This window comes from Juglans microcarpa x Juglans regia, chromosome 7S (assembly GCF_004785595.1).
Source record: "Juglans microcarpa x Juglans regia isolate MS1-56 chromosome 7S, Jm3101_v1.0, whole genome shotgun sequence".
NCBI classification, from domain to species: domain Eukaryota; kingdom Viridiplantae; phylum Streptophyta; class Magnoliopsida; order Fagales; family Juglandaceae; genus Juglans; species Juglans microcarpa x Juglans regia.
In genome coordinates, this window is record NC_054607.1 from 14,542,865 (window position 1) to 14,614,162 (window position 71,298).

Genomic DNA, 71,298 nt, shown 5'->3' on the forward strand with positions numbered 1-71,298 from the left:
GAGCTTAAAAAGTTGGAAGACCGCATCACTAGGTTGGAAGTCAATTTGTCTTGTTCCTATTCAGCTCAAACCGAAATTGATTTGCTAAAGTGTAAAACAAGAGCACCTGCAATGGGTACATAGAGAGGAGGTCTTGGCCTGTCAGAAGTCTCGAGTCAAATGGCTTGTTAAAGGGGATGAACTCTAGGTTCTTCCATGCTACCTTACGGCTTAGAAAGAGGAGTAAAAAAAAGAAAAAATGCTAATGGAAGATGGTAGTACGTTGGCTTCGGAGGAAGAGGTTCATGAGGGGGCTATTGCGTTCTTCCAAAATTTGCTCACAGGGACGCCGATTAAGAGGCACATGGAGGAATTGGAGCTGTTACAGCTAGTGGTTTCCAGGGATGATGACGAGGCATTGTGTCATGATCCGACTTCTCAGGAACTCAAGCAAGCTCTTTGGTCTATCCCGGCGGATAGTAGCCCGGTTCCAAACGGTTTTTCAGCTATTTTTTTCATGCTTTCTTGGGATATTTTAAAAGATGATTTGTTGGAAATGGCTAAGGATTTTTTTGCAAGACAACCGCTCTTAACTTTTATTGTGGCTACGAATTTGGTTCTGATTCCGAAGGTCGATGAGCCTTTGGGTTTTGGTCAGTTTGGATCGATCAGCCTCTGTTCTGTTGTCTATAAAATTATGTTGAAGATTATGGTTTTTCGTTTGGCGCCGATCCTAGATAAAATTATTTCTCCTGAGCAAGCGGCATTTATTTCAAGTAGAAGTATTTTTTAGAATATCTCGTTGGCTCAGGAACTGGTTTAAGGCATCAATAGGAAAGCGAGAGGGGGTAATGTTTTGACGAAAATTGATATAGCCAAAGCTTATGATCGAGTCAACTAGAGTTTTCTTTTGAAGATCATACGTAGGTTGGGTTTTTCAAAGAAGTGGCGATCTATTATTTTTAATGTTGTTTCATCCCTTTTTTACTCGGTTTTATTGAATGGGTGTGCCAAAGGTTTTTTCAAGTCGTCGCGTGGGCTTCGTCAAGGTGACTCTCTCTCCTTATTTATTTATTTTATCGTAGGAGATTCTCTCTCGTATGCTTCAAAAAGAGTTTGGTCTGGGTTGGATCAAGCCGTTCCACCCGGGTAGAGGTACCTTGATTTCCCATTTGTTTTATGCAGATGGTATTTTGATTTTTGCTAATGGGGGTAAGTCATCTGTTTGGGCTCTTATGGAAGTATTGTACATGTATAAATTGATGTCTGCTCAATTGACTAATTTGAGTAAATCTTCAATGTTTTTCTCTTCCTCTATATTGGCTACCCATAAAAATGAATTGAAGGGGATTTCGGGTTTTGAGGAAGGTAGTTGGCCTTGCACGTATTTGGGTGTACCTTTGATTGTCGGTCGCATGACCATCCTAGTGTTTGACTCGCTCTTGATGAAAATCCAAAAAAAAATTGGCGGGGTGGAAGAGCAAGTTTCTCTCTTTTGGAGGTAAAATTGTTCTAATCAAGCATGTTTTGAATAGTATGCCTATACATATGCTCTCTGTCTTGAATTTACCAAAAGGAGTGATATCGAAGATAAAGAGAATGTTTTTGAATTTTTTATGGGGTTCGTCGGTGGAGAATAAGTCTGGTGTGACGCCCCCAGCCCCCGCTTGGGATTGGACGGTGACTGAAACACCAAGACATGCAACACAAGGCTACATACCCCTCATACATGACATATAAGATGCAATCCACCTATGTATACTAGCAGTATGCAATAATTCACAGCGAAATAAGTCATTTAAATGTTGTACCAGAATAAAACTAATATCCCAAGTTCTTCATTCATAGCTTTTAATCACACTTCTTAACAATAGAGTATCAAGTTCTTTGTTTACACTTTAACATAACAAGTATTCTAGAAAGACCTTAACAAAGAAATCATTAAAGCATCTTTCTAATCTCAGCTATCTCTGAGTAGGTCATGACTAAATTCGTTCTTTCGCTGAGTTGAGCACATTCTTAGCCTTCATCATCATCATCCTGACTCGCTACTCCTGGTCCTGCTAAAGGTTCTACCATTCCAAGATGTGAATGATAGTGGAAACTACTATAGTGAGATTTTGAGAAATCTCAGCAAGTAAACATGCAACATATAATCGTTAACACAAACATATAAGAGGTATATCATGAAATGCGTGCATGGACATGTACTTGACATATGACTTGACCAGAACTTGACTTATGTACTTGATCATTTTCAAAAAAATTGTAACAGAAACTTGACTTTTTAGAAAGATTTCTTAACTTTTCTTATTCACGTGATCTTAATCAGAACTTACCTTATCAGAACATATCATAAGATTTGCATCGAGTGATCCTTATCATATCACGAGATTCACATCAAGCGATCCTTAACACATAAGTTCTTATCCTTGTTCAGAGGGTGGACACAACACGGTTCTCCTTAGCACTGCATGCTCCAGCTAGTTATCACACTATCAACGGTCCATACACCATGATGAATACATCACAAACAGTGATTTGTATTAACTAGACCTTACTTCGTCGAGTTACATGCCTTATGTACCCACTAGCATTAGGAGCTTCCTCACTCTAACATTCTTTGAAAAGAATCCATTCGAGGCTCGTCGACGATACTTTGTCGACCCAGGGGTTACCACTCCATTCTTAAGCACTCCAGAGTTGATAGAGGAGTTTCACTCGGACATTCGCCTGCCCTAGCACTTGGGGTCGTGATTAAATCTTTTTAAAACTCTTTTCTTTAAAAACATTTTTTCCCAAATGTATGTGACACGAAACTTATAACATACGTACTTACACTTGACATATGACGCATGAAATGCCAGGTATAAAATAATCAAGCATAACATGTTCAATTCATAACATGATAACATAAATCACATGAGATATCAAAACACATACATGGAACCATGAGAAAGGGCCTTGGCCGAAACATATAGATGCAAAAAAATGAAGAATCATCACTTGAGCCTGCTTCTTCTTCAAACATATTTGCTTAGAAATCAAAGCATAACAAAATGAAACATAAAATCATGGTATTTGGCCAAGATCCGAAACTTCTAAGACATGGTATAGCCGAATCATCAAGTAACACAAATCAACCACAATGTTTTCCTTAGATCCGAAACATGATTAGAACATTCTTGTCATTTTCATCTTAAACCAAAACATACCATTCATGTAATATTCATATTACATTATCACATAAGCATATTCAAACAAACAAACAAGAAATAGCAATTAAATCAAACATAACAATGAAAGGATTTACACAAATACATACAAGTATTAACCAAGAGCAAGTTGAGTGTATACTTACAAGCTTTTCATTTCTTACAAAGAGTATGTCGAAAATCTTGAAGAGGAGGCTCGATTTGCACTGTTCTAACAAACAACTCTCAGTTTTCACCATTGTAGTGTGTTAGGCTCTTGATTCAAATGTGGTGTAGCTAGAGATTTGGATGTGTACATGAATGGAGAGGAAAATAAGAGAATAGGGTGAGAATTTCGTGTGAAACCCTAAATCAGAAGATGAGGGAGTGTTTTTATACTAAAAAATAGCCCAAACTCTCTTTCTTCTCGACTCCGCTTTATTGCCAAGTGGATGGCCTTAGATTTTAGCTATTGCATGTTGTACAAGTGGCACCTTTTCTGATGCATATGGGACAAGTGGTGTCTTTTCTTATGCATGTGGGATAAGTGGCACATTTGCTAGGCTATAAAGTTAAAGTTATGAATGCATATAGGTTGCCATCTGACACGCACATAAATGGATTGCTTGAAATGAAAATAGAATGGAGTCCAGGTAAGTATTATGTTCATACCCTTCTAGAGTTTTCCAAAGTAGTAGTAGTAAGTATTATGTTCATACTACTACTACTATTACTACTACTACTACTACTACTACTATTTTAGAATTTCTCTACTATATGCCTCTTTTATCTTTCTGTTTGGTCTGGGAGTTTCTTGATTTGAAATTATCCCTAACTCAAACACTTCAAAACTCTAATATCCTCTCAAGTGTTCCTATCCTTGTGGGAGTAGTTTTCCAAAGTTTAGTCAAACTCAAACCCCTCTTCGATCACTCACGATAGCTTCCTACCCCTCATCTATAAAACCCACGGGACCCTTAGCAAAAACCATGAAGCTTTCACACACTAGCCACCATAACAACCTCAGCAGATACAGAAAACCACTTCCAACAGCCACCCTAGCACTACTCTTCATATCAGCCACCTCGCCGGAAACTACCACAGAGCACACCGACGATAAGCTCTCCTTCCTCCACGATGTGCATAACCCATAAGTCCTCTGGGTCTTTGTTTTCTCCCCACTGAAAATAAAAAAACCACCCCTAAATTTGTTCCCAACCATCGTCAACCAACAGCCACCTCGTCAGACCACCTCCCACACCACCACAGAAATCGCTAACCAGCCCAACCCCGTCGAGCCCACTCCCTTTCGATAAGTCCATTGCCGTCGGCTACCATTTTCCTCCCTAGTGCTTATCGGCTGGACAGAACCTCTCTCTAACTCTCTCACCCTTTTTTTTCTCTCTTGTGTCGCACCATTGCCTAGAGACACCAGTCACGTCGCCAGTCACTCCTAGCCACCCAGAGCCGTCGTTGCACTCAACCCCTCTCGATGAGTTATCGCACAACCTCCTCTCCCGTAAGCAAGTCTCCTTCCTTTTATTATTTTGTTTCAGCGTTCCTAAAATACCCATGCATTACTATAAGTTTTATACAAATACCCCTCAACCTAGTCTTACCATAAGATGTGACCCTTTCATGTGTTTTGTTTCCAGCCTTTCCCAAAAAGCCCCTCCACTAATTTTGTAATTACTTGGATGCCCTTTTAGCTCTTGTTGTGTAACCTCCTGAGCCTCTATTTTCCTTGGGCCTTAAGCCCAATCGGCTAGTGTTTCTTTAAAAGGTCACCAATAACGACATGAGATAGAGGAAGCAACTCTAAGAGGTAAATAGTATGATCATATAAACGCAAGCATACTGTAAATATTATTGTTATGTATGAAATATGATGTGCTTATGATGGTTAACTATGCTACGCTAAGAGGCAAGTCAAGGTTGGATTTCTTTTACGATCTTTGATGAAATATGAGATTATACTTGAATGAATGAATTTGTTGTTCGATTGATTGAATATTACTAAAATCATATGAAAGCCATGAGATGCTCATGTAGTAATTCAAGTCAAGTATACCATGTAATGGAATAGCCATGTCTATGTAATACTTAGATTATGTATGCCATGTTTATGTAGTACTTAAATCATGTATGCCATGTTCATGTAGTACTTAGATCATGTATGCCATGGAAAGTCATAAAACGTTCAAAGCATTTTATGTCATGTCATGTTATGCTATGCCATGTATAAGAAAATGTCATGTTATGCTATGTCATGCTATATCATGTACAAGAATATGCCATGCTATGCTATACCATGTACAAGAATATGCTATGCTATGCCATGTACAAGAATATGCCATATTATGTCATGTTATGTCATGTACAAGAATATGTCATGTTAGAAATGTTCATGACGCCTAATAAATTCTCATGCATTACAAAAGATAAGAAATGTTACGGTGCCACGGACTCAAGCGTGGTTAACCGCAAGTTAAGTGAAACACGAACCCAAGCATGTTTCACTCCATGTCATGCAAGTTAAGTGAAACATGGACCCAAGCGTGTTTTACTCCATGTTATGCAAGTTAAGTGAAACACGGACCCAAGCGTGTTTCACTCCATATTATGCAAGTTTAGTGAAACATGGACCCAAGCGTGTTTCACTCCATGTTATGCAAGTTTAGTGAAACATGGACTCAAGCGTGTTTCACTCAATGTTATGCAAGTTATGTGAAACACGGACTCAAGCGCGTTTCACTCCATGTTATGCCAATTAAGTGAAACACGGACTCAAGCGTGTTTCACTCCATGTAATGCCAGTTGAGTGAAACACGGACTCGTGTTTCACTCCATGTTAAGGCAAGATAAACAAGATATTATGCATTCACGTTACATGTTTGCCATGATTATATATGCTTCCGCTCATGTTAATGATGAATACGTATGCTATATGAATCTGTGACGATATATGTATGTAAAGTCTTTCAGAAAGTCATGTTACGTGTATGATTGTAAATCTATGAAGCTGTTATGAAGAGTCTTCAGAAATTAAGTCCATGTTAGGCCAAATTATATTTTACGGTGTGATGTGCTACTTATTGAGCATTCGACTCATTTTTGTTTGTCTTCTTGTTTTCTTCCATATTTAATTCTTACAGATAGTGATTATGATGACGCAGAGCTGGATGGCCAGAAATAGATCTAGTACAAAGACTTAGGAAGGAATAAGTGATATGCACACCAGAATTAGATTTCTTTTATGTCATTCATAGGATTAGTTTATGTTCTTTTATTTTACGTTCAGTTTTCGAAACAATCATGTACAATTCAGTTTTAATATTTTGATGCTCTTCAATAAATGAGGTATTTCAAGATATGAATCTCTTTACTGGGCATTATGTTATGAATGTTAGTAACATCTCAATCCTACGAGAACGGGATGTTACATGTCGGGACAGACACGACCCAAGGAAGAGGTAACAGAAGCCTAGGCAGCTTTTAATAAATGTATGGAATCATATTTTGTAAAAGCCTAGGAAGCTTTAATAAATATATGGAATCATATTTTGTAAAAGGATTAGTATTTTTTAATTTAATGAATACCGCTGTAAAACTCTTTTTTAAATTTTTACTGTAGAATCTTTTATATTTTAGGAAGGAATGAAAAGTTTTAAAAAGTTCAGTAATTTTCGTCTCATTTTTTAAAATTATTTTTTAAAGCCACAACACAAAGGCAGGCGTTACACGCATGTAAGCATGCTTATGTACTATAAAACCAATGCAGAAAGAAAAATATAAAGGGCATGAATAATGACGAGGTAGAAATATTGAAGCATTAAACTTGACATCACATGCTATCTGTAAATCCATATTGTCTCAATTCCCAAGGTGGTTAAAAGTTACTACAACTGATAAACTCGTTCGAATGGATTCCCGTCTCACTCCTCAGGAGCATTGGGTTTTCTTGCTCATACACTCTCATTGCATACATCTAATCAAAATCAATGGTTTCAATGATCAGCAAAACTGTAGTAGTGGATTGTCATGGTCAGATTTGGAAAAATCCTATTTAAGTATATGATATCATGACAAAACATAAAATACATGTAATGACAACAAATAATACAGGTATAAATCATAAGAACCCGAGCAACTTATACACTTACAGTAATAAGATATTCAAGCAAAAATTGTTCGAAACCTTAATACCACGATAAGCTTGAGCAATTAGTTATTTAACATATACCGTGAAAAACTCCTGAGGAACATCAATATTGGCAAACTAGAAACTTGAGCAACCCAAGCAAAGTACATAACTTCCTTAACACGGCAAATGGCCTGAGCGTCCAATACCCAACTTCAAATAAAACGATAATAACTTTGAGAACCCCAGGTCATCTGACTGCCACAAAACAGACTTAAAAACCATTTTTCCTTTTTAACATGTGCACTACGATCTCCTTTAAAATGACCGTGCACACACTCTGGCTCCTTTCACCACACCACGGATAACAATAATGCATATGACTTCGTCTCAATAATCGCTTCACCATAAGCATTCTATAGTCTCCGCCAGCCAAGAGATATCAAATTGATCCAAGAGCGTTACCATCTCGCTTAAACCCATTAATTTCCAATGTCAACCTATGGAATATAACTCTATTTGTACATGCTCTCAAGTGACTAAAAGAGCTCGATCGGGATAATACCAATCCCAGTTTGGGGTCGTGAGCCACCACACACATACACACAACAAGCATACTTTAAAAATTTCAACTCAAAGGAACGTAATATTACACAAAGATCATTCACCATAACAATGTACAAGATATGGTAAAGTCTGCCGACTAAAAAAAATGCGAGGTAAAAAAACAAAAAAATAACCAAAAACTCACAGAAATGGGTCTTTGTATGAGGTTTGAAAATTGAACAATGAACATGTTTTCATAACTATTCTCATCTCATTTAATCATTATAACTTTTTCAAATTTATACACAAAATAAATAAACAATTCAACTTTTTTAAATTTCAAAATAAAAATAATATTAAAAAATTATATTCTAACAATAATTTATTTAACTTTTAACTTTTATCTCAATTCATCTCATTTCATCTGTAAAAATAAACGAGGAAGACAACTTACCAGCACTCTGACAAAGCAACATAGGCAAAGAGCAAACATCATTTGAATAACTAAAATGCTAGAGTCACCGAATGTTGGGTCCCAACAAATTTTTTTTCTTTTTCTTTGTTTTTACTTAGTGATTAAGAAAATATTTTTTAGTAATGTTGTAAGTTTTTTATTTTTTTATTTAGTGATTAAGAATATAAAAAAACAATGAATGAAAAAAATCAGAAAAAATAAAAAATATTTTTGTTCTCGTGGGAACGGTTCTCGTGCTACATCAGCACTGCTCTTTGAATAAATATTTGTGAGGATATGATTTGTATTGAGGTTGGTGAAAAGTAGGTCACTAGATTTTAATATTATTTAAATATAATTTTTTCTTTAATGTTGTAGAGACAAAGCTACACGTTCGAACTCCGTGTAAACCAATTAAAAAAGTGGCACCCATTATAAAAATAAATTTTTTTCAAGTGAAACCCTTTTTTCTCGAAGGACCATAAATGAATAGATGAAAAAAATCTTGAGATAAATTTTTTTGAAAGAATTTGCTTGGTTTGGTTCTTAAACCTATCTCAACTAATCTTAACTTATTATTATAATTTTTTTAAATTTCAATATAAAATATAATAAATAATTCAATTTTTTTAAATCTTAAAATAATAATAATATTATTAAAAAATAATATTCTAATAATATTTTATCATTTCAATTCAACCTAACTCAGTTCAACATTCAAATACAGGCTTAAGAGAAGCTTTGATATTGACATACTAGGTTTTTTTTTTTTTTTTTTTCAAAGAAGTTCTGAAGCTAACTTCTCCAATTACCAAATTACTTATCGCCTAAAAATTTGATTAGTGATTTAACATCTAAAAATAAGAGAGGTTTTAAATAAGATTTTAGTATTTAATATTCGAATATATTCTATTCACTTCTAATTCAAAAACTTCATCATAACTTGCACTTTTAAATTCGAAATATGTAGAGCCACACCACTATTAACTGGTGAGAGTCAAGAATCTTTTGCTTACTAGAGATTGATATCTGTAGTCAGAATGTATAAGTGTGGTATTTTTTTTAAAAAAAATAAGTAAATATAAAATTTATTTATATAATAAAAATTAATTTTTTTAATAATAAATCTTACTTTTTAAAAAAATAAATTACCTAATTTTTATATAGTCTATAACTGTATATAACATATAAGACTTTTTGTAAGGCCCACTCACCTTCACTTCCTGTTATTACTTCTTGGGCCTCCGTGCATTTCACTTCTTTCTGGGCTCTATTGCATTCTATTCGTTCTTCATGCGATCTGTGTGTTCTTCGGCCCCCCAATCTTAAACGGTGATAGAAATATCTCCATAACCCACCCACTTGGACCGGGGACTTTCTTCCCGAATACTACAGTTTCCTCTTTATTTTTTGCATTACCCTGATCGCTAAAAGATTCCCAACGCAAAATTTGACTTTCTGATTCATCCATCTCTGAGGTACCTTTGAAACTCATATCGTCCTAATTGACATTGTAATTTAGTTTATTTACTTGTCGAACAGTTTCGTCTCTTATTAGCTCTCCTGGGTCTTTGGTCGATCACATTTTAGTTCTCAATTAACTTCTTTGAATTTATTATTTTGCAAGCTATTTCCCGTTACCTGTTTCTGATTCTTCTTGTATTTTGTTCTCAATCTTCTCGCTTCTCAAGTTCAATTGTTCGGAATATCTAGGGTTGACTGCTAGGGTTTCTTTTCTAGCCACTCATTGATTTGTTGTTAGGCTTTTAGGTTTTCCTCCATTTTTTCTTCAGATTAAGATTTCTAGGTGAAAAATTCCTTTGTAGGTTTTAAGTTGTTGGGAGTTTTTGCCTTTGGGGATTGAGTTTTCAACTCTTGAATTCAAATTTAGGAGTCAGATTTTTGTTTTATGGCATTTGAATGCCGAGACGGTCCTGAGGTTTCTAAGAAGCTGGTAGATTGTGTTCAAAATCCTTGTGCAAATCACACTGGATCTAATCAGTTCACTTCCATACCCAAAACCGAAAAAACTTCACTTCTGAGTAGCGAATTTGATTCCAAGCCTGACAAAGAAAAGGTTTCACTTTCTGAGCCTTTATCGGAATTTCATTCCAGGAAAAGCATTATAACCTCTGCTGTTTCAAAACAGTTTTTGGCTAATGATGTTTTGCCCACTTTTTGTCGGTCAATTACTGATCTTCCTCCGGCACTGATTTCTGAGATTCTTAACTGCCTTGATCCGAAAGAACTTGGTATCGTGTCATGTGTCTCCGCAACTCTTTATAAGCATGCGGCCAACCACCATGCTTGGAAGGAATTCTATTGTGAGAGATGGGGACTTCCAACACCACCTCTGGGTTTGGGGAATTCAGATGAGAAGTCATGGAAGGATCTATTTGTGGAGAGGGAGTTTAGGAGTAAGACTTTTATGGGACGTTATACCACAGATGTTTTGTATGGTCACACTGAAGCAGTTCGCACTGTGTTCCTTCTGGCTTCTGCAAAGCTCATTTTCACGTCAGGCTATGACACAGTGGTTCGGATGTGGAACATGGAAGAAGGTTTGTCCATAGCATCCTCACGACCACTGGGTTGCACGATCCGAGCAGTTGCCGCAGATACAAAACTTTTAGTTGCTGGTGGTACCGATGGATTTATCCATGGTTGGAAGGCAGTGGAGCAGCTTCAACACTTGTTTGACCTTAAGGGTTCTCAAAGCCAGAGCTCAGAGTTCCGACTATGGGAACATGAGGGACCCATAACTTCTCTTTCTTTGGATCTTACAAGGATGTATAGTGGATCATGGGACATGACTGTTCGTGTGTGGGACCGTTTTTCGTTGAAGTGCTTAAAGGTTTTGAGGCATAGTGATTGGGTATGGGGACTTGTTCCTCATGATACTACAATTGCTTCTGCATCAGGTTCAGATGTATATGTTTGGGATTCCAGTAGTGGGATTTTGATGACCAGTATTCATAATGCTCATATTGGTAATACTTACTCTCTGGCACGAAGTCACACCGGAAATTTTCTTTTCACTGGAGGAGAAGATGGTACGATACACATGTTTGAGATTACAACTCACTGCGCTGAGACTACTGTTTTTCAGGTTGCTACATGGATTTCACACTCAGGTCCTGTGCATTCCCTTGCATTTGAGTTTCCGTGGCTTGTTTCAGCTTCTAGTGATGGAAAGATGTCACTAATTGATGTAAGAAAGCTGTTAAGAACTAAAAATAGTGCTTCAAGCAAGCGTATTTCAAGGGGTAAGCATGTGGACAAGAATAGCGTGGAGCCCCCACAGAGGATGTTACATGGGTATGGAAGCAATCTGTTTGCAGTTGACATTGGTGTTGATCGAATTGTGTGTGGAGGGGAGGAAGGTGTTGTTAGGATTTGGAACTTTTCACAAGCTTTGGAAATCGAGAAGAGGATTCTTGCTTTAAGAGGAATACGGTTAGAGAATAGGATAAGGCGGCGTAAGCTCCGAATAGAGATGGACGGTAAAGGTCAGACTGATCAATGTTCAGTTGCAGCCAAGAAGAACCCAATTAATGGTGATAGGGGTGGTGTTTGGAACAACAAGCGTGGGGTGAGCAGCAAGCTGAAGGCATAGCAGCAGTAACAATAACTGTTCGCTTCTGGCACCACTGCCCTTCCACTCATTTAGGTATTTGATTCCATTATGGTCGACAATTAATGGTTTAAGGAGCTCTTATTATATTGTCATATCTTTGGATTCTAAATATGGTTCTCTTAATTGTACCTCAGAAGTGGCTCTGTTGTATTCCATTGGCTGCTTTGCTACAAGTTTATCAAATTATAGTTTTACATTCTTCTCTATTTCAAAGTATCACAAATAAATAGTGAATGTATGTTTATGGTGCTGCAGTTGGCAGTGTATTTATCCGTGTGCAAACAGGTCTCATGGCATACGAGATGAATTTGTGTCTCAAGGCTTTCTGCAAATTAAATCTTTTAAAACTATGTCTTGCATTAATTTCTTAGCTCGTCATATGTTAGTTGTAGCTGTTCTTTGTGTTAAAGAGTGAGATTGCTTGTAGTATGTAATTCATTACCTCTGGATGCACACTTATAAAAAATATATTTCCTTGAGGATGCACAAGGAAATAATCTAGTTGCTTATGGCTATATGGAAATTAGTTATGTGCGGGTATCGTGCTAAATAATAATTTCGTCACAATCAAATAACCTTTTTCTTACCTATCAAAAGATATAATTTCCCATGTAGGGTAGGGAGTGTGAGGAGGGGGAATTAAACGTGTGTGTCCATAGTACTAATGTCGGATGAAGCGTCTTTTGCTCACCGATTATCCAGCTTTTGAGTTGAATGAAGTGATTTAGCTCCTGCAGAGCTTGATAACTCAGAAAAGGCAGGGAAAACCATCATTGACAACATGAACGAGGTAGCTCATACTCAAGTGCTCAAACTTCTTGGCCTAAATCACTTATGGATTGGCTCAATAGGTAAGAGCCTTGGTCTTGGTGGTATGCTCCCTAAGTCTAAGATCCAAATCCTTGGATGCAACCAATGACTGGGGGAAATTTTTTTTCAATTATCTGAGTTACATTTACGGAAAACTCTTTGTCGAGATTGTGCAACCCTAGGATTAGTCGAGATTTTGTTTTCGGACATCCAATTCTAATAAAAATAAATAAACTTAACTAATGATATCGAGAGAATATTTGTGTATGGGAAGGGTATGCCATTTATTTCACTTATGAAAAGAAATGCATTTTGCTTCATATTGGGAGGAAGGAGATGCGGCTAGGGTATAGTGGTGCCTTGGTTTAAAGTTGATATGAGCCTATGTTCCTCTAACGCAAATTGTTGCGGTGGAAGTTCTACATGGTTAGGCCTATTTTCTTTTTCGATGCATGCCAATATCTTGTTCTGTTTTGATGTTGTTTATTAATTATTACCTTCCTCTCTGGTAGATATAATAGATGTAGTCAGCAAATTCGTATAGGCGATGCATAATATTGTTTCTTCAATGTTTCCATTATATTCATGGTAAATCTGATCAGTGTTGTTTGGGTTCCACCGAAAAAATGCCTTTTGGTTTTAAGCTCTCCTGTTTCTGCGGAGTGTTTTCAGATATTTGCAGTTTTTTTAGATGTTCGGCTTAGCCTATTTTACTATTTTGTCGACCAAGTGTTGGGAACTGGTTATTATCGACAAGTTTCTTAGGTAAATTTGACTGTGGTATCCGAAACAAATTTCACCAAATCCAATATGAAACATATTTTTTTCATAATAAATATCCAAATAACTTTTCAATTTTACTTTAACGGAACACAACTTTTTACCCAAAACAATTTTCATTCTTTCTACCAAATTCAATATAATATATTTTTTCATTTTTTTTTCAAAATATTAAAACTAGTGAGACTTTTAATCATCCAACACTTTTCCAAGAACTTTTAATTTATTTTTTCTAGTAAAAATAGTTTACAATGTTCTCTTGAAATCTCAACTATGACGAGTATTTTTCTAACACTCCCTCTCTTATAGTGTTAGGATAGCTGTTAACCATTTAAAAAATAGTTTATAAACCAATTACAAAAAAATCCCATAATACAAAATAAATTAATTATATTAAATAAAAAAAGTCATGAGTAATATTTGAGACAATTCTCAGTCTTTTAATCAATCTAATCATCATGCAAAACATATTTGGGGGTGTATATATAGGGTTCAAGCTGCCTCACATGGTGAAAGTCTAAGTGAACTTCTCATGAACATCTCTTTGATTGCCTACTTGTAATACCTGAGTCCTACTAGGGAAAAATCTTATGTTATTAAAATTATTATTTTTTAAATCAAATCCTTTTATTTATTGTAACATAAGGATCTTCATCACTATGATTTTTAAAATGAGCATGTTTTTCTTGTTTAAATGAGACTTAGAAAATTTGAGGGAAGGGTATACTTGTGTTTAGGATGTTACAAATTTACCCTTAGTATTATTATTCTACAAATTAGTAAGTGTAATCTTCTTTTAATCCTACCCCTTGATTTGGTATGTAGAAAAATATCTCATCTCACTCTTCATCCCAACCGTCCATTTCAGTAAAGATTGTACTAGAAAACCTGGCAGGATGAAAACGAGGATAAATCGGCCAAACATTTATAACAATGCTAGGGATGAATTGATTCATATTTTGGAATTTAGATCTTTTGAATTATCTGGTATCGATGAATTTGGTACAAGTGATTCCGACTTTTACTTTGCTACTGAAGAGTCTGATTCTCCTAATATTACGTTAGATTGTAAAAATTCTTACTGCAAAACCATTAATGTTCTCACCAAGGGTGAAGAACAAGAAAATCTTTTGATTACTTTAATTAGCCAAATTACCTATCTTGAACTTAAAGAAGAATATCTCCAAAAGCTCAAGAAACCATGATGAAAGAGCACCTTGAGGAAACTGTTATACCCAAAATTAGCCTTGATGAAGCTTTGGAAAGTTTCAATAAGCAAAAATCCAAAGAAATTTTTGTTAATGATCTCCAACATGAGATTTTTTTCATTAAAAAAGAAATTTTTGTACTCAAGAGTGAGTTGAACAATATCAGAACTAATAACTTAAACAAGAGTTATTACTTTTGAAAACTAAAAAACAATTTGATCAACACAATGTTTTTTTATACTAATGAGCAAGATGATGTGCTGGCCAACCATCAAGAACCTCTTTCTAATACTGCTAAAGTATGTTTAATTGATCACATAATTCCTTTAAAATGATTTTTCAAAATAAAGATTGTTGTTTGCCATAAATTTGAAAGTAAACATTGGTATGAATTGTATCAAGAGAGTATAATTCCTAGTAAATAATATGAAAAATCCACTAAAAAATTATTTTCTACTAATGGTTCTCAAATGAAGATTAAATATGAACTGAATAATGCTCGAGTTTGCCAAGATAATATCTGCTTTAAAATTTATTTTATTCTTGTTAAAAATATGACTGCTAAGGTGATTCATGGTATGTCTTTTATATCTTCTTTATATCATTTTCTTACTGAACATGATGGCATTACTACTCACCCTTTTAGGTAGAAAGCTTTGATCTCTACTAAGACTAAACATTGAATTTCTTAAAGTAGGAAATTAAACACAAAAATTTGATGAACAATTATGTGATAAATTGTTATAGTAAGAAATTGATACTTTTAATTAAAAAAAAAAAAAAACTTGTTGATGACGTTTGTTCTGATCTTCCTAATGTTTTCTGGCATAGGAAGAAACATATTGTTAATTTTCATTATGCTAGAGATTTTTCTGAAAAGAATATTCTTATAAAAGTCAAACATATTCAAATGAATAGTGAGACTTTAGAGTTTTGCGAAAATGAAATCCATTACTTGCTTGCTAAATAGATTATTAGGCATAGTAAGTCACCATGGTCTTGTACTTCTTTCTATGTTTAGAAATATGTTGAGACTGAGAGAGAGACTCATCGCCTAGTTATTAATTACAAACCTCTGAATAAGGTGCTAGAATGGATTAGGTATCCATTTTCCAATAAGAATGACTTGATCCACAAACTTAGTAACGCTTCAGTTTTTTCTAAGTTTGATATGAAATCTGGTTTTTGGTAAATCGATTTTAGTGAGAGTGATAGGTACAAAACTACTTTTAACACTTCCTTTGGACATTATGAGTGGAGTGTTATGCCCTTTGATCTTAAAAATGTGCCTAGTGAATTCCAAAATAAAATCATGAATTATATTTTCAATATTTAGTTATTTTACCATTGTTTATATTAATGATGTCGTTATATACTCCAAATCTATTGATAAACACTGAAAACATTTGTATTCATATCTGGAAATCATAAAAAGAAATGGTCTTGTTGTCTCTGATAAGAAAATTAAAATTTTCCAAACCAATATTTGTTTCCTTGGTTATTATATTTATGAAGGAGAAATTCGTCCTATCGATAGATCCATCCAATTTGCCGATAAACTCCATGATGCCATCACTGATAAAACCCACCTACAAAGATTTCTTAGTTTATTAAATTATGTTGCTGAGTCTTACAAAAATCTCAGGAAACACTATAACCCACTATTTTAGGGGTTGCAATTCAATCCACCTCTCTGATTAGATATTCATACTTCTCTTGTTAAGCATATTAAAACTCATGTCAAAACTCTACCTTGTTTTGGTATTCCTATTGTTAATTTTTTTCAAAATTATTGAAATTTATGACTCCAACATAAACAAATTATTTCACCAAGTTCATATGAACTAATTGTTCACTTCCATTCTAGATTGTGGAATAGTGCACAAATTAACTATAATACTATTAAGAAAGAAATTATTATCTATAATACTATGTATTTCTAAATTTTAAAGTTATTTGTTAAATAAAAAATCTCTATTATGTATTGATTGCAAAAATGTTAAATATGTATTAGAAAAAATGTTGAAAATATTGTTTCAAAACATATTTTTGCCTGACGGTATAACGACCACAGACTCAATATTATTAGAGATGCAATAGGGGAAAAAAAATTTAATGAGCCTAAAATAAGTTAAATGGGTCGTATTGAAATAGCCCACAAGCTATTAAGATTCTTGAAGTTATTGGATTTTATGAGCCATATTGGATAAGATATGAGTTATTATTTATTAGGATTTAGTTAAGCTGAACGGCCCAAAATTTTATTTTTAAGTCGTTAAGGTTAGTTGAAATTTTTAGAGGAAATTAATGAGCTGATTTCTTAGAAACTCAATTAAAATTTCTGGATTTTTGGCCCATGAAATGAACCCAAACCTGTTAGGCCCATTGTCGATTCTCTATAACTCTAAGTCATGTAAGTCGCCAACAGGGATACAATTCTACAAGTAATCTCCACGTTCAAACTGTTTTACCAACTGCCTTCTCAAACTCTAAGCCATGCACGTCTCCACCTTCCATGAGAATTCATGCCTCCAATAAAAATCTCTTACAATTCTGCAAATCCTCATCCTTAGATGGACTCTCGGCTTCCTCCCTTCACTCGTGGGGTTGATTGGGTGGAGATGGGTAAGACGTATATAGTGTTTGGTTGGTGAGAAAAGGTGAGAAAATTGGGAGGTAAGCTGACGTATAGGGTTGGAAAGAGAGAGAGAGAGAGAGAGAGAGAACAAGTGATCTAAAAATGAAATGTGACAGAGTGACCCCTTGGTGTGCCCCTTAGGCATTGGCCCTTAAACTCCCCTTTATATAGTTTCCCAAGTTCCCATGCTAGCCTCATTCCTATGACATAGAGAATCTCAAAGGTTTGGATGCATTAATGCCAAGTGTCACAAGTCCTTTTGGCTTGACTGAAACCCCTTCCCCTTCTTCTTCATGATTATTTTTCTTTGGGAAGTCCAAGTGACCCTTACACATGAGTGACAAGTGGTTTGTTATCTTGCTTTAAAAAAACTGAAACCCTAAATGCCCTTAGGGCGTGTTTCACTATGTGGTTCAGGTTCATTGAACCTCTGGGGCATAATTGTCTTTTGATGAAACCCTAATTTTAGACCAGGTCCTCTTAGGCATATGCATGCTTGTCATGTGGCAAGTGGCGTGTGAGTTTTGCCCTAGCCGCCCACCTTTTTCTCTTCCTCTCACAAAGATTCTTCCAGAATTTTGACAAATGTGTAGGCATGTGCCTTCCCTATGCATCTCTTCCTTTTCCCCATGCGTCTATTCCTCTTCCCCATGCATCTCTTTTGAAAATTCTCATGCTTTCCCTCCATGCGTGACAAGTGTCAAATGAGTGGTTGGCTTATCTTTGGTTGGCATGCAAACCCTATGGCCAAAGCCCTAGAAGTCTCTTGGAGACTTGTGCCTCTGATTTGTAGTGTTCCCATGCATCCCTTCCCTTTCTCATAACATTGCACCTTCTTCTTGGAACCTACCAAAATTCTATGGGAGGCGTGTGGATCCTTTGGGTTTACCGAAACCCTAATTTCTCTTACTCCCCTTTCCCACTTTTACGTCTGGATACAAAGTAACCTAGAGGTGAGTTGTGCATGTGACACGTGGCATGTGGTTAGTGAGAATGGGTGCCCTACGTGTGGCTAAGCGTTCTCTCTTCTCCCAATATGTCATATTCTGTAGAACTTTAGGTGCATGTTGGCCAAATGTCATGTATATGCTAATCGAGGTGCCACTTCCCTAGGTTTTCAAATGATGATCTTCTAGGGAAACTAAAAGGTCTTCCCCCACCATATGACACTGTAAAACCCCATTTCCGTAAGTTAGGACTGTCACGTATTTTTCATAAAATAAACCCGGTAAGGGATCTCATATTTCATAAATGAAATTAGAAATTTATTTTGTAGAAAAATGTCTAATAAAATGTCTTCCCTTCCAAAAAAGCATTAAATGAATAAACTGAATAAATTCATGTCATAAAAACAAATTTTATTTTAGAAAGTTTGAAACTAAAATTAACTGCTCCTTCTAATCCTGGCATGCCTGCTCGTATTCATCATCCTCACTTGAGTGGTTAAAAACATTAAGACAAACAAAAATGAGTCGAAGACTCAGCAGGAAATCCGTCACAACGTAAACATAATAAACATAAGGCTTTTATAAAAGTTTTCATGCTGAGAGTTTAAATTCATGACTGTTCATACTGATGCTTATATTATGCATGACTGATTTAACTGAATTAACTGACTGATCTGACTAATTTAACTGATTTATCTGACTGGCCAATACACTTAACCCTGTGTGCGAGGTTGTGCACCGGCCCCACGTCCAGCGGCTGCGAGGGGAGCCACTGATAGTATTCTGGCATGCTATGGTAGACCACGCTTGAGCTCGTGGCTTGCACATCCACTTTGAAACTGAACTGCATTGGTACCATGTATCTAAATGACCATCTAATTAACTGATCTTATCTTATCTTGCACTTGAACTTAAGATAGCTTATGTGTCTTATATACATGAGATGCATGACATATTATATACATAATTATAATTTCTGAATTTAAATATGATGCGGAATGACATAATCGTATGTTATGCTGGATGACATGTTTGCATATGACATGAGTGGTGCATAAATAATGGCTGGAAATGAACTGGCTTGAATAATACTTATATATAAGCTGAACTATGATGATCTTAATTTGTGATCAAATTACTTAACTCACTACGCTTCTTCTTGAATATCACTTCGTAACTCGTCACCTATACGCAATAATAACTATTACTAAATCTGTCTGGAAACAATAAGTACTAATATCCTACTAAATTAAATTCACATCGTAGAACATAATCAAATAAATATTCTGTTTATCACAAAAATCAATGAATACTGATATCTTAAATGATTTACAATGTTAATAGCATATTATTACTTTCAAAATATAACTTAGTATAATACTTGAGATATAATCAATTATATTAAAAATAAGTCATAAAAACTTCAATTCTTAAAATAGGTTTCATTTCCTATAATTAATATAATTAAACAAGAAATAATAATATCATTTAAATATTCTTAACATGTTTCTTTATTACAATTTACAACTTTAATAGCATAAATATATCAATATCTATTAAAGTAGACAGTAGAATCTCGTTTAATAAAGCGTTCAAAATAATTTAAAAACTTTTACTACTGAAATATGATATCTAATCTTTCAAATATAATTTAACTATATATATGAATCCAAAATAATTGGTGGAAACATTTGATAAATAAAAGTAGACTCAATCATAATATTATTCAACACTCATAACTTATTCCTTAATTTCTTTTTAAAGTATAATATAATAATTTTATTAACATCCGACTAAAAAAATAAAGGAATATTAAATTAAAATAATAGGCTCCATAATATACTTCAAAACACATTTTAAATTCCTTAAACATTTTCGTAAGCACAATTCAATTGCAATAATCAATCCCACAAGAGTCCAAGCCCATTTAAAAACATAAACCAATTTACAAAAAATTTAGCCCCTTTCATAAAAAGAAAGCTTGAGGCCTGCGTGAAGAAGTCCACTAGGAACCAGGGCTTTCAGCTGGATGGGCTTTAAGGCCCACGACCCATCATGAACTTAAGGATTCTAATGGAAAACAAAACATTCGGGCCAAACAAACAGAGGAATTGCGAGGGATGGGAAGAGTGATGGTCTCACCGAGAACGAAGAGGCTGCACGATGTGGTGGTTCTGGCGGCTGGGAGTCAAGGCGGCCTGACTGGGTCTTCTGGCAGAGTGGTGCGACGCCGAGAGAGGGAGAGAGAAGGGTGGTGACGCGATCAGTTTCTGGAATGGAGTGGGTGCGACAGGTTGGTGGAGGTTGGCAGTTTCTGTGGCCGAGGAGAGGGTGGTCTGCTGCGGTGGCTGCTGGTTGCTGGGATGGAAGCTGCGGTGGCTGCTAGATAGAGTATAAAAGGCACAAGTGAGTTTCCTCGTATTTTCGTGTGTTTAAAAACAGAGATTTTTTATGGAATTTTATAGACAATAGGGAGGATATATGGTAGGATTTTTCTGATGTGAGTTGGTCTCCTATTAGGACTCGGATTTACCAATTAAGGGATGAGAATAAGTATGAGGTTAGGATTACAAATTCGAAAGATAGGGATGAAGCTTATGGGTGAGAATAGGAAGAACAAAACTTAAATTCAACCAAAACTCTAAAATCTGATAAAATCTAGTAATAATTATTAGAAATAATAATAAAATAAAAACTCTAGTAAATTCAACAAAATTATAATAGTAATTATTAAAATAAATAAATATAAAATCTGATAAGATTATAATAATAATAATAATAGGAAAAAATATAACTAGAAGATTTACCTATATACCCTAAATCCATGACTAGTATGTTACAGACACCTTCTTTCTCAACCCTAGATCCCAACTAGGGTTTTAAACCCTAATCCCTTCTGGTAGCTGAAAAACCTATATATGGGCATCTTGGGCCTTTTTGTGGGCTTGAATGCCCAATGCACTAAGAACAAATATAAGACCCATGGTCCTAAGTGTACTCTTCCTCTTTGCTTGGCCCAAAGATTAAAATTAGTGATGACTAAAAGATAGACGAGGACTTGGCTAAGTCCGAGTTGTCACAAATATAAAACAACTTTTGACAATATTGCTTTTGGACATAATTAGTCATTGAAGCAGATTTTTTTTCAAGATTGGAAGATTGAAGAGGTTGATGGGATTTAACATTGTCATTTGCAGATGAATCATGTGGGGTAGCCAAAATGGAAGAGAAACTAGTCTTAGCATTGGCTGTACTACGTACAACCAATTAGAAATATCGGACACAATGTTTCTGATACTACAAAGCAAGATGATGGTGTTGGTCCCAGTCATCAAGAATCTCTTTCTAATACTAATAAAGTATATGTAATTGATTGCTGCATTCTTTTAAAATGGTTTTTCAAAGTAAAGATTATTGTTTTCCATGAATGTGAATTCCAAGTTGCATTGATTGATTCAGGAGCTTATATAAATTATATCCAAGAGGGTATAATTTTTAGTAAATATTATGAAAAATCTATTGAAAAATTATTTTTTACTAATGGTTCTCAAATAAAGATTAAATATGAACTGAATGACCTAATCCACTTGAATTTTGCACAGAGGTAAATCCCAGAGGGTGATTCTTCGTCATGCACAATACACGTGTTCACGGTTCTTTTTATATGAAATTGTGCATTACATTATTACATATATTATCTCTCATTAGCAGTCGTGTCATAGTTGTTTAATTTACCTATGGTTTTGTTTATTGAAACTGTAGATTTTGATGCATAGGTAGATCTAAGAGAGATACCTGTCGAAAAAAAGACCAATCTTGTCCAAGCAATAGACACTGAGACATGTCTCCATTAATAGAAACTTTGTCGTCCCTTTGGACTTGTATTACTTGGTTCAGTGATCAACTATTTTGGTTTGCAGTATTTGATTTAGAGAACAAGCATTTGGGTATGTATATTATTTTGGGATATGAAGTGACATGGATATTTGGGTGTTTATCAAATGAATTTATTTACTGTTTAAACTTTGGTACAAATTGCACTTAACCTTTACTTATTCTGCTGCGGTTTAAATGACCATTCGCTTACATGTGCATATTTTTGTGAACATTGGATGCCAAATCTCGACCTAAATCCTGGGTGTTGCTGACCAGCTGTCACTCTTGGCACTATGAATCCTCACTAAGTCCTTTATGAAGAAACGAAGTGCCACAACTAGCAACCCTTAGCAGCATGATCCTCACTAGATTCTTTATTGAGGAACAGAGCGCCACATAATGAGACACTTTTCGTAATGTAGTTATGCTGGTTTTCTCTTGGGGTAGGGCCATTTGAAGTCTAAGTTGCTTTACGAAATAGCAAGCTTGGAGTTGTCAACTTGGAGGTAAGGGTTATGACACTTAGTGGAGGGTATATGGAGTGATATGATGTGAACTAGCTCATAGGTGTACTCAGGGCAATCTGATGTTGCCAAGTGGCAATTTGGTGCCTACCAGGCCATCATTTTTTTTTGGTTAAAGTCTATACTTGTTTTAAATAAGACTAATCCATACTTCTTGTTGTTGAACAAGATTCCTATTTAGAGATATGAATGTTTGAAGTTTCTCTGTTTTAGTTTTTCTATGCAATTCAAACTTAAGTTTGCATTCACTCTCACATTAAATCGCAGTAGTTTGTGAGTTTGTATTTATAAGGATTTTTTATACCAAATATTTTTATTCAAGTATAAAAAACAAAAAAACAAAAAATTAACATATTAATTTACTTTCTAATTTATTTATTTTTAAAAATCCTGACTCTGTTGCCAACTTAATAATGTTAAAGAAGTTATACACTATTTTCTGCACCAACTGGCCAACCGGATACAAAAAAAAGCAAGGGAAAAATAGAAGTAAGGACGTGTTGAATACATAAAGAAAAATGCTAAATGGCCCAGTATTTTGCCCCTTTATTTTGAAAGCTCATTTATTTTATTTTGCTTTATTATTTTTTTAATGGTTAAAGAGTAGGTCTGTTCATTCGAGTTTCGTCCTGAGAATCCGGGTATACCTAAATCGGGTTGGGTCGGCCGAGTTTTAAACCTGATACCTTTTTTTTTGAATGTTTTGATGTTTGGATGTTTTTTGGTTTTGGTTTAAAGCGCTGTCTTTTTTATTTCCTTTGTTCTCAACTCCAGTAGCTCAAAATAAGAATGTATGGTTGGGTGATGTTGAGGTACTTCCAAGTGAAAACTGGGCACACGATTTTATTTTAAATTTTTGTTGCTTTAACGAATGGGGAAGAAGCAAAAACGTTCTGTCATTCAGAAATCTCATGCCTAACGTGTAGATGTTTGAGGCTAATGAATGGGGGATGCCCCAGAAGCAAGCGGCATTTATGAAGGAGCTGGAGTGTATCGAGTTGTAAACTCGGGTTCCGGAATTTTTTTTACCCAATATCTAGATTGGGTGTACTCGGATTTTGCAACCCGGACTGAAATCTGATTTTCAGGATTCTGGATTTGGTCAGGGCCCGGATGAATAGTCAGTCTTATTAAAAAAGTGACTAATAATAAATTTGTATATTTATTTTTAAAAATATTTAAAGGTATTTAAAATAAAAAGAAATAAAAGTACAATTATATTGATGATAAGTGAGAGAACAAAATGGAGTTCATTGTCTAAACATATATGATCGATTGGTAATGGTGAGCGAGGCCATCAGCACTCGATTAAGGGTTAATTTGGATAATAGGCTATTTACAAAATATATTGTTATTATTTATTATTATTATTTACTGCTATTTAATATTCAACTATTATTTTTTTATTTTCTTTTATTATTATTTATAAAATATTTGATCACTACTCAAACACAATCTAATTTTTCGTTACCAAACATGTTTGAGATCCACTGCACGTCACAAATTACTCGCATACAATAGTTACCGTACGCCGTAGAGCACCCTATCCACCATTCCCCGAATATTAGAAACTAGAAAGCGCCAGGAAAAGAATATAAATTACAAAACCCTGAGCCCGAGTTGAGGTCGGAACAAACAAGAACCCTAACCTGCGCGGTCTCTCTCTCTCTCTCTCTCTCTCTCTCCCGCGGCACCTATCCTTGACAATCGCCAACAATGGCGGCCATGCTGGTACGCAGATTCTTTCTCACACTATCGATTTGGATAGATTTTTAGCTTACTAGTGTTAGCTTACTGACTTTCGTTTGTCGGTGTTTGTGAAATGTATGTTGAAAAAACAAAAAACAGCAACCGCAGATCATACTGCTAAAGGAAGGAACGGACACTTCCCAAGGAAAGTCGCAGTTGGTGAGCAACATAAACGCCTGCACGGCAACGGCAGACGTGGTCAGGACCACGCTGGGGCCGAGGGGTATGGATAAGCTGATTCATGACAACAAAGGCACGGTCACCATCTCCAACGACGGTGCCACCATCATGAAGCTCCTTGACATTGTCCATCCCGCCGCCAAGATCCTTGTCGACATTGCCAAGTCCCAAGACTCCGAGGTTTCCTTTTCTTGATTTTTCTTTTATTTTTTTCTGATTTTTCTTTCTGTAAACTTTAATTTTCACTGTGGATAGTTTTTTTTTTTCCGTTTATATTCTGCTTGGTTGCCTAGAAAATGGGGAAATATCCTCGAACAGAATATTGAGATCTTATGTTTCTTAATATTTTAGATTTCAGTTGTTTATATTAGATCAGTAATAATCATTATTTTCTATTAGCATAATTCCTCACAGGAAATATTGATTTTTTTACTTTCTATTGTTTAGTTATAATTATGAATAATTCTACGTACAACCGTGAAGTGCATTAATGCCGTGTAATTGCTTTGAAGAAGATTAGGGTTCACTATTAAAAAATTAATTTTTTTCATGTGGGTCTCATATTTTATTCACTTTTTTCAAAGCGATTACGCTGCAGTTGCAAAATTCATAGTTGCAAATATCTTTTCTCTATAATTGTACGGTTTAATTTACGGCTTTTTTGCCTGGAAAATGGGGAGAATATGAGGGGGCTGGAATGCCGAGGCCTTGGGGTTGTCTAACCATTTAGATTTGAGGTACTGATTGTTAACGTGGCCTATAGCCCGTTACATCCATTTATTATTGCTATTTGAAGGCGCTAAATGAGCTCTAAGTCCTTTCTTTGTGCGTCTGAGAAAGGGGAGGATGAGATTTTTATTCTATTTTTCTAAAAAAACTGGAACTAAGCTTAGATCCACCGGACCCAGCCCAATTGAAACCAATATAAGCGGAGGAAACGGCAAATAAATTTGGGTTTTACGTGTTCGCTATAAATGTGTCACCTGCTGAGCAGAAAAGGCAAAGCAGAGCCACGTATGTTGTTGATTACGTAGAAAAAAGGTTTCCAGCCATGTTAGGCTTATTGACATTTCCAACTGCTCCGGAGTTTCCCTGAAATGTGGAACATCATACAATTTGAAGAGTTGTTTTCTTTCTTATGTTCTTAGCAATCATATCAGGTAATTTAGAAATTGACTAAAATCTGTGTAAACAGTAGTTTGTTTATGGTTTATGGTAGAACTTCTGACAAGTTGCATTCATGTATTTTCTTATTGCAGAGAGATTAATCAAAAGTTCAGTTTTTAACTATTTTGTAGTTTCTTTTTTGTGCATTGATCTTTGGAAAGCCCACCCAACATCTGGGCCTATAATTAGAGTAATTATTATAACTAGAGTAATTAATACAATTAGAGTTTTTTGAAATGATTATAAAGGGTCAGAATTTCTCCCTCCCAAACAATGTGGGACCCTATTCACCACTCTCATACTAAACTTGGGGTATTACATTTTAGCTTCTTTTTTCCCTACTGTATTACAAATTGTACTTTGTACATGATCGAAATGAGAAATGTAATGAGCTCAGCCACTTGCCTCCCACTTTCTTTGTATGAAAATTTGGGAGAAGGTAAAGGCACCAAAATTTTGAATAGCATGTTTTTGTCATTTTTGTTACATGTTACAACACAAAAGTTCAATTAATGCTAAACTGCCTTCATCTTTCCCTAAGCAATGAAGTAGATCATCAACGTCTATTTATTGTGTTTTATTTAGTGGTGGTCTTTTATTGAAAAAGAACAAAGAAAATAAGAGAATCAAAGTGCTACCTTTTGCAGAAGTTTTTTATGTTATATTTTGTTGAAGGTGGCTTTTAGGGTTTGAAATGGTACAGTCATGCTAATTCATGATTTTCAAGCTGTAAAACTCAATTATAGATTGTTTTGTTGCTCTATATTCTATGTTTTAATGTTTTTGGCAATTAACTTAAATGACTTACCAATTGTAATGTTTGCGGTGTAGGTTGGTGATGGAACCACTACAGTAGTTCTGCTTGCAGGAGAATTTCTGAAGGAAGCCAAGCCTTTTATAGAGGATGGCGTCCACCCACAAAATTTGATACGGAGCTATCGGACTGCATGCTATTTGGTACATGATCTGTTTTTTTTTTGTTTTTTAAACAAAGAAGTATGGTTATGCTCATCCTCATTCATTCTAAATATTATGAATAATGCACTAGGCACTGGAGAAGGTCAAAGAACTGGCTGTTAGCATAGAGGGAAAAAGCCTAGAAGAAAAGAAAAGCTTACTTGCTAAATGTGCTACTACAACACTCTCTTCAAAACTCATTGGTGGGGAAAAAGAGTTTTTTGCATCAATGGTTGTAGATGCTGTCATTGCAATTGGGAATGAAGATAGGCTGAATATGATTGGAATAAAGAAGGTATGTTTGGCTGTTAGTCCTTTAAAAGATACAATTCGTAATTTCTTGTTTTTCTGTTTTAGTTATTTATAATAATTGGATGTTTAAACCTACCTGTTTAGGTTTGACTTGTTATGTAATGAGCTTTATCTCAATACTGAACACTGGATGATGTAAAGTATCCAATGGATGCTGAAAACCCTACTTGAAAGATATAATTAGTGGTCCCCTCCCCCAAAATAATATAATACTGGCACAATTAAGAAATCTGGTCATTACACATGCATGATGAATAATTGTGATTCCTTGAATTTCACTCCGAAGTACTTCAGTCTAATCTTGATACTTGGAAGCTTGTGTTCTAATCTTTGATCATATCTCGCCTCAACTCTTCATGTTGTACTTTCAAGTTGATAGTAAACTTGAGCCTAGAGACGTGATCCTGAAAAATTATGCTTGTTGGGTGGCCACTGGGCCAATAACACAACATTTATTGTTTATATAATATTGCCACCTTTTACTCTTTTGACTTCCTGTATGTGCTTAACCATTTTCACTCATTATCGGAGAACAAATTTGGAAATGGATGTCTTTAACTAATTTGTCAATTAGTTTCATTACCAAAAGGCTGCTTTTTGTCACGTGGTTAGTTTTCATTTTGTGATTGTCTTCTAGGCTCTCCTGGAGTCTTTTTCATTTTCTTTACCAAGCCTCAAATTCTTTTGGGATTTATATTTTTTGGATTTATCTACTATATTTTGTTGGTTCATTTTGTTTTCTCACCAGTTTTGGTTCATGGGAATGTGTATGATTTTTTCTGGGTACTGATGACATTTATTTTTAATTTGTAAATTACACTTGCACTTCTGGGCCTTGATGCTAGAATGGCACCCTTCATCATGTTTTAACTGAGGGAGGATGTGTCATTTGAGCTAAGCCACACAGGATATATACTACTACTATAGTATTTTTGTTCTAAATCTTGTTTAGAAAAGATCCTTCTGACTAAAATGTCAGTCCACTTCAATCCACTTTAGTTTGTAGCAAAACTTCTTTGTTGGAACTTTCTTTCTGTTCAATCTTTTCCCTTCCAATGCCCAATGCTTTGATTTTTTTTTTCTCTCTCTTCACTCTAACATAAATCTTCTATCTTTTAGCTGGAAGTTTTTCTTAGCCAGAAATTGTGCTTTCAAAATTCAAGCAATGGAAAGTTTGGTTTTTTTAACAGGTTCCTGGTGGTAACATGCGTGATTCCTTTCTCGTAAATGGTGTTGCCTTTAAAAAGACATTTTCATATGCGGGTTTTGAGCAGCAGCCAAAGAAATTTGTAAATCCCAAGATACTTCTGCTAAACATTGAATTGGAACTGAAATCTGAGAAAGAAAATGCGGAAATAAGGTAAAGTATTTGGGTCTATTTTCGATTTCTACACGCTCATCTAGATAAAGTGCTTATCTGGACATGCTCTTCCCATCTTCTGTAGACTTTCAGATCCATCGCAGTACCAGTCAATTGTTGATGCAGAATGGAATATTATATATGACAAGTTGGATAAATGTGTACAGAGTGGGGCTAAGGTTGTTCTTTCGCGGCTGGCTATTGGTGATCTTGCCACACAGGTGTCTATTGTCCCAATTCTTAGTGCATCTGTTGTTTTTTCATATACATCTGCTCTAACTCTAATTTATGTAGTAGGTGTCTTATAATATCTTTTAAACCCCTAGGGGTTAGCTCAAGTGGTAAAGGCCTTGGGCTTGGGGGTATTCTCCCCTAGGTCCAAGTTCAAATCCCCTTGGGTGCAAACAATCTCTAGGGGCCACACCCCCTGGTGAGAAACCAGTGATTTAACTAATTCCGTGTAGGGAAACTTCCAAGAGTGCAGTGCACGGGACCGGGTTTACTCTGCATGGGTGGGTCTGAACGGCTCTGCCTTGGAGTGGTTCCCCGACATAAAAAAAAAAAAAATATCTTTTACACCTATTATAAAAATTATCCTATCAGAAAGATCTTTTTCAATTTTCATGAGCTTTTTCATACATTCTTAATCGGTAAACTCAGTTCATACGCCCTCACATTTAGTGAAGAACAACATTTCTTTATATTTCATGCCTTTTCATTTATGGTTTTAAATGAGTAATAATTTGATGAAAACTAGGTGATACTCTATATATGTCCTGTGTACTTGGGCTATATTGCCTATCCCTATTATCAATAAAATTTTGTTTACCGATAAAAAAAAAATGATGAAAACAATGGCTCTGAGCTCTCTACAGGAAGATTCTTCGGATTTACAGGGGTGTGTTTGACAGTATTTTGCAGATCGAGATATTTTCTGTGCTGGTCGTGTAACAGAAGAAGATTTGCAACGGGTTGCTGCTGCGACTGGTGGAACTGTACAAACATCTGTCAACAACATTATTGATGAGGTCACTATTTTGCATTTTTCTTAATATCTTTTCCCACTATTCTTAAGAATGAAGACAGTGGTTTGCTTATGTTGTTTGATATGTTGGTGGATAGCACTTCTAATGTGAGATTTGTTTGTCCTCAAGGTTCTTGGAACATGTGAGCTTTTTGAGGAAAGCCAAGTCGGAAATGAGAGGTTTAATATATTCTGTGGGTGTCCGTCGGGCCATACAGCCACCATAGTTCTGCGTGGTGGAGCTGATCAGGTCTGTCAATTGCATGAAAAAAGAACCACCGAGTTATTTGGTCGCACAATGCTTGCACATATAGTTGACATCAGATTTCTCTTGCCAGTTTATTGAGGAAGCTGAGCGGAGTTTACACGATGCAATAATGATTGTTAGGAGGGCTATGAAGAACTCCACTGTAGTTGCTGGGGGTGGTGCGATAGATGTATGGTTTTTAGAACAATTAACTAGACCTTGATCAATTATATTGAGGATATTTTGGTGATGCAAAATGTCTTTTTTTGGTGTCAGATGGAGTTAAGTCGATATCTTAGACAGCATGCTCGCACAATAGCTGGGAAATCTCAACTTTTTATCAACTCTTATGCTAAAGCTCTTGAGGTATATCTTTTTGGGAGTGTGTGCCTTTTTTCTATCTAGATGAAAATGTTTCGGTTAATTATATGCAGGAAAAAAATTGTACAAGTGGACTAAATTGCTTTATGTTTTCTTTATCAGGCGTGCACAAAATAGTATTAAAGCTTTGTTTTTATGCCGTTATTTTTCCCTTTGGAACAGATATGGGAATAAACTTTCTTCACATATGTTGATTCAGAATTGGGAATTGGTTTTGGTTGAAATGAATCGATTAGTATTCTACAATGTGAGATCTTCATTTTTGCCACAGTCCTCAAACTATGAGTTTAGATTGAACCAAACCACGAAATTTTAAGTACTCCTAAATTAGTTAGTTTCCACTTGGTGATTTAGGGAAGAAAAGTAAAGAAATACGATATACTTTGTTTTTGGGTGAAATGGATAGTACAAAATCAGTGTTCTGATGCATTTCTTTTGCCTTCTTTATATATTGATTATATTACAGTTTTACCCAAAAAGATTGCTAGAAAAAAAAAAATAGAATTTACCATAAAGAGAACCCGCCTGCCGGGGGGGGGGGGGGTGGTGTTCACTATGTGCTCCCTTGCACTTGGTGTCTTCGGTTTCTTGACTCCGTCCCATATATAAGTGAAAACATAGTACAAGAATGGAGTTGGTATAACTAATTATTGGTAAATTTCTATTTGTTAAAGTCTCAATTATATTTTTATTGAATTCCATTTGAAATCTATAATAAATAAGTTTGCCATTCATTTTGAAAACAGCACACACATTTTGCGCTTTTAAGTGCGCTTAATTACGTGCAGTTTACTTTGGGGGTGAAGACGTCAGAGTCATGATTTGACTTAAAATTAAGTTTATAACTTGGGCATGATAAAGAAAGGCCAATGAAAGCAAGCTAACATGTCTTTTCTCGGTTTGGGGTTTGGAGGGTTAAGTTGAGGGTTTGAGCATGTGTGCCTACTACCATTCGGCATGAATTGGAAACACAGATTTCTAGGTATGTTGTCTGACTTGCTAATGTTTGAGGCCAGTCTTGCTGGACTGATTTTGTTGGGGGTTATTTTGATAATAAATTCTGGCATCATAGGCATGCAAGCCATAATTTTCAGGAAGATATCTGTGTAGAAATTACCATTTTACAAACTGCACTTTTATCAAGTTTTTAACTGACTGAAGGAACATGGTTTATAAAATAGTTATCTCTGAATTTAAAGGTCAATTGAATCACGAGAGTTTGGCAGAATATATATTCTTTGTAACTAGAATTTGGGATAATATTGAATATGTTTTCTCTGTTTACTGAATGATAATATGTTTGTTAACTTTTGGCAATGGTTCTTGGACTAATTAGCATTGCCTTCTCCCTAAGTATTGCGTGAAGCTTAAGGTCACTAGTTTAATCGTGTGGTATTGTGAGTCAAGTATTTGTTAAAAAAAGTGAATATACGGTTACCTATTTGTGTTGTTTATAAGAAGTATCGACTTGAGACATTTTATTTAGGTATGCTCCTCTGATGGTTACAGGTTATTCCACGGCAGTTATGTGATAATGCTGGATTTGATGCAACGGATGTACTGAACAAATTAAGACAGAAACACGCACTTCAATCTGGTTGGCATCTTTCCATCGTAGATATTTTCCCTGCTTTCGTTTTTGGTTAAATAATGTTTGGTTACTGAAACATCCCTTTTTGTCTCCAAATATGGTCACCAGAATCAATTGGACTATTTGTTTTTTAATTTTTTATAAAAGAGGACAAAGCCTCAATGTTATTGATAAACCCTCACTTATGGCAGGGGAATACCATGATAACAAACCAACAACTAGAATATACAGAACAAAAATTAAAGTAAATAATCTAGCCATATCCCCCTAATATTATCCCAGAAAGACCGCACTCTCCCTGTCCGGAGAGACTATATTGGATGATTTGTGTCTTGCAGCATATGAGGTGGTTTTATGTTTGGTAGTAGTTTCAGAGTTTTCCCCCCCTTTTACCAAATATTTCAAATCTTTAACAGGTGAAGGTGCAAATTATGGTGTGGATATCAATACTGGTGGAATTGCTGATTCATTTGCTAATTTTGTCTGGGAGCCTGCAGTTGTGAAGGTATCTTTCTGTTTTGGGTTCTTTAACATGTGTATATGTTTGGATGAAGAATGTCTTTGCTGACAATTTTACACTTTTGGCCACTATGGTAACTGCTTAATTGCAGATTAATGCTATTAATGCTGCTACCGAGGCTGCCTGCCTTATTTTAAGCGTAGATGAGACGGTAAAAAATCCAAAGGTATTGTGATTTCTGGATTGTGGTTTGAAAGTGAAAACTTGTACCTTATTTCGTTTTTCTTTTTTTGGTTTTTTCGAGGCTTTGATTGTGAATTGAAAATGATCATATAACTTGATCAGTTAGGGTACATTGAATAATATGTCAGACTGTCACTTCTGGCTCAAAATAAATAAAAAGAAAAATCCTGATGTGCTCTTAAAAATACAAATTCCACATATTCACAAATACTTATTGATCTGAAAGACCAATTCCAAGAATCCACAGAAATATTTAGGGCAAGTTTGGTATGCAAAACGAGCAGTTCTATTCTTTTGTTTGGCAAGCACTTTTTCTAGCCTGACTTTAAGAATTCTTCATGATAAATGCTTGGAGGGTTGCAGGATGGTCTCAGTGGTCTTAGGTGTCTTGCCATTTTTCATCATAAGGGCAGTTTAGGATGAGTAATAGAGTTTAAGGGTACGTTTAGTAAATGAGATGAGATGAGAAATTCTCATAACTTCTCATAATTTCCTTTCCAAACATCACTCAAACACAACACATTTTAATTTTAAATTTTCAACTTTTTTATATAATTATTACCTAATTATTATCCAAATATAAAAATCAATACAACCTTTACAAACTTAAAAACAAAATACAAAAACCAGTACAACTTCACAACAAAAATAATATTAAAAAAGTATATTCAAATAATTTTTGAACTTTATAATATTTTTATTCATTTTTTTTCCTATCATTTATCAAAACCCAATAAAATGTCTTAACTGAAATCATATCACTATCATTTATAGAATTCTGAGATACTCCCATTATCCAAACGAGCCTTTAGTGATTAGGACCTGTTGATGGTTTGTTGTGTGCGTGTAACACTCCATTCCCCCAGGGTTGATAATAAGGTCATTTTAAGAAATCTCGGGGAACTGAAGTGCTACTAACATTGACTTAGGCCTCGTTTGAATTCAAAATCCACCTCAATTCATCTCATCTCATCTCATCATTACAACTTTCTTAAATTTTTATACAAAATATAATAAACAATTCAACTTTTTCAAATCTCAAAACAACTTTTTTCAAATTTACATACAAAATATAATAAACAATTCAACTTTTATTATACTATTCACAAATCATCTTAACTAAACTCATCTCTGAATCCAAACCATTCCTTAAAACTCTTTCTTCTTAACAAAGCGCCAGATTGTAAATATTCTATAAATAAATAAGTCAATCTTTATTAAATACTTAAAACCCAAAATGGAGTTTGCAGAAGACTTTTTATGAATAAAGTCTCATGTAATTATGAAGAATAACTTATTAAACTAGAAATCATAAAACTGACCATGTCATAAGCTGTCTAGGCCTTTCCCTCGCCTCCTTGGGCCAAGTCCTATCCTGTAGCTCCATCCTCATGAAAATCCTCACTTGGGGACGTTTAAAACATACAAACAGGGGTTGAATACTCAATAAGCATCACATCATACAGTAAACATAATAAAACATAAGTTTTCTTGAAAACATGCATTCTCATAGTTACATACGTAAATAACCTGAACGTAATTAGTGCATGAAATGCATTAACTTGTCTTTCACTTGTTAGGCCAGTACCCACTGTTGACCCCCATGAGTTAGTGTTAACGAATCTAAGTAGATTCCGATTCCGCTCGTGGCTATGAGTTGAGGAATCCATACATAAGGAAGACACTGGGTGCACTACTAGTATGTACAACCCGACAATGCAATATATATATTTTTTTGATAAGTAACCTGGCAATGCAATATGCCCATAACATATCATGGTACTGTCTTCATATCATAACATAGATTGTTACGTATCTTAACATTCATATTTCATCATAATCGTACATGCATACTTTCTTGTCATATCTTGTCTTGTCATATCATAGTTTTCAAGTGAAATCGTGCCTTATCATATCATAGATTTCAAATGAAATCGTAATCTTTTATGAAATGTCGTGATATATCTTTCCTCACAGAAAGTCATGATTTTGCATAAATCTCTTGATGCATAACTCTTCACATAAAATCATAGATTTTCATAAATATTTTAATGCATAAATATTAACTTGAAATCATGGGTTTTCATTAAATATCTTGATGCATGTCATTGCAGCTAATGTGAAACTTATGCATAAAATCATAACATTTATAAATTTATCATGACTTATAAAAAGGGGCTTCCATTGGAGTACGTACATACATAGTAATTTTATAAAAGACGTCATTTACGGTACACGTGTAAGGTATGATCATGCTTCTTACCTACTTACCTAGTAGCATTAATCCAATATTTTTAGGGTGAAGCTGAATTACCTATAAAATATGCAAGTAGTTTCCATAAATTTCTAATTAATCACGTACTTTTAAATTAAAAACGAAATTCTAAAATATTCTATATTTCCCTAAAGCCTAAAATCCTCCAAACCCTAAAATTCATTAAATAACCCATATTTCTATAAACATCAAGTTCTCATAACCGTAAAATCACATTGACTCCATAATATTGATGTTAAAATCATAAATCTAGTGTTCTTGTGTCCAACTTTGATTTCTCGATGTTTTATCAATTACCCTAAAAGTATTCTAACTTTTCATGGGCCCCAATCCTCATAAATTCATATAGCCAACATAAACCGAAGTTTTACACAATTATCTCCAATCGGTGACACCTTACCAATCTCACATGGTAATTATCAGCTTGCTTGAGAGAGAGAGAGAGAGAGAGAGAGAGAGAGAGAGGACGTGCAGTTTCATTGTGGAGTGATTTGAATTGTCCGACTGGGTTGCTCCTTCGTGGTGCTAGTATGGCGATAGTGGGAGCCGAGAGGGGAGAAGAGAGAATAACGTGAGAGACCTAAAGTGAGAGAAACTGAGAGATAGGGGGCCTTGACGTAGGGAGAAAGAGAGATTACTAAGAGACAGACAACATCAACGGAGGCTTACGGGGTTGATGTTTTGCTGTGCTTGGTGGAAGGTGTTGTGCTCGGTTTTTCTTGCTTAAAGCAAGGACTGTGTCGATCTCATGAGCTAGTTTTGGTCTTTATATGGAGGGTGGTGCAGGGTGGCAGCAATGTGGAGGAGGTTGGCAGTGGGGCTATCCCGTGGTGGTGTAGCGACTGTGTGGTTTCCGAAACTAGGAGGGGCTTCACTGAGTGCGGCGGATTTTGCATGGAACAGTGGTTCACAGTTGGGTTATGGTGCAGTAGGAGGGCTGCTAGACGTGCTTTAGGGGCTGAGGGGAGGTGGTTTCTACGGTGGCTTGAGGCAGCGTTTCTGTGGTGGTTTGCTTGAACGTTGAAGGCTTACTCCGCGTGGGGTTTCCTTCGGGGCTGCTGTTCCTTGAGATGGAGGCTAGCGGCTTGGTGAGGAAATCTTCTGGGGGGGGGGGGGGGGGGGGGGCAGTGCGTGAATATACGAGGGGCTGTGGGTGAATGTGTATTTGCGTGTATATTCATAGGTAGCTGGAAACCCTAGAGAAAGAGGAGGATGAAACCTAAAGTGCTTGGAACGGAACTTAATATAGTATATACAGGTTTTGAGGCAGTGCAACTTTGGGCTTAACTCATGGGCTTTGGGTATTTGGTTCAAAATAAGCCCGACTCATCCAGTAAACATTTTGGGGCTTTAAATAAATTCTTGGGCCTAATGTCAATTAAATAGGGATCCTCTTGGTCCATAAATATTAAATGGGCTTTAACTCAATTACTGAGCCCAATAAAAATCTTATAATCCACCGTAATAATTTATGGGCCCGTGGTCTTTCCAAAGTATCCCCATTAATCTCTAGTAGGCTTCTATAAATATTAGCCCAATAATATTCTCCAAAATCATCAACTAAACCTCAACAACTTTAAAATAAAATTTTGGGCCTAACTAAATTTCAGTAGTTAATAACTTGTGGGCTTATCCCATATGGCCCAGTAAAAATCCAATAGCCTCTCTAAATTAATAGCTCGTGGGATATTCTAACACGGCACATTAAAACTATTTTAGGCCCAATAAATCATCCATATTTTATCCCTTATAATATTGGATTGGGTTGTTAAAATGAGATGTGAGCAATTTCAGAAATGCCAAGGAAAGAGGAATCCTTTAGAGTGGAAGAAATGAAAAAGTTAAAAGTATGGAAGAAGTTGAAAAGCAATAGATAGAGAACTTGGACATCCCAATCTTCTAATTCAATAAGGGTCCATCTTTCAACTCAACTCGGCCCATGGATCTAAACGGCGTCTGAAGCTTATTATCGTGTTTACGCCAAGCGATTAAGGTCTTAAAATGGGTATTGTTGCAGATACGATGATGATGTCTTCTCATCTGAGTCAACATGGAGAGTTCTCTAGCAGATGGAGAGAGTGAGTTGTACTCTTGTATATAGGCGGGCTGATGATGAATCTAAAAAAGGATAAATTGGTGGGTCAATAGAGATGGGCAAAACCTCATCCCAATTTGGCTGTGTACTCTCCACCTGATGGATGTAGACACGAGCTATTATAAGGCTTAATGCATTGTGAGCCAGGAGATAAGCGTTTCAATCCCCTTGTCCCTTTTCAGCATCTTTGCCACGAATGAATAGGGAGGCTTATGGGAGAGTAGCAAATTCTGACAGGGTGGATAGACTGGATGAGTGGACTATGATGCTAAGAATGGGGAAGAAAGTGGCTTTGGGGTCTGTTCCTTGTCTTTGCCTTAGACTAAAGAGTGGTTATAATTTATATTGGTGCATGGGGGATGGAATATTAGTGATGAATGGTCTTGAGGTGGAAGTAGTGGATTGAAGGCATGTGGGGAGAACTTGGATAAGGTTTCCTTAGGCTTGGTTGTGTATGATGAAGCAGACAACAGATACAAGGAGATGGAAACTTATTCTTAAGAGCATTTCCCTTTTCAAACAATGTCATTGGGAGACTTTGGAGCAATCCATGGGATATCTTCCTCAAATTGGGCGACTAAAAATGCAATGGAAATCCAAAAATGAGGAGTTATTGGGTGTGGGGTTTGAAATGCAAATGATGGCCAAACACAACAGAGAAAAGAATGGAGAGTTGACTGGGCCTAAATGGTGTCCACAAACTGACTCTCATGGTGGTAGTTGTAGTCATAGTAGAGGTAAGGGGGAGGGTGAAGTCTATTTCTATATGATGCCTAAGTTATTGTCTTAAAATATTAGGAGGGCAAATGATGCGAACAAGTGGCCATAATTAAAAATTTATTTTGATGAGGGTTGGTAGATATTATTTGCTTACAAGAGACTAAGATGAAAGCCATTACAAAAAGATGCTTAAGAAGATTGTGGGGACATACACACATGGATGGGAGCCACATGGCTTCAAGAGGTTGCTTCGGGAGGAATTCTGTTGATGTGGGGTCAAAGGATGGTAGAGAAAGTGGAGGGCTATATGGTGGAGTATACAATTGCTTGCTTTTTTCAAAATGTGTGCGGCAATTTTTCATCAGGTGTATGCAGTAAGTCTATGGGCCACATGATTGTAAAAGGTTGACCTTATTAGAGGAATTGGCTGGTCTTAGTAGTTGGTAGGATATACTGTGTTATTTGAGTTGATTTCAACGTTATGTGCTTCCTTAGTGAGAGATCAGAAGGCTGTGGAGGCGTTTTCAGAGTTTTTTCTTTTTTGAGCAAGAACTCTTGGATATTCCATTAGTTTGTTGATAAACGTGTCTACTAATTGGCACTCTCCTTGGATATTCCATTAGTTTGCAGATAAATGTATCTACTAATTGCTGACTTTGCTTGGATCATGTTCCATTATGTTGGACGACAGTGGCATTCATGGTGGTCAAAGATATTTCAAGTTTGACAATGTGGTTAAAAACTGAACATTTTGCCCACAAGGTTAAACAATGGTCACTTATTACTTTCAGGTTAACCAAGTTATGTTGGACTTTCGGTGGAAGTTAATGATTTCTGTCCAATAAGCTTGGTGAGTGAGGTTTATAAGATCATCTCTAAGGTTCTAGCGAAGCGGTTGAGCGAAGTCATGGGGAAGATCATCCTGAATTCCCAAAATGCTTTTGTGAAAGGAAGACAAATACTCGGTTCTCATTGCTAAGGAATGCCTGGAGAGTAGAGTTAGAGCTGGCATTCCAAGTATCTTGTGTAAATTGGATATGGAAAAGGCATTTGATCATGTGAACTAAGATTTCTTCTTGTATATACTTGGTAGGTACTTGGGGAAAGATGGTGTTAGTGGATAAAGCATTGCATTACAACCGTCTGATTTTTTGTCTTGATCAATGGCACTCCTGAAAGCTTCTTCAACAGTTCTCGGGGTTTGAGACAAGGGGATCCATTATCCCCACTCTTATTTATTCTAGTCATGGATGTGCTGAATGGAATGCTGGAAGGGGTGGTGGATAGGGGTTTCATCTCGGGTTTCTCAGTGGGTGGTTCCTCGCATGGAAGCTTGACAACCTCCCATCTTCTTTTCGCTGATTATACATTGATTTTTTGTGACCTGGATCTGGATCAGATTCATTCCCTAAGAGCACTTCTACTTTGCTTTGAAGCTGTATTTGGCCTTAAGGTGGATTTGTCAAAGTCGGAAGTAGTTTCTGTTGGCTCAGTCAATAACTCAAGTGAAGTGGCTGCCATCTTGGGGTGCAAGGTTTCATCCTTGCCTATGAAGTACCTTGGACTCCCTTTGGGGGGGCCCTCATATACCCAAGGTGATGTGGGAAGGGATTGTTGAGAAAATTGAAGACAAACTTGTACGTTGGAAGAGAATTTACTTGTCTAAGCGTGGGAGAATCACACTTATTAAGAGTACGTTATCTAATCTCCCAACGTACTTCATTTCTTTATTTCTTGTGCCTGTAGGGGTGGCGAATAGGTTGGAGAAAATTTTTCTTAATTTCTTATGGGGAGGATAGAGGATGCAAAAAATTTCCATTTGATTAAATGGGATAAAGTATGCACCCCTTTGTCTTGCGTTGGGTTGGGCGCAAGAAAATTGAGAACTTTGAACGAGTCACTTCTTGGAAAATGATTATGGCGTTATCATCTGGCGGGAGATGCTCTTCGGAGGAATATTCTAAAGGTCAAATACGAGAGCATTTGGGGAGGTTAGCGCTCTTAAGGAAGTAAGAGGGGCTTATGGCGTGGGAGTGTGGAAGCTTATCCCGAATGGTTGAGATGATTTTCTCGATAACTGTAGGTTTGAGGTGGGAAGGGGCACATGAATCAGGTTTTGGCACGATATTTGGTGTGGGGAAATTGCTTTGAAAAACACTTTCCCCTCTTTTTATAGGATTGCGTCTGATCAGGGTTCCTTAGTGGCTTATAATATGTGCAGTACTGTTGATTCCATCCATTGGTCCTTGAGATTCACTAGAGCTGTCCAGGATTGGGAGGTGGGAGACATCACTGATTTATACAGCGTGTTATATGCGCTGAAACTAAGGGCAGGAGGGGAGGACTGATTACTCTGGACATGCATAGGGAACAAGAAATTTTCAGTTCGTTTGCACTACAAGGCCTTGACAACTCACACCTTCAATGCCTTCCCCTGGAAGAACATTTGGAGGAGTAATATCCCCCTCAAGGTTGCTTTCTTTGGTTGGTTGGCATCCCATAGTAAAATACTGACTATAGACATGTTAAGAAAGCATGGACTCTACATAATGGATTGGTGCTTCATGTGCAAACACAACAGTGAATCAGCGGATCACCTCCTTCATTGCGAAGTAGTTAAGGTATTATGGGATGAAATCCTCTCTAGGTTCGGTATCGCATGGGCTATGCCCAGGAGGGTGATAGATTTATTGTCTTGTTGGCGAGGGATTAGGGGCAATCACCATATTGCAGCTGTATGGAAGATGGTGCCGTATGTTTAATGTGGTGAACATGGAACGAAAGAAATGGCTGCTGCTTTGAGAATAAGGAATGCTCTCCGGATGGTTTTAGGGCCTTTTTCTTTAAGACATTGTTGCTTTGGGCCTCTTCTATTGTAATGAATTGAACGAGTCTTAATGACTTTTTCACTACTCTCCGTAGCACGTAGTTTTGTAATTAGGCTCTTTCTTGTATACTTCTTGTGTATTTGGGCTTTGCCTATTCACGTGGATCAATAAAACCTCTTTTACCTATCAAAAAAAAAAAAAAAGTTATGTTGGACGGCAGTGGCATTCACTTATGTTTTGGCACAAGAACATTAAGGTGCTAAAAGATCTGAAAGGTGCATTAGCAATACCTCTAGTATTTTTGCCCCACTCAAAATTATGGCCAATCTAGCGAGATCTCTTAGCTTGCTTCTAATATACATGTATTAAATTTTTTAGTTGATTTTATTTCCTCCCAAGACGTAGTGCCCATATGATGTTCAGCATTATTTATATGATGCTTGTTTTCGTTTCTATGATGCAGTCAGAGAGTGCACAGGGAGAAGCTGCTGCTAGTGCCATGGGTGGTAGAGGACGTGGAGGTGCTTTTCCTGGTCGTGGACGTGGTATGCGACGTCGATGAGCACTTCAGACTTAAATTTGGAAAGTACGAATTCTTACTTGTGTGGCCTTTTTTATTTTCAACCGTCAACTGTCAGGAGCGGCACATTGTAGTTGAAATCAATTCCATATGTTTGAGCAACTTCTACTTTTTTTTTTTGGAATTAGAATAGTTGGTATCCATTTTGAGAATCTAATTTGTGTTTCTTGTATTTACTTTTTTGGTTGCTGGGGAATGAAGTGTTGAATACTTTTTTGTGGCTTATTGGTTTCGTTGCGTTGGAGTGATGTAAGGAGTTCTTAAATCAATTCTCTGAAATTTTCAGCCTAAATTTTATGATGCGTTGACCTTGGCAGTGATTTTAGTTGTGCGGTTATCGAGGTTTTCTAGTAGAGAACGGAACGCCCATAGGTCTGATCCTCGAGACATCTGGATCTGGCACTCACATGAAATACACATGAAATAATGCAATAGAAATTGTGATAAGAGAGAACATTTGCAGAGTTGACACATGCTTGACTTTCATCGATCATTTATTATTGTGAGAACATTTTCTACGAAGAGAAATGTTATTAGGAAGTTTTATACTACTGTATTTAATTAGCATGTGATTTAACATTTTTATCATTTTATTTAAATACATATTTAAGCATATTAATATAGGGCAAAAATAATAAATTACATATTGACTAAAGTGGGGAGGTGTGGTGGAGAATTTCTCATAAAACTATTATGAAAGAATTTTGGAAATATTAAAAATATTCTATTTCGATCGAATTAATTTTTTCCTCTTAAGACTGGTGACTCCTTGGTCTTTGGATTTTTCACATTGATTTGACGTATTGCGACCTGGGTTCGAATTCGAAAATGGATTTGCTCGAGATTATCAATATTAGTCGTATAAAGATTTATGGATATACAAGGATTTATGGATTTTCTTAGTGGTGTTGGGATTTAGGATATGGCTTAGATCTGATTTGAGGAAGCTTGGTGACTTCCTGCACGCTAGGCTAAGATATCATTCTTATTACTTAGTATAAGCTAGGAAGGTTACCTCTCTGGTTGCCTCCTACCTTTTTAAACCAAAATGATATCAATTTTTATACAAAAGGTTTCATCACTCAATTAAGCATCTTTGAAAAAATTTATATATTTTTTGATTAGTATGTTTGGAAAAATTTATATTCAAACAAGTTTTCATTTTACCTATGCCTTCATTTTTTGGACAATGTTACTTTGCCTCTCTTCTCTTCTCCTTCTCTAAGCCGGTAGAGAACTTCTCTTAGTTGTCGTGGGTAACAGCTAGTAGCTGTGACCGTAGGTGACATTGTGATAGGTCTTCCATGATGACAATGGGCTATACTTGCCCACGGATGTGACGCCCCCAATCTCTTGCTTGTGATTTAGTAAATAGTCTCGTTCAAATAGACTTAAGATTATTCGAAGGTTATTTGCATAAGTTTGAACCCATATCTTTAACAGTTCGAACGATAATTTTTTCAGTTCGAACCATGCTTCTGAATATATCAATTTCTTATAGGATCTATTGTAGGCATGTTTATCCATTTATGAAAGGCTCTCAATTTTGTTTTCTTGACGTGCATATTGTTTTGAACCATGTCAAACTAATGGAACAAAACGTAGAAGATCAGAGTGAACATTCTCTAGCTCATAGAACTAGCCTACCAGACTCATACTTGTTGGGAAGGCAATCAGTTTGAGCGACTTCAGTGATGCGATTTGCAAGTGGAGTAGTGTATTTCAGAGACAGGATGGGGTCCAATCTGCGAACAATCGAGGGTTGCTTATCCTAATCTTGTATAAGTTTTATCATGGGGTGGCTGAAATGGGTGTCGTAGATGATCCATTCACATTCATTGTACAAGCGGTTAGTATTACATTCTTAGCTGACAAGATTATTGAGATTCTAAACATCCTTTGTGCACTCGATGCATATCATGCTTCTCAACCAGTTTAGTAGGAGGATGGGAGTGAGCAGCATGTGGAGCAAACAATACAAGAGGGATGAGATTGCTGATGATGAATTACATCGGTTGATTGTTGTAGATACAACACCTCTTTATCATGGTAGCAAGACCATCAAACAAGTTGATTGCAGAGCATTCTTTTGGATGTTGACGCTAATTGTCTCATACAATGTTGATCTGAGGAAGCATTAAGCAGATTTCAGCTTAGATTGGACATGATTTATTTTATGACTGGAAAGAGGCTATCTGATTGATCTGCTGTATTACCTTACTTGGATCCAAGCTGAGTCACGGTATTCGACTAGATCTAGTCTGCCATATGCTGATGATCTCTAGACTACTTGTATCTAGGGGAGTGACTTTGGTTGAATGTCGACAGTCATAGATTTAGCCCTTAACATTGTGACCTTGGGCAAAAGCGAGGAGGGCCACCTGCATAGGCATCATCGTCAGAGGTTGAGGGGTTGGGTATTTCATCCTTAGCGAGACCTACTACGCCAATAACAACAACTGGGCGTATAGATGACATCTCTGACATTAGGTGCATGGAGATTCTTGCCGCACTTGTTGAGCAACGAACAAGTTTGATCGATTACATGGAGAGGATTACCTGGTCTAATATTTTAAAGGTCATTATAAGGATAATTTTATTGGACCTAAATTATGTTTGATAGGCTATATTGGAAAGCCCAATTGCAATTCTTTATATAATTTTTAATAGGCCATAGACCTATAATTTATGATGATGGATTAATGGTCATTATTGGGCCCAATAATTGGATTAAGCCTATTTAGCATTTATGGACGAAGTGTGCCCTATTTAATTGGTAATATGTCTAAGAATTATTTTAAAAGCTCAAAACTATTTATTGAACGAGTTAGACTTAGTTTGAAGTCTAACATTGGACCCATTAGAATTTATCAGTTATCTTGGCATAAAACAACGGCAATCCCAAGAGCTTAAATAGACCCATTAAGTGACCCAATACTTTTATTAAGCCCTTAAGGGACTCTTAAAAGTCTACAAAATGGACCCAAGACCCAACTACCCCCTATATGTGGCGCTTTGTACATCGGTAAAAGACTTGACGAGAATATGTGGTGCCAAGGGTGCTAACTAGTCGACAACACCCTAGATTTTAGGTTAGATTAGGCATGCAATGTTCACAAGGAGTGTGCATATAAGTGAATGGTTGTTTAGATCGCAGTGGAATAAGTAAAGGTTAAGAGCTGTTTGTACTAGAGTTTAAATTGTAGATTGATTTGTTCGATAAATAACAAAATATCCATATGTCACTTCATTTCCCAAAATAATATATAGACCCAAATGTTTGTTCAAATCGTTCATAGTTGATTGTTGGACTAAGTAATAGAGACATGGCTTCGTGTCTATTGCTGGGCGAGATTGGTCCTTCTTCTTCGGGTACCTTTCCTGGTTCTACCTCTACATCAATGTCTACGGTTCCGATAAACGAAACTATATGTAGGTTAAACAACTATGCTAAGACTGCTAATGACAAATAATGTACGTGATGATGTAATGTACATTTTCACGTAAAAAGAATTGTAAACTCATGTATTATGCATGGGGATGAATCACCCTCTAAGCAAAACACATGCATTCATGGCGCGAAATCACCGCCTGAGTAAAACACAAGTACATAAGCGCGACGAGGAATCAACAACCTTTGGGAAATTTCCCTTTGTACATAACTCAGGTGTGTATATAAATATATATATATTTATATCGTTGAGGCTATGAATCACCATTTTCTCAAGTATGTAAAAGTCATCGTATTTCAAAATATGGAATTTAACACAAAATCTAACAACCTCACACAGAGATATTTCTAATCATTCGATCTCATAAAGACAATATCAAATCACCATATCTCACATAAAGAATATCAGGTCACCAGATCTCATACAGAGAATACAGGTTGCATAGGAGAATACATTAGCCCAACCAACTCGAGGACACCACACATGATACGCTCGGGGCATTCTCCTTTCCATCTATCAAGTTAGGCCAAAACAAACACGTTCCACCCCAATCATCACGAGACATTATCATTCCCATATGATATTAGGGCAACGTGTCATAGGAATGGCCTAGGGAACATTTACCTATCCATGATGATTAACATACGATAAGACTCGCACACGCACTCACCTGAAATCACTACATCACAAATCTTAGCTATGTAAATGTCAAGATCTTAAAATCATTGAGTAAAGATATTCAAACTTGAAGTAAAGATGATTGTAAACATAATGAAAGAAAATTCTCATTTATTCATGATCAGAAAGAGGAAAGATTATAGAACTTGCAATGTAAACCCCATGACATATCCACAACATTTATCCTGATTTCCACAACATTTACCCCGATTTCTCAGTATTGTCTTAGAAGCTTACATATCTCACAATAGTACACTCACTATGGCGGTGCTGCGCTATTCTTCCTCTTCCTCTGCCGGCGCTCTCTTGAAGTCACTTGCTTTCTTTAAAGATTTTGGCTTCAAAGGGTCCAACAAGTATCTCAAAAGTGAGATTTTGGTTTTTACCTTAAGCCATTTATAGAATGAGACCATCATGTGTCCTTCTTACTCTAGGCATGCTTGAATATAAGCCCTTTGGTCTTATCATCCCACTGCATGATGATAGAGACAGACTATCAGGACAAGGCACGCATGTCCTTATGGTTTACCTTGGGTCCACTCCATAGCCTCTCCTTGATTGAGGGCCTCCTACGTGGGCCTGGACCATATATCCAGGTTTCAGACAATATGGTCTAGGGTACCATAGCCTGTTGCCTACAGACCCATTCTAGATGTGACATTTCAAATGGAGCATAGGCTTCTACATAAAGCAATGTTGCCCTCTGAGCGTTTTTGTGTTACCTCGAAAAGCTCGTACATCTACACAGTTCATGTCCTTGACCATTTCTCACCTTAGGCTCATTCATTACCTTTGTACGATTGGCGCCTTTTCCAGAACTATTGAGTCTCTTCAGCTCCTTATTCCTCGCCTGGGTACTAGCTCGTCTGACAAGGGGTGAAAGTCCTTGTCACACCTTGTGCCGAGGTGTGTCTGCTTGTGATGCCCCAACCCCCGCTTTGGATTAGACGGTGATTGAAGCGTCGGGACTTGTAACTCAAGGCTACATAACTCCGTACATGACAGTTAACATGCAATGTACCTAGCATATTTCTAGTAGTATGCAATAATCGTAGTGAAAATTTATAAAAATCAAAGTAAGATTATGAGCAATATCAAAAGCATGGTACCATTTAAATTACAAATCCCAAAATGTCATAATTGTTCAAATTCCCAAAAAGAATACAAGATGACTTTAAACTATAAACCTTAAAATCCCAAGTTCACCACCCTCGGCGACATAAAAAGACGCCGCTTCCTCGTGGGACAAGGAGTCCCGGCTGATGGATCCCCAAACCATGAACGACCCTCTGGGCTTCCATCGTATACTCCCAAGCTTGTCTTATATGGCCAATTACATAGTCCATCCAATCTTTTATATATAGTGGAGACTCCCTCAAACTCGGGCGACTCTTGTGATTTATGATCCTTTTACTCATAATGTCTTGTATTTCCTTAAGGTAGCGTGATGTAGTCTTCATGTCTGAGCTCATTCTCGATGAGGTCAGGCAATTCGTCCATCTAGACCGGAATCTTGATGTCTTGTTACAATGTCTACCATTCTGGGTGAAGGAATGATAGTAGAAATTACCACGATGAGATTTTGGAAAATCTCAGTAAATTAACATATAACAGACAAACATATATTAGCATATAAAGGTGAACCATGAGAATATATGCATGGACATGTACTTGACCCGAAAACTTGACTTATGCATATACGTTACAGAAATTAGTGATAGAAAATCATGTTTGACCTTTCAGAAAAACATTTATCTTCTTTTCATAACAAACATTACTCATAGGCATATAGTCCTTCTAACATATAGGTGGACACCTCACGTCTCACCTACGCATCGTGGGCTCCTTACTAGTTACTGTATCACTTTCCGGTCCACTTGATTGGTGGTGATTGGGTCAGAGTTCTTATCATTATACGATAGTTCACATTTAGCCTTCACTGCGTCCATCTTATGGCACTCACTAGCGTTATGTGCTATCTCGCTCCAGGGTCCTTTAGAAAGAACTCATTTGAGGTCCGTTGATTGTGTTTCGTTGACTTAGGGGTTACCACTTCCAATTTATGCATTCCAGAGTGGACATAAGAGTTCCACTAGGACATTCCCCCGTCCTAACATTTGGGGTTGTGACCAAACATGAAATAACATACTTTTTTGAGAAACGATGCACAACCTGAAATGCATATGACATGAACTTTGAGACTCTTCTTCTTTTATGAAAGACCCGATCATGCAGGGTCATGAGTTACACAATTTCATGCAACACCTTTAGGCATATTATGTTTGCGGCTTGAAAACATTGGAACATACAATATACTTGACATAAAACAAGGTTTGGTGCCTAGCATGATAAGCAACAACATTCGAATCATGGCAAACTAGTTAAGGCTGAGCATCACAATATCCATAGACAACAAATACTAGCATGGCAACTAGTTAAGGCCACTAGTTAAGGCGAGTATCACAATATCCATAGACAACACATACAAGCATGGCAAACTTGTTAAGGTTGAATATAACTGTATCCCTAAACAACACATACAAGCATGACAATGACATGTGAACTCGCATATAACATTCAACAATTCCATAATCCAATTTGTTCGATAACATGCAAAGTTTACACAATACATTTGAACATTATCCAAAGGTAGGTTAAGAGCTAACTTACAAAATCTGACGTAAAGAACACAATAAGCAAGCTGAAAAATGTTTGTTCAACTTATTAGAAATAATGAAATGATAAACCCTAATTTGACAAGTGTGTGGTGCGCGTTTCATGTGTAGTGATCATCACTCTCATGGCCAAAAACTTATAGAGAAAGGAAACCCTACTTTGGACCTAAATGGTGGCCGAAAGTCTCTCTTCCTTCCATAGGTCTCTTGTTCACTCGTGCTTCGCTAATGGTGGGTCGGTTTTCCTCTTAAGGAAAACCCTAGTTTTTCCATGGTTAGACAACAATCCAAACAAAACCCTAAACACCCTAATCTTCTTCAAATCTTGAGAGAGATAGAGTGGTGTCTTTCTTCATCCAAGCCGAACCCTTTCTTCCCAAGAGAACCCTTGTGAACATGTGTGCTTTGAAGAAATGAACATAGTAGAGACTTAGTGGTTGTTACCATGTGGATTTCCTTCTAACATGGGCTCCTTGCTTCTTTTCTCCATCGTGTGGTTGGATGAATGAGGATGGTATGGGTGTGGGTAATGTTTGGTTGGAGAGAAAGTGAAAGAAAAATGACTTGTTCTTCCCCTATGGTGGACGTGCTTGAGAGAGAAGGGAGGTGAGAAGTTCTTTTGAAAAATCACAAAATGACCTTTGTGTAACTTCTTTGGGGGATGTAGGGCACCGGCCCCTAAAAGAAGCCCTTATATACTTCTCAATTTTACACAAACACACACACACACACACACACACACACACACACACACACACTCTCTCTCTCTCTCTCTCTCTCTCTCTCTCTCTCTCTCTCATTTCTGACATTGGAAACTCAAGAGTCTATGTGCAAGGGCGCCATGTGGCTTGCCCTTCCTCTCTTGGCTGAAACTTCTCACTTTCCCTTATGATCATTGCTTTTCTTTGGAAAACCAAAAGACTCTTCATCATGCATGAAAAGTGGCGTGTTCTTGTCCTAATTCCGAAATCCTAAAAGTCCATTTGCATCGAGGCTTTTGTGTCTAGGATTAGGCGTGTGCATGCTTGCCATGTTTCAAGTGTCGTGTGTGTGTTTGTGCCCAAAGCCGACCCTCTCTCTTCCTGTCTTCTTACAAATGTTCTTCTAGAACCTTGGGAGTGCGTGTGCCCCTTCCCCATGCAACCTTTCCTCTTCCTCATCATTTGTTTCTTCTAGCAAACCCCTAACCTTAGTGCATGCATGACACATGGCAAAGTGATGGTTGGTTTCCCTTGGATTGGCATGAAGCCCTTGTCTGAATCCCTAAGGTCTCTTGGAGACTGCTTGAGGCCCTTGGTATTCCCCATGCGCCTCTTTCTCTTCTTACAGTTTCACTTATAGGTTCATTATATCTTAGAGGTGGACTTGCATGTGAGTCATTTGGCATGTGGGTGGTTGAGTGGCATGTGTGCCAAACCCTTCATTCTCTTCTGTTTCTTTGGCTTCTTTTCGAAGCCTTCATGCATGGTTGCCAAGTGGCAACTTTGCCAACCAAGAGTGCCCCTTCCCTAGGTCTCAAATGATGATATTTCTAGGAAAAGCACAAAATAGCCTTCATTCTCCCAAGTAGGCGCCACCATGCCCTAAACCCTAGCTAGGCTTTTGTCTAATTCCCTTTTTGCCACTTAATGGCCAATTACCACTTAGTCGCTTTGGGCGTCTATTGGGCTTGGATGCCTATGCTGTTAGGTCCAAGATTTCCTTCATGATTCTAGCATCTTCTTGGCTCGTCAAAACATTGGGCCAACTCTAACTAAGCTAAAATTAATTAAAAATAAATAATAATAATAAAAAAAACAAGTGAGGATTGATAAGTGTTATTTTTATATGATTTTGATCACTTTTTTATTTATGAAGTGTCATTTTCCCTTCAATATGATTGATTTTATTTTATTTCTATGTATTTTTATTTATTTTTTTAGATGTAAAGGAATGAGAAGATTTAGTGCAAAATGAGAGTATTTCAGTACAAAAGAAGAGACTACGAATCCAAACCGATGAGGGGCAGCGATATCTGAAGAGAGTCGATGAGATTGGGGCGGAGAGCCTTGTCCTGTGGGCAGCAAAGAGATTTCTCTCGCCCAAAGGCGAGAAGACTTACCTCTCAGTAGGCGAGGAGACTCGCGACCAAAAGACGACCAGGCTCTAGGCGGTTAGATCAGGTGACTAGTCTAAACGACCAACTTAAAAGACCAACCTAAAGGACATCGTGGACAACAACTAGAAAAGGCAAGAGGAGTCTTTCATCTCGGTCAGGAGTCTTTCTACTCGGTAGGCGAGGAGAGGGTCGTGTGGTCTTTGTGACCTCCACGCCCGTTCATTTGTGACCACCACACCCGTTTATTTGTGTCCTCTATGCCAGTTATATTCAGTGTACACGACATCTACCCGGTGGGATACTTCCTCCCGATCGGGATCAATCTGCTGCTAACCACCAAATCTGAGTTTGCAATCAATCTGTTGGTGATCAAATCCTCCCGAACCCCGCAATTCAAGCTGCACATCACTGAATCTTTCATTTTAGATAATCCCGTTATTCTTGGGATAATTCCTTTTATGTTAACATTTATCTTTAGAAACTATTTTCCAGATTTTTAGGCGAGATTGTAGTTGTAGTAATCTTGTTTCTAGATTTGAATTTTGACATCTATTTAATCCTGACTTGTGGGATGAATGTGAGAGTTCTGAATAGGAGTTTTGTTTTGAGTTTTAGAGAGTCTGAGTTTAGGTTTCGATAGTTCAGAGTTTATTATCTGAGTTTCTTTCAAGGAGACATATCTGGGGGAGTAGAGGTGAGAGCTGCATGCTTCATCAACCGACTCCAACAAAGAAAACCAATTTTATTGTTTTTCTTTTTAATTTCATTATAAACTAATTTTATTTTCTAGAGCTTTGATGTAGCCTAGCATTGAACACATAGTTTATATTTCAAGTTATTTTTTTTCCAATATTTTCATGATTGAGTGTTTATTACTTGTTCTTAATGCTTATAACTTTCTAGGTAACTATTGTTCAATCTTTTGGATTGCAATGAGACCGAGAGGTGATTTGTGATTAAAGCTCTAGGATTAAACACCATTAGTTGAGCGAAAGCAAAGATGCTTTATCGCGACTAGTGTGATTTTCAAGAAAAATCCAAAGAACTTAATGAGTCTCCAATTAGTTAAATTCACATAGAGATATGGAGTAATTAGTTGGAGATATTTTTAGTATTATTCGAGAGAAAATATTGAATAATTAAGGATTTTTATCATCAACTTGGGATAATTGGGATTCTATAACAAGGAAGAATATATTATGTGGGATTTGTTAGGTGAAATCAAACTCTCTAGATATATTCTTATCATTTTAAAAATCTTAATTTAATGTTCTTTTCTTCAGTTTAATTTAGATAATCCACTCTTCAAAATTCGGTTTTCTAAATAGCATTTAATTTAGTCAATTTCAATACTCAATAGCATAATTATTCCCTGTGGGTTCAATATCTGTTTTCTTTAAAACAATTTACTACTTGTAATGATTCTGTGCACTTGCAGATATATTTTTATGCGAACAAGGATTTTGGCAAAACTCCAGGTCGTCACATCCTCCCCAACTTAAGAAAAGATTTCATCCTCGAAATTGGCATCGCAACCATTAACTGTTAAAAATTCACTAAAAGAATAAGGGTGTCAATTTTGCTTGAAATTTACCTGTCTTATTGGTAGCTCTAAAATCCTCAGATGATGACGGGGGTGGTACTTCATCCCTTTTGTTACCGAGTCCTCTAACATGTAGAGTATTGCATTCAAATCATAGTTGTAATACATATTCACCCTCATCTCGTTCAGCTTATCTTCTATTGCAAGCTCATTATCTTCTACGGGTTTACCTTCCTCACAGAAGCGAATACGATAGGTAGAGGTATCCGAGGTCTTGAACGTCATATATCTCTTGGTGCGATCTTTTGCTGCACGATTGGTTTTTGCCTCTAGATTAAGTTCGAGCAATCGCATCCTTGTAACGTCTTTCCATACTAACGAGTCGTGTGGAGGTTGTCGCTCTTCATGCGGTAACGTTCGTCGTAAGATATTACCTCTAAAATCTGCATCCAGCACATGACTGCGATGATGCTAAAATTTCTCCATTTGCTGCCATCATTCGATCTCTTCTTTCACACTAGTTCCTGCGACTACACTCTTGCATTTCTCTAATCTTGGCTACCGACAATGTGGACATACGTGCGGTGTTCCTAGTTTGTGCCACATGATTGGAAAATCCACATGAAGTCTTTTTATTCAAACATTTAAGAGTACAACCAGTCAGACATAGAGTTCCTAGGAAAAAATTGGTCCTAAGATACAAACAAATAAGGGTATTTAGTCTTCATTGAATCATCTCTGTCCCAGGTTGCTTCTTGGAAATCCGAATTATTCCAGAGTACTTTGACTAGAGGTATCTTTCGATTCCTCAGCTTTTGTTCCTTACGATCTATAATCTGCACATACGATAGGTTGGCTTGAGCTGAATACTGCATGGCTTACAACTGGTTGTCTTTCTTGGAAGCTCTTATTCAGAGAAGATATGTGAAATACATCATGTATACCCTTCATTTTTGTCGTCAAATCCAATCGATAGGCTACAGATCCAATCCGTTCTATGACTTCATAGAGTCCTACATATCGGGGACTTAGCTTCTGGTGATACCATAACATACACCCAATCTCCTACTGCAAACTACAAACTTCTTCGGTTATCGGCGTAACTTTTCTGTCGGTTCTGGGCTGTCTGCATCCTTTCTCTAATCAAGGCTACTTGTTTCCGAACTTCTTGTAGGTATTCGGGTCCAAGTATCCTCTTTTCTCCGACCTCATCCCAATACAATGGAAACCTACACTTTCTCTCGTATAGGGCCTCGAAGGTGCCATTTGGATCGTGGCTTGGTAACTATTATTATAAGCAAATTCTATCAAAGACAGGTGTCCTTCCCAATAACCACATAGTTCTAATACACATGCCCACAACATATCTTCCAATGTCTATATTGTCTGCTCGGTCTGTCCATCAATTTGTGGGGGATACACATTACTTAACTTCAAGCCAGTGCCTATCAACTTTTGTTAGCTCTGCCAGAAAAGCAAAGTGAACCTTGTATCCTTGTCTGACACTATGGATTTGGGTACTCCATGCATTTGTACTATTTCTTAAACATATATTCTGGAGAGTTTATCCATAGAATCAGTGTTGGCGATTGGTAGAAAGTGGGTGCTCTTTGTCAATCTGTTGACTATGACCCCCATATGGAATTTTTCCCTGTTGATGTCCTTGGCAAACCCACCACAAAATCTATGAACATATATCTTCCCATTTCTACTTTGGGATTGTTAAAGTTTGTAATTTCCTTGTTGATCTCTGATGTTCGGCCTTCACCATTTGGCAAATTGGGCATTTGGCCATAAACTCTGCTACATCTCTCTTCATTCTGTCCCACCAGTAGTGTCCCTTCAAATCCCGATACATCTTCATACTACCTGGATATACAATATAAGGGGTACAATTTCCTTCAATATTTTCTCTTAATTGCGGAATTGTAGGAATTACATTTCTTTTCTTATAACACAACATTCCATCCTCACAAATTCTGAAGTGTTGTGGTCCTTTGAATTTTAGGATCTTTTGTCGAAATTTGCTAAGCTTCTCATATTTTTACTGTCCTTCTAGGATCTCCTCATCACTAAGTGGTACAATTTCTTGTACTACTGTGCAGGGGGGCTGTGTGCCGCAAAAGGGTGAGGGAGGAAGAGAAAAGGGGTTTTAGGGTTTCTACCCCTTGCACAAAACCACTCCGCACGGGTAAGGGGTTGGGTTTCTAGGTCCTAGTTTGGGCTTCTACATGGCCAGGTCCACAGTGACAAAGAAAGTAAACCAAAATATAGGGCTTGGGGCTAGGGTTCACATTCATTATTTTGATCAACTTTATCTATTGGAGAATCTTTTATACTTGGTGCTGCATTAAGAATAAAAGAAAAATTTTAAATCAAAGGATAGTAGCACTCTAGTTCCCATCGATTTTCTAAATGTGACGTTGTTTTAATCCTAGGGGAATGGGGTGTTGCACTATCACTAGTCGACTGAGTGATATGGAGGGTCGTATGGCTGCTATGGAAGAGATTCTTAGGAGTCTAGGAATGTAAAATAGGCAGCATGTTTATTTTGTATATTTTGCTTTGTTGCTAATTCGAGTTGATGGTATTAAAACTTTATGGGTAGTGTGTAAAAGTGTTTCTACATCTATCTTTCATTTTTAAAAGAGTGGGTCCCACTAATCAAGAATAGTTTTTTTTAACATTTTTTTTAAGGTGAGGTCTACTTTTTTACAAAGGCATGTATGTGACTTATCTATTTGAGACTTGTACAAATCATTTCTCTTTTTGGAATGAACAATTATTAAGTTATCTTCTTGCTTGCCCTTAGTATGTTGTATTCTCAATTTTTCAAAACAACTTTTGAATCTTCACCCCCCCAATATTAATACTATTTTTCATAAATTATATTTCGTTATCTATTTCCTTTAAAATAAATGTAGTTGAAAATCACTTAGCATTTGTTCAATAACTATCAAACATCATTTTAAAGGTTGCTGGGTGAAGTTGTTATATTTTCTAATTTTTTGATTGACATTTTATCAAACTTGTCAAGTCAAATTAATGAAATAAATGTTTTTCAAAAAATAGATAAACTTTTCTCTTTAATAATTATCTCACAGAGTAACATTTTCATCTTTTTAAAAACTATAATTACGAACCTGCACAATATTTATAATATGAGTTTTTAGTATCATATTTTATTTTTTTCAAGAAACTCAAGAATAAAATATGTATTAAAAACCATTACTTCAATAATTAGTTGGAATTTCATTGATTCTCTATTCGAACAACCTGAATTCCTTAAAAAAACTTTATATATTGTTGTTCAAATCACGTGATTTTAGTTTGAACGGAGATTTTTATTTCACGCTCAAAGATTATGCAATTCTCCTGCCAACATGTCCATTCAAACTACTATTAGCTGTTCAAATGGAAAAATGTGTTCATTCGAATGAAAGACGATATGTTCAAATAGTAAACCTATTTGGGGGACGTTATATTTTCATCCCAAATCAAGCCATTGAGCATAGTTTTTTTTCAAATGCGTATTGGACTACTAGGACTTTCTAAGACAACATTAATCTAGTCCCTAAAACTGATCTTTTGGGACAAATTTCATTTTGTCGCAAAAAAATTAAATTTGTTGTAGTGAGATCCAATTTGATTATGGTAGTCCCACTATGGTGCCAAATTTCATAACTGTAGATTTTATTGATCCCTTAGAAGTGGGGAGTACTTTAAGAAGGATCTGCCTAAACAAGGAGACAAGTGAAGTAGTGCTAATAGATCATAGAGCTAGCTCAAGTGGTAGGCAACCAAGGACCTTGTCTAAGGTCCCCCCCCACCTCGAGTTGGCCTTCATAATAATAAAAAATATCACGACCCTCAAAATAGAAACTTATAGAAAAAAGATAGGTTAGCATAAAAGATTGAAAAATTCGAGTTAAGAGTCCCGAAAATCCACAACGTTGAAAAGCTCTCTCTCTATCTAAACCCTCTCCCTTCTCTCTAAACTCCCCCAAACTTCAGAATCAGCTTGAGGGGGTGGGAGTTTAGGCTCCTTCCCCCCTCAATCCTTCCCTCTCCCTTCACAATCGCTGATCGAGACTTTCCGACACCCAATAGCCAACACGTGCCCCACCAGGAGGTTGCCCAGCTGCCGCTCTGCACAACCACCAAATGCGGCCCCAATCGGAGTGGATAGTAGCCTGCACGCTTGGGTCAAAAAAATTCGAAGCTCGTCGGCGTGTGGCCCTCACGCGCCACCAAGGAGTCCTCTACAGCTGCAACGCACAGCTGTTCCGGAACCGGCGACTCTGGATCTCCCAAGATCGATCGTCTGTTTTTCCCTCTAGCAGTGTTTTTGTGCACTATTTTTCTGCTTTTACTGTGTTTTCACAATGTAGTTTATTTTATGTACTATATTTATTTTCAAGAAAACAAAAATCCAAAAACATAGTGTCTTCGGACCTTAGTCCGAATGGAGTTGTCCCCCCCTCCGCTAGACGGTGCTTATGGTGAGGGTTGGTGCTCCATATTCCGATTTGTCGGGTATGGAATTTTGTTACTTGGTTATTGTTAACTCTGTCGTGGATAAAGTTTGTGCTGTCTCTTAGACTTAGGTCTTTAGAGATCTGTCATTTGGATTAGATTATGTCAGTCACAAAAGTGTGTTGAGAAACTATTGACATTTGTAATTGACTTGTTTTTAAGTCAACTTTGTATGTCCTCTATAATTGAATGGAATGTAGTCCGTTATTATAAAAAAAAAAAAATTTGAAAAAATCATGCCTTAAATAAAAACAACCTTAAATGATAAAATTTGGTTAAAAAAAAAAACCAGCAAATGTAGAAGTTTTACTCTACGAAATCTTTACCCAAAATGTACAAAATTTTCAAACAATGTGAAAAACTCGAATAGTAGTGGCAAAACGATGATGCACTACTCTTGAATATTTTAAAAAATGATGTGTATTTTGATATTGATGACCTTGACTTTTTTTCAAAATCAAGTATTAAAATAAGTATTATGGACATGAGATAATACTACAATTACATAAAAATTAGATTCTCTTTCAAATTCTTATATTGCTTATAGATATTATTAAGCAAACCAAAAACAATTTTTTTTTGCATCTAACAATTAAGTCCAATTTTAAATGAAATCATTATTTTATATTTTAATCTTATTATCATTTTTAAATTATTGCCTCATGTTAATGGCTTGCCTTTGGCAACAAAGTATATTGCGCGGCCCTTGGTAGATCCAAATAGTTTGTGTGATGAACCATTCATTTTTCTCTCGATTGGTTACGAGTCTCATCTTTACATTTTAAATTCCAAAGTTGTGTTTTAGATTTAGCAGATGATTTTTAAATGAGACCCAATGTTTTAAAGTCTTTGAAATGTTTTAAATGTTCACAATTATTTTAAAGGGGCATTTTGGTATTATTGAACCAAGCCTAATTTTCAAGTAAACCTCTTTATATTTTGAAAATTCGAAAATAATTTTCAAGTAAACCTTTTTAGAAAATCATTTTATTTAAATGATTTTATTTCTTTAATTGTATTATTGAATATTGATTATTTTATTTTATGTTAAAAACTCTACTTGTTTAGATGAAGTTATTTCTTTTAAAAATAGTTAGTCAACTTCATCATTTTGTTTTACAAGGAATGATTATTATTTTTAGAATTTTAAGTTGATTTTTAAATTAGTCTTATTGCATTTCTATTTTAATTCCTATTATTTAGTTAGTTATTTTAAGTGTTTAAATCTCTACCGTTAGGTCAATCTGGGGATCCCTAGATGAAGGGTTGGGATTTAATCCCAAAAACTGTAACTTCTTTCCCGTTTCCTTTTCTCCCTCTCGCTCCTCCCCACCCTCTAGTTGACGCCCCCTCCCCCGATTCCCTCTCTTCCTCTCGTCATCTCTACCGCAGCCCAGCCCTAACCACCGTCGCATTCGACGACATCACCCCTCGATGACCACCCTTCCCTCGCGGCTCCAACCTCACGCTGCAGCTCTTCCTCTCCCTCCAGATCTCTCCTTTCTCTCTTGGATTCCTTTAGATCAGCCGCCACCACTGCACCATGTCGCAATGTTGCCGGTCCCTCCGCCGGAGCTTCCTATCCTCCTCCATGCCCAGCCGAGCCCCACCTTCTCTCCCCCTTTCCCTTGGCTTCTCCCAGCCTCAACCTCTCCCCAGCCCCGCCGTGCTCCTTCCAAGCCACCACGAGCAGCCATACACCGAGCTCCACCACCGTGCCCAGCCAGTTAAGGCCTTGCCTCCCTCTCTTCTCCCCTTCAGCCTCTAGCACCCACGCACACCCCCACCACTGTACACGGCCAAGCCAACCACGGACCACCTTTCTCCACCTCCTGCCACCACCACAAAGCCCCACTAAACCCTAGCCACCCCAAACAACCCTATTTTAAGGTCACAAAAGTGACCACCGTGCCTCAACTAGTGATAGGAACCAAGGTGGGCCTACTCTTAAAGATCCTTTGCAAGTTCCAGATGGGCCAATTACAAGATCAAGGGCCAAGAAGATCAAGGAGGCAATGCAAGGATTGGTGCAATCCACTTGGGATGAAGCCAGCAAGAGCCCAACACTGAAGATGGGTCTGAAAGAAGAAGAACCAGCTTTGATCCACTTTATTCAAGCTGTGGAAGACATGACTTAGAGATACGACCTATAACAATTGGAGGCTTCTAATTTGGTTAAATGATTTATTTTATTAGTTTAGAATAAGTGGGCTTGAAGATGCTTGGCTCACATGTCTTATTTCTTATGAACTATGTTTTTGGGAAGACCTTGTATTTTGGCCAAGGGCTTATTTGGAAAGTTACATTTTAGGAACTAGGGTTTCATCAATTTATTGTAGGGGTTACTGTAGTGCGGTACTGTAGCCGGTACTGTTCATCAAGGGTAATTTTGGGTAAAAGGGGCTTTATTTTGGCTAGGGTTTTGATTAGGTTTGGGTTTAAAAACTCTTTGTAGCCTCATTTGAGAGATTAGATAATATTGAATTTTATTTGTGAGTTGAGTTTTCTCCTCTTGTTCTTGATTGAACTCTTGAACTTATCAAAGGTAAATCACAACCTTTGTGGCGTTCCTCCTTTGTAATCTGGGTTCTTGAGACGGGTTCTTCAACGGGTCTAGATTTTAATATAATCTAGGTTCTTGAAACGGGTTCTCATCGGGTCTAGATTTTCCATCATTGACTTGATTTTTGGCTTTCTTGGGGAGTTTTCAAATTGATTGTGGGTTCAAGGGATTTCATTCCCGCGGGTTCATATCATTTGGTATTCAGAGCAAGGTTTCCAATCAGGTCTTATTCTATCTTTTATTTCTTGCATATTTAATTCTAGGGCTTCATTGTTTTAGGATTGATTACAAAAAAAAAAAAAAAAAAAATAGTGGTGGTTAGCATATTTCTTCACTATTGTTAGGGTTGCTGAAATTCATTGTTCTAGGGTTTGTGTTGGCTGAAATCTCTTGTTCTAGGGGCTGCCGTATATCATTTGCCCAAGGGTTTTTGAGTTATTGTTAGGGTTTTCTCAACTGCTTATCCTTGATTGTGATCAAATCAGCTGGTGAAAGGAAAAGAAAAGAAAAGAAAAGAAAAGAAAGGAAAGGAAAAAAAAAAAAAAATTCCGAGATTTTTTTTCCTTGAGCCTTATCATCAAAGGGGGTGATTCTAGTTGGTATCTTGTCTTATTGTTAACTGTTTCATTCGTAAAATTTCCTTGATTCACGTGCCATTTTTTTTTCATTCCTTCTGTGTTTCTCTTGTTCTTGTTTCTTAGATCTAATTACTAGTTGGGATAAAACAAGGTTGCTTTGTCTTGATTGAGTCAATTAGTTCTTAAAGAACTGGAGTGGGAAAACTCTTGAGGTAAAAGGCAAGAGAGTGTGAGACTATTATCGGAAAAAGCCAATTAAGAGTGAAACACGAGTGGAGTGTCATTATTCGAGTGTAAACACTTGAGGGAGTGTGTGAGGTTTACTTTTTTTTTTGTTTGCCACTAACATTCTTTTGTGTAGCGCCTGATAATGTCTTATCGGAGTAGCGCATCACCAAGGGGGAGAGCAGATAACTCATCCTTTGTGTTGCAAGCCATGCAACAACAGTTTGAGCGGTTGAACTTGGTGTTGGGTGAAGTGAGGGATAGGATGGATCATCAAGAAGTAGTGATTAGAAATCTACAAGGTGGGAGGGAACAGGAGGCGACGTGAGCATAGGGTTGAAAATCAGTATGAGAATGAAGGAGATGGTGGGGATGAGGAAGACTTAGCATCTGACGTTGGGTCAGGTAGAAATAGAAGAGTTAGGCATGAAGGAGGATTTGAGGGGAATCTAAGGGGTCGGGATGGTGTAGATAGAGACCTTGGTAGCATCAAAATAAAAATACCACCTTTCCAAGGTAGAACTGACCCTGAGGTTTATCTAGAGTGGGAGAAAAAAATGGAGTTGGTGTTTGATTGCCATAATTACTCTGAGGAGAAGAAAGTGAAGTTGGCGGTAATTGAATTCACTGATTATGCTATTATTTGGTGGGATCAATTAGTGACCAATAGGAGGAGGAATTGTGAGAGGCCTATAGAGACATGGGGAGAGTTGAAAGCTCTCATGAGGCGGAGATTTGTTCCTAGCCATTACTATAGAGACCTTTACCAGAAATTACAAAATCTTACACAGGGGTCTAGGAGTGTGGAGGATTACCATAAGAAGATGGAGGTGGCGATGATTCGGGCTAATGTAGAGGAGGACCGAGAGGCCACCATGGCTAGATTTTTGAGTGGGTTAAATAGGGACATAGCCAATGTAATTGAATTGCAGCATTATGTGGAGATAGAGGACATGGTGCATATGGCTATGAAGGTGGAGAGACAATTAAAGAGAAAAGGGACAGCAAGGTACACTTCGGTTTCTAGTACTACTTGGAAATCAAAATGGGATAGGAATGATCCAGCTGAAGCAAAGAGAAAGACCGAACCACCTAAGGGGAAAGATGAGAGAACTAGCAACAAACCCAAGGTAGAATCCCAACCTTCACGAAATAGAGATATCAAATGTTTTAAGTGTTTGGGTTCAGGGCACATTGCTTCTCAATGTCCAAATAGGAGGGTGATGATTATGCGTGACAATGGGGAGGTGATGACTGAGAGTGAGGATGATAGTGATGAGGTGCCTGAGTTGGATGATGCTAGTGATGATGATGGAGTGGTATACCCTGTGACAGGTGAGTCTCTTGTTGCCAGGCGTGCTCTTAATGCACACATTAAGGTGGATGATTCAGAGCAACAGAGAGAGAACATTTTTCATACTAGATGCCATGTCAACAATAAGGTATGTAGTATGATCATTGATGGAGGGAGTTGTACTAATGTGGCTAGAACTACTTTGGTTGAGAAATTGAATTTACCAACCTTAAAACACTCTAGACCATACAAATTGCAGTGGTTGAATGATTGTGGAGAGGTTAGGGTGGATAAACAAGTGTTAGTTACTTTTTCTATTGGGAAGTATCAGGATGAGGTGTTTTGTGATGTTGTGCCTATGCATGCGGGCCATATTTTGTTGGGGAGGCCGTGGCAGTATGATAAGAGAGTGACACATGATGGGTTTAAGAACATGTACAGCTTTGAAAAGGAGGGCAAAACAATTAAACTTGCTCCTTTAACTCCAAGCCAGGTTTATGAGGACCAATTGAAATTGAAAAGTGAGGTTGCTCAAAAAAGAAAGAGTGAAAATGAGAGTGATCAGAAGAGAAAGAGTGAAAATGAGAGTGATCAAAAAAGGAAGAGTGAAAAAGAGATTGAGCAAAAAAGAAAGAGTGAGAGTGAAAATAAGCATAAAAGAAAGAGTGAAAAAGAAAATAGAGAGGTGGCTGAGAGTAAAGAAAAAAGAGTGGAGCCACGAGAGAAAAAAGAAAGAGAGTCTTCTGAGAGAAAAGCAAAGGCAAAAGTGAGTTTCTATGCAAGAGAGAGTGAGGTTAAGAGGGCTTTCTTCGCAGATCGCCCTATGATTTTTCTTGTCTATAAAGAGTCTTATCTTACTCTTGATGAAACTAACCAGTCTCTTCCTAGTTTGGCTGTTTCTTTGTTGCAGGAGTTTGAGGATGTATTCCCGGAGGAGATGCCAAATGAGTTGCCACCCATTAGAGGCATTGAGCACCAGATTGATTTTATGCCTGGGGCTGCTATTCCAAACCGACCAGCCTATAGGAGTAATCCAGAGGAGACAAAGGAGCTTCAGAGGCAAGTTGAGGATTTGATGAGCAAGGGGTACTTGAGGGAGAGCATGAGCCCTTGTGCAGTACCAGTGCTACTAGTGCCAAAGAAGGATGGGACGTGGAGGATGTGCATTGATTGCAGGGCGGTCAACAATATCACGGTAAAGTATCGCCATCCCATTCCTAGATTGGATGATATGCTTGATGAATTGCATGGCTCGTGTATTTTCAGTAAAATTGATCTTAAAAGTGGGTACCATCAAATTAGAATGAAAGAGGGTGATGAATGGAAAACTGCTTTTAAGACTAAGTATGGGCTTTATGAATGGTTGGTTATGCCATTTGGACTTACAAATGCGCCCAGTACTTTCATGAGATTAATGAACCATGTCCTACGTGCATTCATAGGCAAGTTTGTGGTCGTGTACTTTGATGATATCTTAGTGTACAGCAAGAACTTAAATGAACATATTGAGCATTTGAGATATGTGTTTGATGTGTTGAGATGCGAAAAGTTGTATGCTAATTTCAAGAAATGTGCCTTTTGCATGGAAAAAGTTGTTTTTCTTGGTTATGTTGTTAGTACGAAGGGTATTGAGGTGGATGAAGAGAAAGTCAAGGCCATCAAGGAGTGGCCAACGCCAAAAAGCATCACTGAGGTAAGAAGCTTTCATGGCTTAGAAAGCTTTTATCGGCGTTTTGTTAAAGACTTCAGCACCATTACTGCACCACTCACTGAGGTAATTAAAAAGAATGTTGGGTTTCATTGGGGGGCTAATCAAGAGAATGCTTTTACCACTATTAAAGAAAGGTTGTGCTCTGCACCTGTGTTAGCATTACCTGATTTTAACAAAGCTTTTGAGATTGAATGTGATGCCTCAGGAATAGGGATTGGAGCCGTTTTGATGCAGGATAGGCGTCCCATAGCCTTCTTCAGTGAAAAGTTAAGTGGGGCATCCCTGAAGTACCCTACTTATGACACAGAGCTTTATGCTCTTGTTCGTGCATTAGAGACTTGGCAGCACTACCTATGGCCAAGGGAATTTGTGATCCACACCGATCATGAATCATTGAAGCATCTCAAGGGTCAAGGTAAGTTGAATAAAAGGGATGCTAGATAGATGAAATACATTGAGACCTTTCCCTATGTCATCCGTTACAAGCAAGGTAAGGAGAACATTGTTGCTGATGCTCTATCCCGGAGGTATGTACTTCTTACTTCTATGAGTGCTAAAATGCTTGGGTTTGAATATGTGAAAGACATGTATGCCGATGACGCTGATTTTTCTAATGTGTATGTGGCATGTGATAAGGCGGCATTTGGTAAGTTTTACAAGCATGATGGTTATTTGTTTAAAGAAAGCAAACTTTGTCTGCCAAATTGTTCTATGCGTGAGTTATTGGTGCTTGAGGCACATGGTGGGGGATTAATGGGACACTTTGGTGTCAAGAAAACTTTAGACATTTTGCATGAACATTTCTTTTGGCCTAAGATGAAGAGAGATGTTAACCGTATTTGTGGAAGGTGCATTACATGTAGAAAGGCCAAATCTAAGGTTTTGCCACATGGGTTGTATACACCCTTACCCGTTCCTAGTGAGCCATGGGTAGACATATCTTTAGACTTTGTTTTGGGGCTGCCTAGGACCAAAAGGGGTAGAGATTCTATTTTTGTGGTTGTGGATAGATTCAGTAAGATGGCACATTTCATTCCATGCCATAAAACAGATGATGCAACAAACATAGTTGACTTGTTTTTCCGGGAGATAGTGCGACTCCATGGTGTACCTAGGAGTATTGTTTCTGATAGGGATGTTAAATTCCTTAGCTACTTTTGGAAGGTGTTGTGGGGGAAATTGGGTACTAAGCTTTTATTTTCCACTACTTGTCATCCACAGACTGATGGTCAGACTGAAGTAGTTAATAGGACCTTAACTCAGCTTTTACGCATAGTTGTTCATAAGAATTTAAAAACTTGGGAGGATTGTTTGCCATTTATAGAGTTTGCATATAATAGGACGATGCATACTACTACTTCATACTCTCATTTTGAAATTGTTTATGGATTTAATCCACTTACTCCTTTGGATTTGATGCCTTTACCTGTTGATGACAGGAGTAGTTTGGATTGACAAAAGAACGCGGAGTTGGTGAAGTCACTTCATGAGAGGGTACGACTTCAAATTGCCCAAAAGAATGAAAGGGTTGCTTCCCAAGCCAATAAAGGACGAAGGCGTGTCATCTTTGAACCAGGAGATTGGGTTTGGGTTCACATGCGCAAAGAAAGATTCCCAACCCATAGAAGGACTAAGTTGCATCCTCGAGGAGATGGACCTTTCCAAATTCTTGAGAAAATTAATGACAATGCATATAAAGTGGATCTTCCAGGTGAGTATAAAGTTTCTGCAACTTTCAATGTTTCTGATCTTTCTCCTTTTGATGTAGATGAAGATTTGAGGTCGAATCCTTTTGAGGAGAGAGGGAATGATAGGAACCAAGGTGGGCCTACTCTTAAAGATCCTTTGCAAGTTCCAGATGGGCCAATTACAAGATCAAGGGCCAAGAAGATCAAGGAGGCAATGCAAGGATTGATGCAATCCACTTGGGATGAAGCCAGCAAGAGCCCAACATTGAAGATGGGTCTGAAAGAAGAAGAACCAGCTTTGATCCACTTTATTCAAGCTGTGGAAGACATGACTTAGAGATACGACCTATAACAATTGGAGGCTTCTAATTTGGTTAAATGATTTATTTTATTAGTTTAGAATAAGTGGGCTTGAAGATGCTTGGCTCACATGTCTTATTTCTTATGAACTATGTTTTTGGGAAGGCCTTGTATTTTGGCCAAGGGCTTATTTGGAAAGTTACATTTTAGGAACTAGGGTTTCATCAATTTATTGTAGGGGTTACTGTAGTGCGGTACTGTAGCCGGTACTGTTCATCAAGGGTAATTTTGGGTAAAAGGGGCTTTATTTTGGCTAGGGTTTTGATTAGGTTTGGGTTTAAAAACTCTTTGTAGCCTCATTTGAGAGATTAGACAATATTGAATTTTATTTGTGAGTTGAGTTTTCTCCTCTTGTTCTTGATTGAACTCTTGAACTTATCAAAGGTAAATCACAACCTTTGTGGCGTTCCTCCTTTGTAATCTGGGTTCTTGAGACGGGTTCTTCAACGGGTCTAGATTTTAATATAATCTAGGTTCTTGAAACGGGTTCTCATCGTGTCTAGATTCTCCATCCTTGACTTGATTTTTGGCTTTCTTGGGGAGTTTTCAAATTGATTGTGGGTTCAAGGGATTTCATTCCCGCGGGTTCATATCAACTAGCCCCTCCTCTCAAGTGCATAGCCACCACCGCAGGACCATGCTGTTATTATGGTGTGCGCTGTGTTGTGAACTGTGAATGGAGTAGTTGTGGTGGTTGTGTAATTGAAGTGACAGGGTTATATGTGAAGTGTGTGTAGTTGTTGTGAAGTGTTGGGAACTGTGAACAATGTTGTGGTGTAGTTGTGATGTGATTGTGTAGTTGGAGTGTTGGGCAATATTGTGTGGTGTTGTAACTGTTAGTAGTGTGAAGTGACGGGGTGTTATGCCGTATGATGTAGTTGGGGATATGGCAGTATGTTATGAAGTGACATGGATTAAATGTAAAGTTGTGCTGTGAGAAGAATAGGGTGATTGGGTAGTTGTGCAGTGGCTGTATGCCATGTGAGGTGATGGGATCACGGGTAGTTTGAAAGTGGTTATAAGCTATGTGATGACCCAAGTTTGTCTAGACATGGCCCATAGAATTCGTTCTAGGTTGCCATGTCATTTTAGGAGCCTTCGTTACTTTGGAAGGTCTTAGAGTTTTTGATTTAGTAACTTGAGCTCAAGAGGAGAGTGACCTTAGATTACCTTGTAATTTTTGGCCCTATTTAGAAACCAAGCCCATGACCCAAATCTTAAGTCACTAGTGCCATGTGTCATGTAAATGTTACACTAAGAATCTAGACTTGATAGTGGGATAAGGGGGAGAGAGAAGTGTAGGAAAGCACCAAGAAATGGCTTGCATGCCTACCCTAGAGGAATTGCCACTTGTCAATTTGCTAGAAACCTTCTAGATGAATCAAGGGGCAAAAGGAACCTAGGAAGACTAACACACTTCCCTAGGCTTCCCTTGCATGGAAGGACTTTTGTATCAAGGACAAATATGCCCTTAGGGTTTCGGCTAACACACTCCCAACCACCCAATTCACTTGCCACTTGTCACTTAGATTATTTTGGACCAATGGCACACGAAGTGTCACCTAGGGAAGGAGCACTAGCAAGATGAAGCATCAACTTGGTAAAGGAAGAAGGAGTGGACGGCTAGGGCTATGACACAAGCCCAATGCCACTTGTCATCCATGCCAAAGGTTACTTGTTCGGAAAAGGAAGAGGCATGAGATGTTTTAGCAAGCTACCCTTGAAGAAATATTCACTTGCTTAAGGAAAGGAAGGGCATAAAGTGGAAAGAAGGAAATTTCGGCCAAGGAAGAAGAAACCCTACTCGCCACTTCCAAGATGTCCTTTCCCAATGCAATCCAAGTGGGGAATTCTAAGAGGCATTTTCGGCAAAAGAGAGAGGGGAAGAATAAACCTATGCCACTTGTCATCCATGCAAAGATTTTGGAAGCAACCAAGGAGGGAAGTGAAGAGTCTACTATAGAAAGGAAGGGGTACATGCCTATGGGCTTTTCCCTTGCCATTTTTCAAAAATTGCATGAACTCTCACTCTCTCCACACAATTCTTATATGTTCACTTGCAGGTTCTCTCACTTTCTTGTATTTTCTTTCCAACCAAACAAGGAGGATCATTTTTGGAAAAATGATTTCAGCACCATCAAGGATAGACAAGGTAAGGATTGGTTTTCTCTTAGTTTTGCACACACATGTCACTTTCTCAACCCAAAAATGAGATTCAAATCTCATTGGACTTCGAGAATGATAGAACACACACTTTCTACCGATTTCTTGGAAAATGACTTAGGGTTTTGAAGAAACCCTTGAAGCCGATTAATGGGGGGGGGGGGGGGGGGAGGGGAGTTCATACTCTATGTTTTCGACCACCACTTGTATTTTTGCTTTACTTTAGGTTTTGTTGTACTTCATGAGTGAAATGAAGGGTTTGTAGCCCAAAAACCCTATTAGCCGAGTGGTTTAAGATCTAGTGATGCCCTAGAAATCCTCACACACTCAAAAACATGAGATAAGGTTTTTAGTTACTCTTTCTAATATAGTATGTTTGGATTTACAGCTTGCTAGTATTTCTTTACTGGGATTTTTACGAGTGTATACTCAACTTACTCTTAGTTAATACTTTTATATATTTGTGTAAATCCTTTCATTGTTTTGATTGCTTTGTTTGCTATTCCTTGATTGTTTGTTTGAATATGCTAATATGATCTTCAGTAAATCTATGGAAGGAATTATATGCTTCGGATTTGTGATGAAAATGCTATGAAATACTCCTATAAGTTTCGGTTTTTACTTGATTAAGATTGATGGTTTATGCAACATGATATTTCGGTTTGAACACGTCTTGGAAGTTTCGGATCTTGGCCAAAACTAATGATTCCATGTTTTGTTTCACTATGCCTTGATTTCTATATTATATGCTTGAAGTTTGGAACATGTTTAAGTGATGATTCTTCATGTTTTTGTACCTATGTGTTTTGGCCTAAGCAAGTTCTCATGATTCCATGTATATGTTTTGATATCACATATGGTTTATGTTATTATGCTATGAAATGAACATGTTCTGCTTGGTTATTTGATGCACGACATTTCACATGTCATATGTCAAGTATAAGTACGTATGTTATAAGCATCATGTCACATGCATTTGGGGAAAAGTGTTTTCAAAGAATGTGTTCCCAAAGAAAAGAGTTTATAAGTTTTATTGCGACCCCAAATGCTAGGGCAGGTGTAACACCCGAGTCCAACAACAAGTCGTTTTCTAAAATTTTTGGTTTTTAGATTTATATGTAAAAAGAGCCTAGTAATTTTTGAGTATTATTTTTAGGGTCGGATGGAAAAAATTTTTTTTAAGGGTCGAGGAATTTATGAAACAGGTATATTTGTATTTTTAAGATGAGTCGAGGCCCAAAACTTCAAGAGCAACCCATTTATTAATAGTTTATTTATTATTTTTTTTTCACTACAAAACATGGCCAAATATTTGAAATGGCCCAGTGTTTTTATCAGACCCAAGCCCTTGATAACCTAGAATAGGCCCCACGTCAAGCATGGCTCCATGCCAATTGCCATCCACGTATCTAAGGTATTTTATTTTTTTATTTTTTACTCCCTTGCACTTGCACGTCTCCCTCATTTCTCTAGGGTTTTTCCGTTGCCTATTTATATACTTGTACTCCTCTCCTAAAAAGTATTAGCCGCAGCAACCCAAGCGTAACTCCCTTTCGTTCACTGCCTCTCCACGATTCTCGACTCTTGCTCATCAACTTTGCCACCATAAACCTCCACCATAAGCGACCATCTCCCAGGGCCCAAAGCCTCACCATAGCCACTTCTTCTCCTCACTGTGAGACCTTCCCCTCAACGCAGCCATGCAACACCCAATCACTGGCCAAGCCCATAATGTAACACGGGTTGATTCTCTGTGACGTCGCTGCCCTGCCACATGAACTCACAGACAGCAACTCCTCCTTGCAAGCAGCGCACCACCTTCCAGGCCGTCGTCGCCGCCACGGAAAGCCAACCACCGTCGCCCAACCGTTGAAGGAGGAACACACGGCATACTCTGTTTTTCCACTCCCGAAACAGAGCAGTCTTTGCTCAAGTCGTTCCACTGAGCTCCTTCGCTGGCCTCTCCCTCTCCTTGTGCCCTTCGATTTTTCAGCCACGTTACACGATAGAAACCACCGCATGTAGCTCCCGACCAGTTACACGCCTTCTCGCTGTCCCACGATGAGCTCTCTCCCCTTCCACATGCCATACTCTCTCATCGTGTTTCTCTCTCCCATTTGTCTCTCTCTCTCTCTCAGTGCCTCACCAACGTGACCTTCTTTGCCGCATCGCGCGCAGCTCCTCCCTTCGCGGTGAGTACCTCGCGCCCCTGTCCTCACCGATTGTTGCACCGAGATTGCATGGAGCATTTCCTTTAAAGTCTACGTAAACTTAGATTTTGCATAGTATTTGGATATGGAATTACAGTTTTACCCTTATTATTGGATGGGTTCAATTTGAAATTTTTGTTTATATTAAATCTGTGTTTTTACGTGGTTTATGCGAGTGGTATAAGAAATTTTGCACAAAATAAATAGGATTTCCAAATTGTACTAATGGTAGCATATTATTTTTTACAGTAAGTGTGAAATTTTATTTTGAACATTTTAATTATGATCACAGAAAATCACTTAAGTATTTTAACATGTTATTAAGTAAAGTTTTATTTTTAGAGTAAACAATATTGGTGTAATGTTATTTTTATACTTTAGATATGGTTTAGTCTATTTGGAAAATAGTTATGGTTTATTTTAAAATATTTTGGGATAATTATATTATCCAGTATTAAAATTTATAGTTGGCTTTCAATAATAAATAGGCCTGACTTTTAAATATTTTGGTCAAAGTTATTAAATCAATGTTGATGATTTTAGAAAGTGATGATTTGTAATTTTAGATTTTGAGGAATTAAATAGGTTATTTTAGAAGTTTAGGATTAAATATCGAAATACGTGATTAATTGAAAATTTACGAGAATTACGTGATTATTTTGTAGGTGACGATTAATTGTTGTTCAACATTTTTGAGGAATTCTGAAAAAGCTAAGAAGTTGAGGTAAGCTGGGTTTCTATGCTAGACTTTGCATTAAAATAAAATGAACTGAGGTCTTTTTGGAAAATGTGCATGTTTTGTTATGAAAAGAAATTTGAAACGACTTCAGTTATTTGTTCTGCACTACTCATGAGATTCTGTTTAAGAATAAAGTATTTTCTATCATGACTGGTGTAGACAGGAGCTTATTTTTGATATTTTGTTTCTGAACTTTGAAAAAGAGAGCGAGTATGAAATTTTGTGCATAAAATATGTTTTGTGATATCATTTTGTTCTGTTCTGAAGATTTTCTGTACTCTGATATGATATGATGTAATTTCTAAAAACCTTTGGCATAACATTCTATTTCTGTTTCTGTTCCGTTCTGACCTCACCATGGGTGTAAAATTGTGGCCTCTGTTCGGGTTGGTACCAACTTTTCTGTTTTTGGTGCACCCACTTTGGAAACAAAGTGGTTTTCTGCGTGGTCTTTCCTATGTGCACACTCAGGGAGAATGAATAAGGGGAAGATTCACATTCTGTTTCTGCTTGGTTAGCTACCGGGGTTTGCACAACCCTACCATGGGGATTAAACATGGTATTTGTTCTGATATGATAAGATAAGATGTGATGTTTCAGTTTATGCTATGCCAAAGGGATTTTGATTATGAATACTTTCAAATTTTCGCTCTGATATTTTTGATAACATGTTCTGACGCTGCATTTTGAAAACATTATTCTGATTCTGCATTTTGAAAGAAAATATTTTGTTCTGCATTCTGAACTCTGTAAATACTCATGTTTACACACTAGTATATGTCCTCTACTTACTGAGTTGTTGATAACTCACCTCTTATCTCCATATATTTTTCAGATGATTTTGAATAGTCCAAGCTAAGGATCAGGATTATGGAGCATCGGTGAGATGATTATTTAAGCATAGAGGAATACTCATAGAAGATTTTTGAGAATTGGCAGATTTTAATAAGAGATTTCGTAGTATTCTGATGACTTTATATTTTCGAGTCTGTAAATATATTGATGAAATGTGAGTTTTAAGTTATACGGAGTAACTCTTTGATCCCTACGAGACTGGGGCGTTGTAGCAGGGGAATGTCCTAGTGGAACTCCTCTGTCCACTTTGGATGCTTACGAATAGAGTGGTAACCCCTGGGTCGACGAAGTACTGTTGACGAGCCTCGGATGGATTCTTTTCAAAGGATGCCGGAGCGAGGAAGCGCCTAACGCTAGTGGGTGTGCGTAAGGCATATAACCTGACGAAATAGGGTCGAGTTAATATGAATATCTGTTTATGACATATTTATCACGGTGTACGAACCGTTGATGATGCAGTAACTAGCAAGAACACGCGGTGCTAAGGGGAACCGTGTTGTGTCCACCCTCTGAACAAGAATAAGAGTTATGTGATAAGGATCATTTGATGTAAATCTTGTGATAAGTTCTGATAAGGCATGTTCTGATTAAGATCACAGATCACGTGATTAAGAAAAGTTAAGAAGTTTTTCTCAAAAGCTAAAGTCTTTGTTACAAGTCTTTCGAAAATGGTCAAGTGCATAAGTCCAGTTTTGGTCAAAGGCATAAGTCAAGTACATGTCCATGCACGCATTTCATGATATACCTTTTGTATGCTTGTGTTAATTGTGGTATGTTGTGTGATTACTTGTTGAGATTTCTTGAAATTTCATTGTGGTAGTTTCCACTACCATTCTCCAACCGGAATGGTAGAAGTTGTTACAGGTACCCCGGATACCCAAGAAACACGAACCCAAATGGTTCCTTGATAGAGGACGAGTATACTGTTCAGGGTCATCATGGCTATACTGCTGACACATTAAAACATACGGCTAGGCTTCTCAGGGAGATCCTAAATATTATTAGTGAGACCGAGATCGTTGCTACG

The 71,298-nt window shown here is 37.2% G+C and overlaps 2 protein-coding genes across 2 annotated transcripts; both read left to right on the forward strand.

The window, feature by feature from the left end:
- Window positions 1-9,595: 9,595 nt before the first annotated feature.
- On the forward strand, window positions 9,596-12,205 carry LOC121240282 (F-box/WD-40 repeat-containing protein At5g21040). The gene has a single exon (XM_041137671.1). It carries the CDS (start codon window positions 10,224-10,226, stop codon window positions 11,928-11,930), a length of 1,707 nt encoding a protein of 568 aa, XP_040993605.1. The 5' UTR covers window positions 9,596-10,223; the 3' UTR covers window positions 11,931-12,205.
- Window positions 12,206-24,285: 12,080 nt separating this feature from the next.
- Window positions 24,286-41,128, forward strand: LOC121240283 (T-complex protein 1 subunit eta). Its single transcript, XM_041137673.1, has 14 exons — window positions 24,286-24,465; window positions 24,583-24,843; window positions 26,662-26,787; window positions 26,879-27,082; window positions 28,290-28,459; window positions 28,545-28,680; window positions 29,371-29,487; window positions 29,614-29,733; window positions 29,822-29,920; window positions 30,007-30,096; window positions 31,621-31,708; window positions 32,119-32,207; window positions 32,314-32,388; window positions 40,787-41,128. The coding sequence occupies exons 1-14, from the start codon at window positions 24,451-24,453 to the stop codon at window positions 40,883-40,885; spliced, it is 1,689 nt and encodes a 562-aa protein (XP_040993607.1). The 5' UTR covers window positions 24,286-24,450; the 3' UTR covers window positions 40,886-41,128.
- Window positions 41,129-71,298: the final 30,170 nt, after the last annotated feature.

Coding starts and splice junctions, on each gene's coding strand:
- LOC121240282 (XM_041137671.1), top strand. CDS start 10,224: ATGGCATTTGAATGCCGAGACGGTCCTGAGGTTTCTAAGAAGCTGGTA.
- LOC121240283 (XM_041137673.1), top strand. Junction 29,488..29,613: donor TCAACAACATTATTGATGAG/GTCACTATTTTG, acceptor TTTGTCCTCAAG/GTTCTTGGAACATGTGAGCT. Junction 32,208..32,313: donor GGGAGCCTGCAGTTGTGAAG/GTATCTTTCTGT, acceptor GCTTAATTGCAG/ATTAATGCTATTAATGCTGC.